Source organism: Diospyros lotus, chromosome 3 (assembly GCF_014633365.1).
Source record: "Diospyros lotus cultivar Yz01 chromosome 3, ASM1463336v1, whole genome shotgun sequence".
NCBI classification, from domain to species: Eukaryota; Viridiplantae; Streptophyta; class Magnoliopsida; order Ericales; family Ebenaceae; genus Diospyros; species Diospyros lotus.
In genome coordinates, this window is record NC_068340.1 from 35,319,094 (window position 1) to 35,386,122 (window position 67,029).

Here is a 67,029-nt window from a genome sequence, read left to right on the forward strand (position 1 = left end):
TTTAGTCTATTAACCTCAAACGAGGTCAATGTGAGTTTAAAAGCACGAGGGGTGGGAGAAATTTAAGCAAACCTTGAGAGTGCAATTTAGGAAAAATTTCACACACCACCGTTGATGTTTATCTAAATTACATTGATTGTCTTCATGTTTTTCAAAATCGCATTGACCTCTTTTATAGTTAACAAAATATTAAAATTGATGACTTTACACATATAAGCATTGTCTTTCCTCTCCTCTTCCCTAATTTCTTTTATCTCCTTTCAATCAACCTCACGGGCTTCTCTTTCTTTCTTATTCCTTATTTTTCACAATTTTTGTCATTTTATATCTCTAGTAGCTTACTGTGGCAAAACCAACCAACCACAACTCTAGGCTTTTCTCTTTCTTTCTTCTCATTGAAAGCCCTATCATGCTATGGGGGTTTTGATTCGATTTGTTTAGTTTGACTATATCAAGGTTTCAACTAAGGTTTAGATCTAACCCTCAATTTGGGTTTAATTTGGTTTTTGGTGTGGCTTCCCCAAAAATCCCAATGAACCCAATTCTCCCATCTTTCTCTTTCCACTAGAATATAAAGATTTAGAACTTATTATTGTGAGTTCCATCGATCAGAACCCCGATTGTCAAAGAGGATGAAAAACATTCAAATTGATCATTTTACACTTACATATAAAAAACTTCTCTCCTTTTATCTCAACTCCGTAAGTCTTGTGAATCTCTTTTTTCTTTTTTTTTTATTTTTTTATTTTTTATAATTTTTGTCCTTATGATTTGCGATTGACATAACCTACTAACCACCAACTCCAAGTCTATCCCATTGTACTAACTAGTTGGGTTCAATCTAGTTAAATTGACTAGATTAAGGGTTTGACTAGGGTTTAGATATAACCCTTAATATGGGTTCGATTTACTTTTTGATAGAGTTTTGCCAAAAATCTTATTGATGGTGATGGGGTTTTCATTGAAACCTCACCTGAAACTCAATCCTCTTCTTCTCCTTATTTTTCTCACTTTTTCAATCCTCTTCTCCTCCTTATTTTTCTCCCACTTTTTCTCTCTTACTGAAAAGGATAGATCAAGAATTCCCAATTGTGAGTTCCATCAATCAGAACTCAAATTGTCATAAATGATAAAGAAGATGCTATCGGCTGATAAGTTTCTCCCTTAGTGGGATTTGGGCTCGAACAAAACCCAAGTTTCTGAGTTTATTCAAACCTGGAAGATCGAACCTAGATAAATCTTTTGGGTTCTAACTTGAAAAGCATGTCATCAACGATTGTCGCTGGCCAGGCTTGCTGACTCCTTGCAACTTTTCTTTAATTTTTTTATTTTTTGGTTTTTTATTTATACTATTATATAAACAGAGACCATGTTTAGTATTATAAAATTATATTAATAAAATATTTTTCTCAAATACCTTTAAGTAACGTTGTGACTTATAAATAATAAATAATTTATCCAATAACTTTACCACTACACTAAAATTTATTTTGTTTTAAATTTACCTTAAAAAAATTAAAAAACGAACTACAATGGTCAAAAGTTACCCAATCAATTTTTATTTAAAATTATTAATTTATTTGCATATAGACCAAGCATTTAGAGAATTTAGGAAAAATTTGACGAGCATTCGTTAACAACAGAAAAGTAATACACATTTATAAAATTCAAATGACATCGGTTTCACTTTAAAAGCATGGGATAAATAGTGCAACTTAGGAGAACTTTAGGGACAGTTTGTGAAATTTAACCTTATAATTTAATTGATTCAATAATGTAAATAATCTTAATATGATAAAATTTTAATGTAATTTAATTGTTTTGAATGCTCTAGGGTGGAGGTTTACATATATAGGTAGATAGATATAACAATACATGATTATTATATTATAATATTAAATAATAATATAATATAATAAAGGGTACACTCCATGCAGCACCCTTAAAGGTTTTGTTAAAAACACCAATCATTATTTTCCCAAAAAAAAACACCTATCATCCCTAAGTTTAAACATGTTACACTTTTCCTATTTTGTTAGTTTATTGTTATTAAAATTTCAAAAATTACCAAACTGCCCTAACACGCACACTCCGCGAAGGAACCAGCATATTTCTAATTTCTCCAGTCCTCTCTCTCTCTCGACAAAACTCCTTTCTGGCGGCGGCAACGAATTTCTCTCCCCTCCACTTGCCCCCCTCTTTTCTCACCACCTTCCCAATTGTTGGGTTCTATAGATTGGAACCAAATTAATGTTGGGTTCTAGTCCCTGAAGCTCCACCGATTGTTGGTCTCTAAAACTCCAACGGTGGCTAGAGTTCCAATCACCTAATCTTAAAACCCAACATTGTTGGGCTCCTTTTCATGAGAGAGAGAGAGAGAGAGAGAGAGACCATTGCCATGAAGGAAAAGGGCAAAAATTATTTGCAACTAGAGGTTTACATCATCGACTTAAAACATACACAAAACGACAAATGGCGCTAGGCTTAGCATATAAAAAACAGAGGCCACACAAGACTAAGAATTCCCACTGTATCCCATTACTAGGGTGATGTACAGAAACTTACTTTTGTGCCTGGTGCTGATGCCCCTCCGACAGAAAATGCTGCCTGTTTAGACGCCGCCGAAAAAAGAAGAATAATAATAATTTCCTCCATATCATCGTGCTTTATCTGTAAAATTAGTAGAGCATGGGATTCCATGTTGTTGAAACCATTCGGGCATGTGGAACTTCTCATACAAAACAGGTCTAACATCCTCCTGCTCGGAGAGATGTCTGATGAGCGGCAGGAGGACCTCGAGGAGCTGGTTCAGACACACAACAGTGGAGACTCGATTAAGATTTTAAGACAAGTGATGGACAAATATCTCGTTAGCATTATTAGTACCTGCTCGTCGTGTGGTTGTGCTGCAGAAAATGGGATGCATGGAATTCCATTCATCGGTTGCAACAAGAAACTGAATGGGTTATTATCAACAATAATTGTTCGGCAAAGATCCTTTGTTAGGCAAGACAAATCTTTCACGTGTTCACGATACTCCCTGCAAATCCAGTGCATGTTTTATTTTATCGCACAGCAATTTAATCTTGAACCAAATACACTCTCAACATCGCCCTTCAATAATGCTAACTGCTGGTAAATAGTTCAAACGCAATCACAAAACCAGCATATGCTTTATAGTACAGAATACTGGGTAACTATGATATAAGTCGACAAAATAAGTAGCGAATGTTCAGGCGGTTGTGTGATAAAAACAGCAGAGGCGCTCAGTCAGCAATATGACAGAAAATAAGATAAATTCAGTTGGGCTGGCTTGCACATGTAATATAGGAGTGCCTAATTAACAAATATTGAGGGCAATGCTAATAGGATGACAGGAATCCAGCAAATTCAAGATTAACTTGGACTAAGATAATAAAGAAGATCTTAATATAGCCAACTCCAAAAGAGAATCCATATAGATTACTCTGAAAAGAGACAAGGCATAATTACATTTAGAAAATATTGCTTTTTGTAGCATAAAGCATTAATAGAACATAAGGCACTTCCAGCATTTTTCTCTCTTTCATATGTTTCGGCACCTCGTGCATTAATACAACAGAAGGCACCTTGAGGCAGTTAAGCAATTTTTTTTTAATGCTGAGAAAACCTTTTAGCTGTAAAAGAGATTCACATACGTAATAATGAAGTTAAAGTCGTGTGTTAAATATTGATGCACGTTGATCAGTCATCCATTCAAGGGTTTTTCTGCACGTGATTTTGTGAGACCAACATCGAAGGTTTTACAGCTGGCCATCACATATTATGTACCCTACATAATGCTATCATCACACTACCTAACAGGAACAGTTTCACCATATCTCCGGCAATACATGTTGCAATGTTCACAATTAACATTAGCACAAATTAAAGAGTCAACTCAAATTTAAAGGGAACCATTTTATATGAACAATAGCAATCTTAGTTTTGGTTACAGTTTTATGGAAGATGAACTTGATATTGTTCATCTCATGCAGGCTACCCAGACATTTTCAGAGAATTAATCAGCCACTAGCACAACATGTAGAACAAAGATGATAATGAAAAATGAAAATTACACAAATTGATAAAGAATCCTACAAGTGCAAACATAGTAACTTGAGTGTGCTTCACATTGGCCTGTCTACCAGACCTGTTGCTGCACAATTGAAGCCTAAGCTGAAGCTAGGGATCTGCCCTTTTATGAATTAGAACATTATCATTTTAATTGGCCCACAGTGTAAACACAGATGTACAAGGACATCAACCTAATCATCAAATACTTGTGAAGGAATGTAGATGCTTATTAAGAGGACAAAAAATCCTTTGTATTAAGCAAGTTCTAGAAATAATTCTAACTACATCCTTCAACTGCTGCTAGATAACCACATATTCTTCCTAAAATCCATGTTAATTTATGCAGGTTCTTTTCAATTTCCATGAGACATTAATAATCAAGCCAGGACTTTACTAGAAGAAATTGGCAATCTAGACAATTAATTGGATGCCAATTTTACCCGATCCAATGGATATCTGACAAATTTGTCCATTTGATACATGTATGGACTTGAAATTTTATCCTGACAGGACGGGTATGGATTGGGAAGAAAAAAAAAAGCTGTGCAGGCAGGGTGGGGTATGGAGGACAGTGACTACAACCCATACCTGACCCGTATGTGTATGTATGTATGTATGATGTATGTATGTGTGTGTATTTGATTATCTGTAAAACTGTTGTATCTATATAATCACAAACAATATATGCCAAAATTAAGATTAAGCATCAAATCATAGCTCAAGGTACTTCAGATAAAAATAACTTTTTTCAATTACTATAGTTTCATCATAAAAGTGGTTTCATGGACTACCACCCATGTACACGCAACTTATGCCTGCTTTAAGAAGGGATAGGTGCCACATGAAACCAACTAAACAAAAGTATGAGAAATCTTCCTCCCAGTGTAAGAATTTCCTTCCCATCGAAAGATTTATGATTGCACTTGATCAAAACAATTCAACAAATAACATGAGTAAATAAAAACCATGCCTTCCTGTTCTTATTTCATGTCACTTTATTCCCCTAATTCTATCACAGAACTTGAGAAAACCCACACCAGCCCAATGTCAAACTAAAATCAAACCACTGCTTTCTAACCAATGAACAATGAAACAGAATGTGATCCACTGATCAGCGTCATCTTGCACATTCAACGCCATATTTAAATCTTCTTCTAACCAGATTCTCAGTACTCAGAATCTTCTCGTGCACTCCTGTCCATACAAAGAGAGAATTTCAAAGCAACAGTTATATACTCAACTGCAGTACATAGCAAATACAGAACTGGGATAAAGAATAAACTTTTTGCCAACTCATTTACCATCTCATTCATCTCCCAGTCTTTTTAACTCCCATCAGAAAGCAATATCCTAGGGTCCAATCAAATTGAGATAGTCACTTACAGCCACTCTCCTCTTCCTCATGAATCCAAACAAACCTATAGATGCTTATTTTACCTACTCTATGTCACAATGGAGTCCAACATAGAATCTCCGACCATTCCCCACTAGAGAAGGTATGTGCCTCCAGTATTGCACCCACCAGTCAGAATTAATCTTCACAACCCCACCTCACATGACAAAATTATCTTCAATCCAAGCCACCTTCTCCTAACTTTTCAAATTATTGTCAGGTTCCTAGGGTTTCACTAGCTTGTAGCTATTTAATTTGACGTCAGCAGTAGAAAATTAATTCTCCAGAGAACAATTACAACTTGTAACTGAAATTGTAACAGCTGATTGATTAGCTACATATAAAGCTAATCAATCTGTTTTGTATTCCTTCAATGACATTACTGAATTTCAGTTTCTGAATTGTCTCTCCAATTCTTTTACCCAATCTCTCTCTCTCGGTCTCTCGCCACTTTCTGCCCTAATTCTCGCCATTGGCTGAGAATTCACGTTTAGATCTGAGGATCATAACAAATTAGTATCAGAGCTGTTCCAAAGCCTTCGATTCCATCTGTTATTACAATTCTGCCATGGAGTTTGAGATGATGGAGGCAACTATGGAAGGCCTAACAAGGAAATTTGATGGATTCATGATGATGTTTTTGAAACATCAAAATTGTATCAAGTCTTCCTTCTGATTTTCCTCCTAAGGAAAGATCAGATCCACTCCTGCCAGGAAATGGAGTGATTCATAGAATTCCGCAATCCAACTTGCTGGAGGACTTTCTGTCAAAGGAGAAGACTGATCAAATTTTGGAAGGTATTGATGGTGATGCTGCTAATATGACATGTCCTAAGCAATCTACGGATGAACACAGCAAGGTGCCTAGTTCATGCAGCAGCAAAGATGTTCAAGATCCTCTTCCTTCCAAGCATCTCCCTCTACTTGATCATGGAGAAGTTCATCCACTTGTAGGCATTTCTGATCGAAAGGACATTACAGTCCAAGGTCATTTTAAGTTTGTCGAGGAAGTTCAAATTGTTCCAACTAAACCAACTCAAGATCTATAACTTGACGTGGAAGATTTGGATATCTCAGGGAGTGATCTGGTTCAGAAAGAGAGAATCAGAGCAGGTTCCTTTGGTGTTGTCCATAGTGCTGAGGATGTGGCTGTGGCTGTAAAGATTCTTATGGATCAAGATTTCCATCCAAAGCAATGAAAGGAATTTTTGAGAGAGGTCACAATTATGAAATGCCTACTGCATCCATATATTGTCCTTTTCATGGGAGAATTGAAGTCTCTACACAGCTTTGGTGTGAAATTATGGGAAACTGCATGGAATTCCACACTCTATTGGTATGATAGAAGGCCATTGGTCCTGTTGCTACTTCCAGTTCTATTTTATCTCTACTAACTACAGCTGGAAATTTCAAGATTTGCTCAATCAATTTCCCTTGCTGCTCAGCTTCTTTGATTTTTCTCGAGGACAAGAAAATTTTCAAGGGCGGGGAAACGTCAAGTTCCTAGGGTTTCAGTAGGTTGTAGTCATTTAATTTGACGTCAGCTGTCGAATATTAATTCTCTAGAGAACAGTTACAACTTGTAACTGAAATTGTAACAGCTGATTGATTAGCTACATATAAAGATAATCAATCTGTTTTGTATTCATTCAATGACATTTCTGAATTTCAGTTTCTCTCTCTTGAACATTCTCTCTCTCGCACCTTTCTGTTGTTCTCTCTTTCTTAACTCCCTATTTTTCTGCCTTATCTCTCGCCACTTTCTGCCCTAATTCTCGCCATTGGCTCCAAGGACCATAACAATTACCTTTAAGCTCACACAATACCACCACAAGAAAAATATTTCTGTAACTTCTCAAAAACAAACTGCAAAAGGGATTGTTGCATATCCTGAGCCGAGAAGGTAATGCCTTATTTCAGATCTTTTTTCTGATGAATTTTTAATTAATATTTGCCAACGTAAAATGAATGGAAACTTTCACTGGGAGGTTCAATTTCTTTTCAAGGATATAATGTGGTGTTGGTGCTTCCAAAAAGTCGATAACTTATCAGAATTCAACTAGCAGGAATAGAAAATTGATTATTTTGACTTAATGTGAAACCTAATTTTCACATTTTTAGGTCGCTATTATATAGGTATGAGTCATGACTTTGATACAGGGTTAATAAAATTCAATCAAAATTGGAGACCAAATAAAATAATGTTGCAGCTAAGGCTTAATGAATACAAGCAGACAATTATAGCGGCAACTAGTATCTCTCAACAAAACCATGCCACATGCTCAAGGTGCTAATCACCATGCACAAACACAAATTCTGAGACTTGTAACTGTGTGCACAAAAAGGATCCATTAACCAATCAGGAGTATCTAAGACGTCACTACATAAATAGTCTAGTTAATTGCATTCATGATCCACGGGAATATCCTGTTGTTCCCTTTAACTGTTGTCTTTCTCTCTATACACTCATTGAAAATCAAGTATCTGTTTGCTCCTAACAATTGAATGGGGAAGTTGAACTCTCCACTTTTTTGAAAAGCAAATATTCATTGAACAAACCCAATCAAACAGGGAGGGCTGGATGTTTTATTTACTTTTAAAGGAAAAGACTAGGAATCAACAAAACTTAATCTACAACCATATGAGAAAAGTACTTGACACTTGCTAGAATAAAATCTTTATTTACCATTTATCCCTACTCGCTCAATTGACATTCTTTACATTTTTTTTAATCCTTGAACAAATTTGAACCTCCTTCTAGTTATAACCCTCAACAACATATGCCATGTAATCCTCCCATGTAACTCTTTGTAGAGTGTCATAAAAGACAACTCACGGGGATCAATCACCCCAAAGACAAACCCTCCTGTTCTATGGAAGAAATAAGCTCTTTGATCTTCACCATCAGTCAAGAAAATTGGGCATAACTGGAAGAACCTAGTATGAGATTGTAGACACAGAAGCATTCATGACCTTGAAATCTGGGCTGTGACTATATCCTAATAAAGGGATTGCCTAAGCCAGTAATCCATTGATCATCTTCTTTTGCAATCTAAAGGGGCTAGGGATATTTGGAGTTTGTTTATCTCTATATGAGGTTATGCTGGCTATGGCTGTGGTCGTTGAGTTCTTAGCACTTCGGGCACGGCTTGTCCTGGGAAGAGATTGAGATATGCCTAATGATCATATTTTTTGTATGGTGTGGTTTATTTGGAGTGAGCAAAAGTGTAGAGCTTTTTAGTGTTTGAAAAGACAGCTTTCTGATTTAGATGGAACTATTTTCATTTCCTTGCTTTTGTGGTTGAGAGAGGATCTCTCCATTTTTTTAGATAATATTTTGGATCTAGTGGGTTGTGCCAACTATGGTTGTGAAGGTCCTTAGCACTTGAGCAAGACCTGTCCAACAAAGAGATTGAGACATGCTTGGATGATCATTCCATTTTGTATAGCGAAATTTATTTGGCATGAGCCATGTGTAGAGCTTTAGGAAGTACGCAAAAAGATTTATGGTTTGGAGGGACCATTCTCAATTCCTTGTCCTTATAGTCGAGGTAGGGTGTTTCCTTTCTTAAAATATCCGATCTTTTTGGATGATGTTTCCAATGAAGCAGTTTGTTTGGGTTAGTTTTGTTTTACTTTCTACTTGTATAGGCTTTTTAATACATCATCATGTTTTGTTGCCTATCAAAAGGAGAATGTAAAAACTTAAATTCAGCATTTTTCTATGGACCACAAACAGTGCTCAAAAGGGAGGACATTTCTCACCATATATGACTCATAATCCCAAGGAAGTAGAATAGACTAATAGTAGAAAAACAAAGAGATGCCCAAGAAAGATTATAGCATGAAACAAGAAATAAGGCCAGGTTATGAAAGACTATAGGGCTAGAACCATCCAAGTACATTTTTCCATCTTTTGATAAACCCCCCATCCCATGGCAATGATACTGCCACATCAATCTCTATAACAAGGGCAGATCATGATTTCCCGGGTATAACTTTATAACTTGAAAAGGAAGTATATCAACTAATGAAGGCAGAAAAATACAAATATACATACATATCAAAAAACCAATGTTGGTTATAATCAGGAAAGAACACCACATGTCATATATTCAGGAGATGGCTGTCTTTATTGCAGCTTCAGTTGAAATAGATGGTCATTAAGAATAAAAGAAACAAAGCAGGAATGAGTGTAAATTAAAAGAGCAGCAATACATACGTGCTAATAGTTGAAGGCCGATAAAGCCTATGACAAAATCGATTTCGAGCATCTATTCTATCAACAAGTGGACTGGCATAACCTGAAGGCTCAAAAAGAAAGTAACTAATTCAGAAAAACATGAAAAATCTTGCTGAAAAATGGGGAAGGAGAATTCTCAGGAGAATAGGGAAATAACAGCCAACCTTCAAGACCTGCAGTAAACAAAACAAGATCTGCAAATTCACTTAGTTGTTTTAAAAATTCTTCTAACCCAGGACGTTCAAACACCGTAACATAATTGATCTTGGGTTTGCCTTCAAATACCTTCAAACCCGAAAAATTTCAAACATGAATACAGATCATTAGTAACTAGTCCACATACCCTGTAGAACTGAATACAGAATATGTAAATACACCTTGTCTGAAGATACACATTCCAGCTCAAACCACTTCAATCCAGCTGTTATAGCTTGGTTACGAACAACAGCAGGTAAACTAGATGTTTCATAAGCACATACTAGAGTCTCATCCAAGTCAAGAACCACCTGTTTGCAGAGTTGTGAGTCAGACTTGAAATCTGTTTATTATATGATAACAGGAAAACACATCGTGGTAACATAGCAGCAGCAGACTAGCAGTGGTACTGCTATTGAAGCAACAGGTAAATAACACCTTAGTGTTACTTTCACAGATCTCCATTACTCACAGGCCAAATTTGAGAACCAAGAATTGGTATATTATGCCATTACGATCCATGTTACCAATACGAGTCAAATGTGAAGTGTTATGAACCAGCATGCTATGGACTCCTATTTCTCATAGTCATCTTCCCCTCATTACAATAGATGTCATACACTCGCTATGCCAATGCAGTATTAATACATAAAGAAGGAGCCAGTCAGTTGCTAGTGGTTTCATATTACCATTCTTTCTTCTTCAGTATTGGCTTAATGGGACTTGAACTAGGTCTTAAGGAATGTAGTGTATGCCCCTATGATGTGCCATAGTGGAAATATTAATGATTCTTATTCTTTTATGTTTTATTCTACAAAAATTGAGTTGTAGAATGGCACCAACTCCTTTGTCAATGATTAATTCTTCTTTTCTTTATTTTGTTAGTCTTTATATAATCAAACTACATAAACAAACCAAGCAAAAGATGAAATGGTAACAAGGGGGGACGCTAGCCTCAAAGAGCTGTGGCTGTAGCACTGATGATTTAGAATAGTCAACTTCACTAAAATAATTGCTACTATTTTCCACTTATTAGTATCCATCAGAAAGTATTAGATCTTCAGATTCAGATTCATCAGAAGATCTCATTAATCATAAGATCCATCTTTCTTTACTAACAGTTTTCTTTCATCGTAGATCCATAAATAGTTTGTGAAAACAACTAGGCAGTAGTTTGTGAAAACAACTAGGCAGTCATTTGTGTTGATCATAAAGTTTTTATTAAATGAAAGTGAGTGACAGACCATAGAATTTTGTCAGAAAGGGGCAAAAGCAAACTTTTTCAAGTTTGGAATGGCCAAACAAATTTTCTCAAATTTTTGGAGGATCATTATATCATTTCATACAAACTACTGAAAATATTATAGGACAAAAGACTTTTGGGAACTTTGGCAGGCAAGGCTGTGATTATGTTACCAGAAGGTCATGGGTTCGAGCTGTAAAAATAGCCACTTCACAAAAAAGCAAACAGAGTGTTGCATATAGATATGATTCTCCCCCAACCCTCACAATGTGTGGAGCCTCAAGCTCTAGGGACATCCTTTTTTCTTTTGTTGGGCATGGCCCCAAGCCATCACCCTAGTTCCACCAATGATGATGGGATCTCACTCATTGAGAAAGGTAATACATAATCTTAACCAAAGCAGTTTAGCATCCCCAATGGCAAGGCTCCCCATAATCTTAAGTGTAAAGGTTATGCATAATCTTGGGGGAGAGTTGTATTCTTATGCAGCATTCCCTTTGTTTTTTTGCAAAAAAGGTTATTTCCACAACAAGAATCTGTGACCCTCCAGACGCAAAAAAGCAACCTTACCATTGCTACCGAGGGCAAGCCCTTGGTTTATGGCAGCAGAAAAAAAAAAACATTAAAAAACAAAAATCTGTAACTCACAGCTTTTGTACTTGATAACCACGTCTGAGATGGGAGTGTTGGAACAATAACAAGGAATTGGTTACACTTTTGCATTGAGCATAGTTGAATCCAATTGTTAAAATCAATAATGCAATAACTAATCTCTGGCTATTAAGAAGTATTTCTGTGTCTTTCTATTTGTACCCTTTTTCACTCGGTACAAGATGGAAACAAGATTTCTTCTAGCATACATCTATCTAGGTCATATTCTAATTAGGGGGTAGATTGACGGATCTTTTTACTCATCCCGGTCCTTTCGTGCCATTTCACATGTCCCTCTCATAACCCTATCTTGAAGCAACCCACAGCTTGTTTAGTGTTATTTATCTTGTTTGCACATTATAACTCCACCTAGCAAGATCATATGGTCATTCTTGTTCACAATTAGTAACAGATTTCACTTTATTGAATTGCATTCTCCTTGTTCATGCCAGCCCTAGATTTCGACTAGCGCTCATTTTTGAGCAACTTCTTTCTTGCTTCTGTTATATGAAAGCAAGAACAAAAATCCACCAGTTCCCTTGACGTTAATGGTAACTAATGGTCTCATAAGACACCTGATTTCAGTATAAACAGATGACAAAACATTGATTGGTCTTTTGTTTGCCCCTTTAATTCTCCATAGCTTCAAGCCACATGACAACAAAAATAGTCAAATTAAATGTCATCCAAGTTAGTCTTGTCTCTCTAGTAACTAGAGACAACCATAGGCTTCAAACTAGATTATGCAAATCACTTCTTGTGTAAACTCCAACCACTTAGTATTTTATATGACATAATTATGGTAAAAAGCAAGGGATTGGATATAGAACTTGGATTTAATCCATCCCTAAAACTGTAGCGTGATGTCTCTGCATCTATCTAAACCTATAGTCTTGCCCTAACAACCCTAAAAGTTTATCAATGGCTGATTACTCACATTAGACCGATTAAGCTTCAAAAATGACCGAACAAAACTGCAAGAATCGTAACTGCAAACGTCAGACAGTTTGTGCCATATAAGTTAAAAAAAAAGACACCATGAACGAAATATTTAACACGCACCAAAAATCAAAATAGTCAAATCGGAGACAAAATAGATAAGAGTCAAAACAGAAAAGAAACTACCGTAAGCCTGTCGATCGGGTGGTGATCGCCGTCAGAAACGGCGATTCCTTCGGCGGCGATATGCAAGGCGGGGGGCGGCTCCGGCGATTCAGCGACGGGCAAAGCCTTGAAGGAAGAGAGGAAAGAGTGGTGGCGGAGACCGACACGGGAGAGGACTTGGGCCACCGACGGCGCGCCTCTGAGGATCTGGACGAAGATCTGAAAGAAGAAGCCGAACCAGTTCAACAGCGTCCTCCAAACCTCCACACTCCTCGGCGCGTACACCTCAGTGGCTTCACCCAACCCCGCCATGGCCATGACCCCTAGCCAGAAAACAAAACCTAGGCTGTCAAACGCCTCGTTAACGGCATATGGCAACGAAGAAACCTCAGTTACAACATGGAGGCTCGCTTCCTGTCAAACCGGCGTATGGCAACCGTGCGGTGGAGCGTGAGAGAAACAGGAAAAGTTCCTTGGTGGAGAGGAGGAGAGCTTAGGAGGCGATGGTTTGATTGATTGATTACAGTTAACAGAGGGAGTCAAGTCAGAGAGGGGGGAAAAGTGGAATGGAAGAGTTTGAGCACGGAATGTGCCAATGGGAAGAAGACAACTTTTCCTCGTTTGGGGGCTTCTGTTTGGTCACTTCGATCTCCCCCCCCAATCATGATTCATGAACCAGTCCAAGTCCAAGTACTCGTACTTCGGCCATTTTCTGTTTGGCGCAACCTTTTTCTTTTACTTTTCTTCTTTTCTCTTTTATAAATAAAAATAAAAAATATAAAGCGCCCAATCTAATCTCCTAAACTATATATAATGTCCGTAACAAATTATTTATTATATTTTAATTTTTATTATTATCAGCTTTTGTTAAAAGATTTGACAACAAATAATAAAATTAAATTTTAATAAAAATCAAATTCTACGTAATTAAAATATAATAATTAATTTAGTATACAATGTAAAATTCTAATACTAATCGTGAAACTATGCTAATTTTTTACATGAAATATATTGTTTATCTTATTTTAAAATATCATTATTTTTAATAAAATTAAAAACAATTAAAATTGAACAGTCCCAATCACACGTGACTTGAATGGTTTGAGCAACTTTGAACAAATCAACAATCTGACCTAAGTTTTTTTATTGTATTTAATCTTGTCGTGTTACAAATGTTATTGATAATTACAATAAATGGTACCTTTTCTTTACAAATAAAAACTATGAATTTTTTTACTTTTTTTTTTTTTTTTGCCTTCATTTTTTTAATAATTTACATAATTAGTTGAAGTATAAATCCTTTTAGAAGATATTGAAAATAATAAAATTAAGTTTATCAAAAGACTAATTTAGACATGTTAAAAAAATTATTGAGTTATCAAGAGGCCATTGCTTTGAGTTAGTAAAACATCTTACTCCATTAACTAAATTAAAGGTTCAATTCAATCATGAAACAAGATAACTTAAGTAAGTTAAACTAAAAAACCTATTGAACTCTCAAATAAAATTAAGATTAAGTTTGAAAATCTGTCGAATTATCACGAGCTCATTGTTTGAGACTTATTCAACGAGTTTAATAAATTGGATTGACGAGCTGAGCATATGAGTCCAAACAAAGCTAAATTTTTTACAAATGAATCTATTCAAGTCAAATCACTAATTTATAATTATTGACTCAAATTCATATAACAAATTATTCTCACTCTCGCCCTTTATAATAATGAGTCTAGTTAAGTGTGAACTACCTATAAATCATCCAATTCATTTTATATCACCAACTTAACTTGTTGAAAGCATTAATTGTAAACAAATAATAAATTTTTTAAAAGGTAAATTTTACCTTAAACTTTTTAAAATTACTTTTCCATTAATTTTATATAATTTAAATTTAGCATTTAAAGAGATCCCCGTGGAATTTTCTTAAAACAACCATTTCATCCAACAATCACAAGATTTAAGTATAATTTTTATGAACATTCCATGTGATATAAATTTAATATTTAAAACTTATTAAATTGACGTTAGTCTAATAAGTTTGTTAAACAACATTAAACCCCAAACTAACGGACGAGGAGGTTTAGAAAAGATCACAACTTAAACCATAAGAATTTTCATGAATATAAACCCACCACAGAATTTTAAGATAAGCTTTAGTAAGATCACCAGTGTTCTCAACTTAAACTAATGAACTATATACGTCAAACCATCTGAGCATAAAGAGGGTTGACCATGAATCAAACCCGCAAGGTAATATGTCAAACTTGTGTCAGCCACTGAGTTACCAGCTGATAAATATAATTATGTTTTTTTTTTTTTTTACTTTTTCAATGGATAGTTATCAATGAGTAACATCATTTTGTACATAAGTTATTTATGGTTTTATGCTCTTACCCAATAAAATTACCAGAAGTTTATGGAGGATCACCAGCTTCAGCATTTCTCACCCAAAAAACCGTCATCTTCCGCTTCACAAGAAGGTATAGTTACACAAGAGAACTCCAGACAAACTTCAAACCTCAAAATCATTATTCAAACGTTTCCTTTCCCATTTATCCTATCCCGCCAAACCCCCTTCCACAGAGGACTACAAAAAGAATGTTGAACAGATGATACATACACACACAACGACGACGACGACGATATAGTGTTTGTCTGCATATATACTGACCAGAACTTGGACCAGAAATGTGTATTGGCCTTGGAGCTGTTAGAAGAATGTCATCCAGCAAAATAACTCCTCCCGACTGGTATTGACTTGAACACACAGAAACAACCATTTCACCATGAATTCAGCACGGTTTAGGCTCATACTGGTGAGAGAGCCAGGGGTGTTCCAAGGCCTCCTTTGCGGTTGGACGACTCTCGGGATTTATCTCAAGTAAGTGCCTTATGAAATCAAAGAATCCGACATCAGCAACCTGAAGATGATGCTCCAACGATGACTCCTCAGGAATTATGTACTCCAGTTGGTTCGTATCCTGAATAAAGATAAAAGTTTGGCACGAAGAAGGAGTTTTACAAGCAGTCATTTGTATGCCGCAAAGGGTTCGAAAAGAGGACAAAAAATCAATGAGGCACTAAAAGCAGGTCACAATGGAGCAAATTTTGGGCCAAGAAAGCAAGAAATCCAAACTATGATTTTGGATATATTTGAGTAAAAGGGGTTTTAAGAGAGAATTTCAAAGCAAGTGAAGAAGCAGCTTGGAGTGGAGCACTCAAAATAATGACAGAATCCTGTACTGAGTTAGAAGATACGAGTAAATAGAGACTACAGTCCTCTACATAAGTGAAATATCATATTACTGCTAAAGGTTGTGGGTACCGATTAGATGTGTAACAACAGAATAAGCTTATATCTTCACTACTAATCATGTAGGTTACTAAAATGCAGTTTAGGAGGAAGAAATAATTTTGTGCAGGAAACTTGAGGTATCTTTTCAACTAATCACAGGAACCTTATCAGTTAAGAAGATTATAAACTAGTACTTTGACGCCACTTCACAAACCCTTCCCCTGAGACAACTGATAATAATTAATGGGCCAATAAAATGGAACCTAAGGTTATATCTGTATGGACACCATCAATGTCAACCTGACAGAACTCCGTTTCAACACGCCCATCTTCAACTGTATAATGCCAGCAAATGAAGCAATCTTGTTGAGTCAACAGTAAGAGACACCATCCACTTCCTCCAGATCCAAGTTCTGATTATATAAAGAGCACAATAGAGAAAACAAACCTCATTTATATGATAAAGATCATAATCTTTGGTAAAATACTTGTATGTCTCCTGCCCCCTCTCTAACATCTCCATATCAATTGGCCCAAGCATCCCAATCATGCGTGCAAGCAACATTACAACTGCATCATTTGGAAAAAGCACCTGGTGGGACATACAGATAATAAGGAGGAGATAAAATGAAGTCTCCTGAGAAGAATTATTCAGCTATAGGCGCTCAGCTTGAATCCTCATATACAGAGGTCCAAATATAGATTCAAACCACATCGGATATAAAATCAACAATATCTAGGCAATTGTTGTTAATAATCCAAAAATCCAATAAACTAATAAGACAAAGCTGGATTAGAGCATACTTCACCAGAGCACAGCTCAGCCAAGATACAACCAAGTGACCAAAGGTCAATCCTCTGATCATATGGGAGGCCAAGGATGACTTCAGGAGCCCTGTAGGAACGAGACTGTACATACAGGCACAAATTATCTGTTAGAAAGCAACTGCTTCCAAGATCAATAACCTTTATCTCACATCTCCTGTAACTTTTGATAAGGATATTCTCAGGCTTAAGATCACAATGGATGATGCCCAGGTAATGCAAGTACTCCAATGCCTCCAAGCATTGCCGGGTTATTAACTATGAAAGGCAAAAAACACCCACATTAGTGTTTCGTGGTGGTTTTTTCAAACATATATCTTCATCTTCACAAACAACCACATAACATAAAAGAAAAATATGGTACACACATGATTGAACAAACCTGCAGTCTGCTTAATGTAAAATAAGGCTCTCCACCAGATTCTTGATTATATTTTTGAAATTCATACAAGTTTGCCCGAAGTAGTTCGCAAACAATGAATAGATGCTCCTGCAGAGTTTTGATGTGAGGAACAGATCACTGATAATAATTAAACATTAAAGCAACTCAGAGAATGAACAATAACTAAACACTTTAAGATAGTAATTTGTTTGACAAACTTTAATAGCAGACAATATATCCATGTACCAAGCAAAACTAACAGTTATAATCTAGAAAGTCCAGAATCCCATTATAGGGCAACCACTAACAATAAATTTAGCTTTGAGTGATGCCATGTTGCTTTATCTTAACTGTATAAAACAATGCATAGTTAGCATCAGGTTATCCTGTGGGTCATAGTAATATGGATTTAAATGAATGCTCAGTCACTGTGAGAGAAAAGATTTTTGGTCTTCTGGCTATGCAGATACAAGCATGTGCACCACCTGATCCACATTAGTGTTGACAGTTCAACATCTTATTTCAATTAATATAGGAACAAAAGTATAGAAAGATTGGTATTAGCTTGTCGAATCAGTTGAAACAAACCTGATAATAGAAGTAATCATATAGACGCAGAATATGGCGATCATCAGCAGGATCATGCTTGTTCACAAACTTTAGAAGTTTAATTTCATCTAAGCTCTGATCAAAGAAATCCTTGTCATTTTTAATGATCTTCAAACAAACATCAATTCCTGTCTGCAGATCATGTGCCTGAACAACTTTGCTAAAAGCAGCTGAGCCTAGGTACTCTGTGACATAATATCTACCCGCAATGATACTATTTAGAACAATAGGCAGATCCTTGTTTTCTTCAAATCCAGTCCTGTGTATAGCATGACAAATTAATACAACCATTTACCACAAAGAGACAGCCTCATAGTATTGCTGAAAAACAGATCAAAAGGGTACCAAGGTGTTACAGTGTGTTGGCCAGATTTATGTAGGACAATTTGATCACCCTTGCCAAAATAACTGCATGGGACAAGTTTAGAAACTAGGCCAATGTTACTTACAATAATAATTTGGAGGGTTAAGGGAATGGATAGATCCATAATTAGTGTTCTGAAAGATAGAAGATTACGGTAGTAATTGTGGAACTACAGGGCTGGGAGAGGACCACCTCTTGTTCCTGCTCCTCTTTCTTTGCTTTGGGGACAGAGGCCCTATGGTAGTTGCAAGGTTTATAGTAAAAATACGAATGAAGTCACTTCTCTTTCAAAGTTGGCAATATGTTGGGTTTTCATAACAGGGACTTTAAGAGCTGCAACAATGAATAAGACAGGATTTCAATGGTTAATCAACTCCCCTAAGTAGGAGAAGGAATTAAGGTTGATGGGAATTGATAGACTGGATTCTGGGACTAAAAACTGCAACTTTTTAGTTAACTACCCTAAGAATAATAGTTGAGGGAAAAGAGAGAGAGAGAGAGAAGGGGATGGGGATTTGGAAATCGATAAGATACGGTTTTGGGATTAAATAAAACAAGTTTACGGCCTGTGTATCTTCTTGAGAATAGTCTGGAATTTCATTTATTACTTCTAAGAGGATAGTGTTTGAAGATTGAATAAAGTAAGTTTTGGGATACAAGGATGTTTTCTCAAGAACACTAGGTGTAAGAGAGGAAAAATAAATAAGAGAAGAAGATGGGCTAGGAATTTCACTTATTGCTCCTTCTAAATTATGCCTGAGATAAGGTTGGACAAAATAGCACGCAAAGCCATAAAAGATTCACACAAATTCTCAAATCTTTGAACTAATAAATACAAAGATTAAATATGTAAGCATCTCCTACTTCTACCGAAGACCATCTCCCTTTTGCAAGGTTTGAGACTATGACACCCAAATCAATAAAATAAATAAGGAAGAAGAAGACTAAGAACATGCCTTTGACCAAATAAAGGGCCGATATAATACCAATAATATAATTCAACTCTTGAACAACCCACGATTCTAAAACAACAAATAGTTCAGCTTTACAAACCTGTTTTTTCTGTGGATAATTCTTAGATTGAATACTTCATATTCATCTTCATTTATATCATGCATCAAAAGCTCATCTGTAGTGCTACACTCCTCATCATCAGCAGCACCATCTAGTTGATCAGCATCTACAGCTGTCTCCCTTCCTTGTTTTCCTTCATAGTCGTCATTTCCTTCAGGTAGGAAATCTTTCTCAGCAATAGGAACATGCAAGTCATTGGGACTTGCAAACTCTTTGGTGCAATCATTCCTGAAGCTCCTCTTTTGTTTAAAATCATTTACATCTGCAACTTTCAGATTTTGGAGACTCTGGTCCTTGGAATCCTGATCAAGAAAGCGTCCACCTTCGTTGCAGCATTCACAAAGAGGCACAGAACAGCAATAGACACTGTGACCCTCTTTTTCCTTTTCAAGACTTCTTTCATATTGTACATTTTCCTCCACGTGATAATTCATGAAGTGAACCTTATTTACATTGTCTGTGGAGGACATACTGAAAGGCCACTTGTCCAAGTTAGAACTCTCTACAGTGTCAAATCCTTTTGATATATCATTTAAAACTACATCATCATCAATTTGCTTATCTGTCCCTAAAGTCATGACAAACTTGTCCTCACTTGGGCAAACAAAGGAGTCTGACCTATCAAAGCGAGGAGGCATGGTATAATCTTCCTCTTTCTCATTGTACCAGTACAGATCATTTTGCATATCAAATTCATGGTAATCACGAGCTGTACCAAATTGAGATAATCGATCCGACGAAGCTTGGGAGCTTACCCGGGTTGTTCGAATGCCATATGGATTAGTGAACTCTGTAGAGTAAAAATGTCCAAGTACTCAAAAACCAACAATAGTTGATGCTTTATCAGGCTAGTTGCCACAGGACAGATCAAAACTAATTGGTGCATCTAAAAAGATGCAGTAGGAAAGGAATATACAGGTATTAAGATATCATTACTGCAGCCAGATGAGCTGAAATTTCTAACTAATGACCCATTTTACACTCACTAATAACCCGTTTTGATTGAAAAAAAAAAAAAGTGAAAAGGGGAGTGCTATTAAAGAAAATTGATAAAAGTACCACGTTAGCAGATATTGCATATCATTCGGATAGCGTTTTAAATGAAATCACAGTGAAAAAAGAATGTTAAGATTCAAGAAAATATTACCACTTCAGAGACTCAAAGATGCTTGCATTTCCATGGAACCTCATAGAAAATAAAACTAATAGTTGTTTCAGTCAAGCAAATATGATACAACTGCACTTATCACTGATCATTGTTCTCTCTCTGTCTTTTTTTTTTTTTTTTTTTTGCTGCTTGGAATCGATGATAGTTTTGAGGAAATAGAGTAGCGAGTGAACAGAAACATGCCAGCAGCAGAGCTATTCCACTTATAGCCAAGAATAAAATAACAAGCCACTGAAAGAAATTAAAAAAAGAAAATAACGATAGAATTACTGGCCTTTAACTTAAAAAGGAGTTGACAACAGTCAATAGAACTTTTACATTGAGAGAGAAGGGATAATCACCACATACATATAAAGACAAAATACAATCAAATCGATAAAAAAAAAAAAAAAAAAAAATAGAAGTTTCAAGTATCAATCATTCATTAAAACAGTTCCAATTAAGCAACAATAAGGCAAAGGAATACGATAGTCATCCGTTGGTTGAAGAATTCCGAAATAAGAAAAATGGAAGCAAGATGAAAATGTAGCGACTGTAAAGAGATACTTGCATATTAACCTGAAGAACATAAATCAGTGGTGGAAGAACCCAAGCTAACGAACTCCTCAGAAGAATCATCGCCGCCGGAATCAACAACATCGGCTGTAGCATCCTCCTCCGGTTGACGCCGGCTGCCGGGAAGCTTCAACGGCGGCGGCAGCGGGACCATCGGAAACAGAAACTTCTCGAAATCAAAGGATCGCAATTCCGGCTTCTCAAGGACGTCCTCCATGAGCGCCGATTCGGAATCTGACAAGCCGTTCCTCCTCAGGAACTCCAGCACCGCTTCGATGTCGGACACCGCCATGTGAGAGATAATTCAAAGACGAAGCGAGATGTGATGAACAGAAGAAGGAGGAGGAGGATTCATGGAGGTGGAGTGAGGTAAGAGGGTTAAAAGTGGAATTTGATTGGGGAGGAGCTAGGGTTTGCATGCCTGTATAGAGAGAGAGAGAGAGAGAGAGAGTATAGATATAGAGAGAGAGAGAGCTAGAGGTGCTCCACTGCTGTAAAACTGAAGCCAACACGGGACAGGAAAGATCCCTCACCAACTTTGAAAAGCGACAAGGCGGGTCGGGTTTGAAGGTTTTCGGATTTCTGTGGATCCGAACTTGGAAACCGTTGAATCGTCGAGACAAAATTCCACCCTTTTCATTTGGCCACGTGGATCATCGTTGGCTCTAAGCGAACCGAGTAGCCGAGCAGAGCTTGGAGTAATTTGATTGATACAGTGAGTGATGGCCCATGAAGTAAGAACAGACGTCGTCGTTTTCTCTCGCACATGGGCATGGGTGGTGTGCTATGATTACAGTGGGTAAAATTATTGCTATTTGCCTTTCTTTTTTTTTATCTTATATATAATAATAATAATAATACTAACCTTTTCAGGCACGAAATGATTATGGTCATCGGTCAATATTGCAAACCCGAAATTATGAAGTTACCAATTTGCCCGGATTTGGTAAACTTTTCTAAACATTTAAAATACTTCTCTCATCACTAAATTTACTAACTCCGTATATGTAACGCTAACGTCTCAGTGTAGAAATATTAACATTTATAATTATTATTATATATACAAACAGCGGGGGGCGGGGGTTCGCATAAAGACGACGACAAGGTCTCTCCATCTATGAAGAAGCATTGTCCTCTTAGTCTTCTCGAAGAAGATCAGGTAAGCGTGTGGGACGTGGCAATGAATGAACGTACACGTGGATTATTCCGTTGTTTCGACGTCGTACCATGCGCGGACTATATTTGTTTCCTTGCGAAGTCCGCGCCGCGGGATGATTAAAATTACCAAGTTGTCCACTTTTTTTTTTCTTTAATTCACGTACTAATCTTCTATAATTAAGTATATATATATATATATATATTCGCTTTCATCCAAATGACGTGCTCTATTACTCACTCACTCACTGTATATCAAAATTAATTAATTGTAACTAAAGAGTGTTACTGTTATACCCTTCTGACGACAGCATTTATAACTTCTTATTATTTTTATCTTATATTTTATTTAAGCGCTTCAATTATAAAATTGAAGCTACAGAGATCACTTATTTATTAATAAATATTAGAAAAATATTCTAAATTAGAAACATTTTCGCCATTCATCGTAGGACCCTGCTAAATGGTCCGACAAGAAGGGACAACTCACCTGTCCGACCATTTAGCATTCTTTTTTAATCAAGTATTATATATGTTAAGGTAAATTAAAATATATTTTTTGAATTTTAACTCTTTACTCCTAAAATTTTAATTTTTGTTAATTAATTTTAAAAAGAGGTATGGTGATTAATTTAAAGAAATTTAAAATTGATAAGAACTAAATAATCAAAGTTGAATAAGTCTTTGATCAATTTATCATAATACTTTATAGAAATAAATTATTATTATTATTATTATCTTAAAATAAAAATAATTTCTTAAAACACGGTCCAATCTAACTTTTGGAAGGTGAATGAATAAATAGTACAACCCACCATGCAAGTGACCCTATAATTTTGTTGGTACCACAGTGCCACTATGGGCCCACAATCCTTTTCCCTTTCTCAGCTTTTCTGGCCCTTTGCATCTTTTTTTTTTTTTTTTTTCAGTTTTAATTTTATTTTTCCACATCTCAACATGGATTTCAAAAGGCTTTGGTGGTTTGGAGCTTTCAAATTTGAAGAGTTGCTTTCAGTTACAGACCCACTGACCAATTAACTTGCTGTACCTTCCATTTATTGGTAACAATATATTTGTTCTGTTGTCCCCAACGGGCATAGTACATGTGTTGGTATTAAAAAAAAATTAATTTAACCGCTATATAATTGATACAGGTCTCGTGTTTGAATTTCATCACTAAGTTTCATGATTTATCCCCTCAATAAAAATTTTAAAATTAAATTATGAGAACTCCCAAGATGTGAGATTTTACCTTTTGATTCCGAAACAATATATTTGTTCCGTTACTCGACCACCTCTTATATTGTTTGAAGCAAACAAAATGAAAAGGGGTGCAAGTTTCACAGGGCATGGGACTCATACTCACTCATAAAAGTTAAACTTTAAATTTTAAATTCTCTTGTAACTTGCATCAAATAATATAACAAATCCTTAATAAGAGATTGATATTGGTTGATAATCTCTTGGTTAATTAATCTTATGTAAATAAATATTTTATATAAATTAATGAAAAAGAAAACATTTTCTAAAGAAAGTTACATTTATTGTTATCTTATTTTAGTAATATCTTTTATCAAAATTTTAAATATAACATGCCTGAGTGGTAGATAAATGGCCAAAATATGAATATTAATTTGTTAAGCTAAATAATATTTTTTTATTTGTATAGAAATGGCCAAAGATCTGAATTTTATGTTTAAAAAGCCTTGAATGACTTATTAGGTTTATTTGTAGGCACTTATTATGTTGGTTGTGTGAGACGCACTCTTGTCTTAGGTTAAAATTTATTGAATTATTTTTAAATTTATAATTCGAGAAATTTAATCCTTTTTATAATTTTATTTTTTTTATAGAAAATTCAATTGACATAATTTTCAGGCACAAAATTAGAATTAATGTAAAAAAAAATAATCGAAACATCTGAATTAATCTTAAATAATTATACGCAATTTTATTATTACAAATCAATTTTAAATGGTGATTGAGTTTGTTTATAAGTAGAAAGGAAAAAACACATTTTAAAACACTCAATCTTAGATTGCCGATTAAATGAATTTAAAAAATAAATTTAAAACTTATTTATTAAACTAAATGAATGAGTTGTAATGTGAGTTAAGTTTGAAGTGGTTGATAAAACAAATGATCATGATTTGAGTAATTTTTTTACTAAAACTTTGAATGATTATGATATTGCTGGCTATAAAATATGTAGGGCCATATGATTTTGTTGCTAACTCTTATGAGAAAATGAAAGCAAATCTGTTGTTGTTTTAAGTCTTGCAGCTGAGGTTGGCGCTATTATAGTGGGGATTATTATTTTGGCAAGTGCTCCAGATCCGGTTGAGTTGAGGAATGGATATGTCATATATATTATAGGGTGGGGCGTAGCAGCAGCCTTGATGCCCTAAGTGCTCCACATCATCAGATTATATGTGTGTATATATATATTGTTGAAAAAAAAAAAAAAACTCGACAAGAGTGGACAGTAAATGTACGAAACTTGAGATGTGACAGTAAACATCACTGGGGTTAAAAATAACTTTCACTCTTCAATAAACAGTGCAGAGGCGAAGATGGTTATTCTCATAATACAACAAATTGTTTCAAAACTCGTATGCATTCATAAGTTTTGGAGAGAAAATGAGCAATGAAAAATCAAAGATGAACCCAAAAAAGTAATGATAAGATGAATGATCAAAATGACTACTGATTTTCATGTGTCATAGGTATACCAAAAGATTATTTTTTAGGCGAGAAATGATAACGTCAAGAGAAAATTGACAAGTGAAAAAAAATTGGTTCAAACAATTTAGAAGAAGATAAAATAAAGGAAAGAGAAAAAGATAAAAAAAAAAAAATAGTCAGCAAAGACCGATTCTTTCTCTAAGAATGAAGGCTAATTCAAAGCTCACATTTTTTAGTAAGACTAATTTAAGATGAATTTTGTAAAGGAAAAAAGAAAGCCAACAAAATGTTGCAAAGTGTGCACTAACTCGTGCCCAAAAGGGCAAATCGTTAATTTTGCTTTGGGTTGACTCAATTTCATTTGTGAAAGGCACAATTTTTTTAAAGCAGGTTTCATAAGTCCAAGTAAACTCTCTCTCTATATATATATAAAAGAAAAAAAATTATATTCAATCGGAGACAAAAGATACTATAAACCATTTAAAATACCACTTGATTTACAAGATATGGATGGACAATATATAGTTATAAGGTTGAATGTGGATAATAATGCTATCTATATATGGCAGAGACGTTCTTGCTCTTGGAGAAGGCAGGCTTGCTTCTCTTCTCCCTCCGATGGCAGTATGCGTACGCTGGAGGTCAATTATTAATTTGATTATCTGCCTTGGTGGTGCAAGCAACTCACTAGTTCAGTCGTCCCAGCATCTTCCACCTTCCAATCTCTATGGAGCAGTTCGTTTGTTGCTTCAATAATATGCCCTTGGGATGGGATGGGAGTGCATGCTCCCTTTCTCGTGCGTCCTGTTTGGCAAGAGACTTAGCTTTGTTCCTGATGGCTTAGCTGTTTGGGATGGTCAAGTGCTTCCTTGTGATTTTATTTTTAATATTTTGACTCTTTATCAATTATTTTAATTTTTCATGGTTCAAATTTAACACAAAACACTACGCATTTAATATAAGCTTTTCACTCAGTGGAGAGGGAATGTTAAAATTAAAAATAAAATAAACAAATCATAAAAGTGGAGTGAAAATTTTATAATTACAAAGTAAATTGGTGGCTCTTTCTCATTGTTGATATATGATAAATTGGTGGTTAGGTAATTATTTTTAACCAAATTGGTGATTATCAAGAATCAAACTTTTACGAGGACATAAACTAATCAATCAATCATTAGTTAAAATGCATGATTTGTAGATTATATTAAGTGTACTTAAATTTGCTCATCAATATACATTTAGTAGTGTTTGTTAATTAAAATATAAAAAAATATATATAGAATATGAAAAATATTTCGAACAAAAGTATTTTTCATTGTGTTTGTTAAATTTTATGAAAAAAAATTACATAATTTTTTATTATAAACTTTCTAGATAAATTTATCTATTTCTCCTTTCGGATAACTTAACTTGAATTTAATAAATAAATTATCTTAATAGAGATTTATCTTACTTATTTTAACAAATACTACTTCAACAGAAAATAAATATAAATTTTGATCATAAAAATGAAAGTTGAGAAGAAGGAAGTAGAGTAAGAATGAATAGTAATAACTAGAAATGTAATTAGGAAGGTGTTACCCCACACTTTCTTGCCTTCCAAGCAACATTGATGGGGAAATTATGAATGAGACCAATAAGATTAGGTTACATAATTGGGGTAACATGATTTAATCATGATGTGACCCAGCCAGGGCCAAGCTCAAACTTTCAAACCCACGTCAACTCTATATATGTTCTTGCCACTATTCCTTGCCAATTGTGCTTATCCCTTAAAGATTTATTTATGAGATTGTTACACCATTCATGGTTATTATAATTTTCAATGCACATGAATGAATATCATAATAGTAATAATTAAAGTACAGTCATGTACCTAAATTACTCCATACTATGATAACTAGAGGCAAAATAATGGGTATAATTAGGTTTTTTTTTTTTTTTTTTTCATTTTCTCACCTATAATGCCACAATATGTAAAGTTGTAGACGAACAGAGGTGTTCGCAAATAGCTTAAAACTTGATCCTATTCAAGCTGTTTCAAACTTGTTTATTTAGTTAAGACAAAAAGTCAGTTTTGGTACATGAACTTGGTTGTTTTTGTTAATTTAATCCATAAACAGTTTTCTTTTTGGTCGATTGAAAACAAAAATATATAATTTTGGCCAATTTCATACAAATAAAACTGTTATAAATTCCCCATTGTAATTTGTTCTTATTACGGGCATTTTCTAAACCATCTTGGGCTATTGACAAGACTGCTACGGGTTGGGAATGGCCCAATAAGAAGACCCAACCTCTCACAGCCCGATAGGCCCAAGATCGAAGTTATCTCTACGAGGTCGCATGACTACTAGAGCGCAAACTCTGATCATGATAGCAAGCGAGCTCCTAGTGATGACTCTAAGCTCGTTGGTCAACCCGATCAGCTCGCAATAAAGACCACAAAGCAAAATAACTAGATTTGATGCCTACCTGTCCTTATCTGTGGCAACCAGTCCCCATATGGTACGAAACTTTTATTCCTTATTTTATGGAAATAATAAGGACACATTGTTCCTCACGATCTAGCCCCATTGTTTTAAACTTTGTGAAAATTGTCAATACCCCACATTATAAATAGGGGACAGTCGTGGATTAAGCATCATTTCAACCGAACCACGTAAAAAAATTTTGCCTATTATTTGTTGATAGTGTTATTGTTTTCTTCCCCTCGTATTTATGATTACTGGATTAGTACGGACCAACGAATCTCGGTCGACCATTTCTGAACGTAAACAGGTCTATTTGCACAGAAGGTCCCTTATGTTTTTAAAAATACCTCTAAAAACCCATATGATTTATCCTTTTTGGCTCTTAACAGTATTTAATTTAATGTTGGGTATTAACCAAAAATAAGAATTAAAAAATAAAAATAACTGGTTCATCTTCTCATATGGGGCGATGGGTTTATCGGCCCAATTCTTCTTCATTGGGTTGGATACTTGGTGGGCTTGATTTGCATTTGGTCGAGCCGTTTGTCAACTGCGATTTTGCAAGAGACCAAATTTGCGTATTAATCGAGAAAGTTACTAAAATGGTATCCGTGGGCTTCTTTTCGGATCAGATATAATCCCCAAAAAATTAAAAAGAAAAAAAAAAAGCAGTGAAGAAAGTTACCGATTTTATGTATTAATTAAAAAATTTTGGTTTCAACAGGAAAGGGGAATTTATGAGATTTTTTCCTTTTTTTTTTAAATTTTCCTAATATTTTCAAGGCCGTGGGATTAAACAAATTGGGCGACATAAAAATAGAATAAACTATGCATGCCTTCAGAAATATTTTAAAATTATAGGGGGTTTAAGGAAATTTTATCCTAATTTTATTTATATGAAATTGACTAAAATTATAACTTCATATTTTCAATTGACCAAACAAAAAGTTTATGAATAAATTTAACCAAAACTTATAAATTCAAGTGCCAAAAGCGACAATTTGTCTATTTAAAATATAGAAATTTAAATTTAAATTTTAAACTAACGAGACAAGATTGAGATTTAAAATGCTCTTCCCCTATAAACTCGTTTGGGGGTTGGTATAATTGATATTTTTGTGATATTATTTAAAATTTAAGCAATGTGTTATATTTTGTGTTTGCTTTTCCAAGTAAACTTTGATAATACGTGTGTTTTAACCCAAGCTTCCTTACCTTTTTATTTTTTAATTTTGGATGTTAGTATTGGCTTTACATCAGTTTCAAAGCTCTAACTTTGTAAATCAACTTGTTTAGTGTAAATAACTTAAGCATGATGTCATAACCCAGCATTTTCATAGCTACTCAAATCAACACTGGTGTTAGCTACGGGGACGAACCGTCCTAATCAGTAACCCCTAATAGCCCTACTCTTACCTGACAGGACAAGGATTTTCCCCACCACACTTTCCAATAGGGCATGCAGTTAGGCCAACTCGAGCCTGATCTTTTCACAATATCAATGTTATTAAAGTTACGCCGAAGCTCTTACGCACCAAGGCGCACTCTGGGTGCCTGAAAGCATCCTAGGCAGGCACATACAAGGCACGCCTTAGACTTTTTAACTATTTTTTCAAACTTCTTATTTAACTGTTTATTATTTTATTTAATTTTTTATTATTTAAAATTTAAATTTATTATTTCAACTATAAATTTAACAATAAATAAAAAAATTACTATTTCAAATGCTCCAATTGAATTTGAATTAGATAAAAATAGATAAAGAGAATTGAACAAATTCAAACATGCAATAACAAAATGTAACATTACTGTCATCACATCATCACCAAAACCTTTGTACTTGCAACCATCTTTCATAGGCTTCTATATATCATCTATGATCTCTGGATGCAAGAAATAGACAAAAAGAGACAAAGAAAATTATATTTTCATAGACTCAAGTTAAATAGTGATTTTTCTTAATTTTCCAACTTCTTTGATTGTATTTTATTTACTTCAACAATATTTTGTTAAAGCTATGCAAGTTTCCATTTTCTTTAAAATTATATTATTCCAATAATAAAAAACCAAACTAAACTCAATATCCAATGATCAATATCCTATTGATGTTATCATTTACTTTTCATTTGTATAAGTTTTCATTATACAAAAAAAAGATGTAAATTCAAGTTTAATACCTACCAAAAAAAAAGTACGAAACTATCATCACTTAATAACCATAGAAATCATCCAACAAGAGGAGTAAATGATGTAGAAGAAGATATTTGAGATAATACTTTTAATGATGAAAAAATAAAAATATTTGATCTTAATGATAGAATAATTATTAGATTATTTAAAATGCACAATTAATCAATCTTGATTAAGATTTAAGACTTATAATTTCTTTCAAGATTTAATTTAAAAAGAGTTTTTTAGATTACATCTTTTGACATTTTTTATTATTCTTTTCAATAATATATGTTAAATTTTTTAATTTCTTTAACAACATACATGTAAATATATTATTGAAAATTAAAACTTATTTTATACTTTATTTTTTTTAACTAAAATATATATATATTTTTTAATAAACATGCGCCTAATTTCATCAAGCGCATGTTTCGCCACCTCAAGCTCCAACACCCTTTTATATCTTGAGCCTTTAATAACATTGATCTACATATAGAATAGATAATATTTTTTTTTTATTTTTATCATCTTTTTCTATGTTTGACTAAACTAAATACCATCCTGCCGTGACTCGGATTGAAAACAAAAAAAAAATAATTGAAACCTCTCTAAACAACCCGATCCTGGTTAAAAAGTCTTTAACCATGCCCCAAGCAATGTGAGTCCTCACAAATTTGGGTCATTTTGCCAGTCTTAATCAGCACCTAACTTAACCGCGTCCTCAATAAGCTAGGTTAGCCTACCTTTTTGTCACACGTTTTAGAAGACAAGGAAAGAAGCAAAAGTCAAAAGGAAATTTTTAGAGAGAAAAAGTAGTGAAGCTTGGATTTTGATTCAACTTCTAATGAATACAAATGAAGAACTTAACTTCTTATATAAAGCTTGGATATTTAACACATTTACAAGCCACCATATTCTTACCTACTACATTCATTTGAATCTTTCCTCGAAAACTTACTACATTCCAAAAAGTACAAAAGTCATCCAAAACATAAAATATACAAAAGAATAAGATAAAAATATATAATGTTTTCACAATATCTTGGAAATCATCTAAAAGATCTACAACCCCTTGGCATATGACCAAAAAAATTTCACAATTCCCTAGAACAAACTAGAGATTTCAAAAATCTTCTACGATAATCCCTTTTGACTTAACTGCATCATCGAATCAATACATGCTCAAATTACTGGAGCGTGACTTTTAAGCCCTAAATTTGAACTTGACTCGAGGTCTAATTCGAACCTCACAAAATCTAATCAAAGAATTGCTATTGCTGTATATTTGCCGAAGGAACAGTCAATAAAAAAGATTTTAAAGCTTGTGGGTTTATCCTTGTACCTATTTACCAACACTCTCTTATCCATCCAAGACCATTGCATAAATAAACTTGGCATTCAGTGAAAAAAAGGAAGCAAAATGATACCTGAGATGGAAGCAATCCATTTTGACAACAATTATAAGTAGCAATGGGGCACGGAACTTCGAGATTATTGGCTCAAAATATGAACCTAAACTACAATTTTTAAGATGAAGGGATATGGTGTCAGATCAATTTGTGAACTTTGGACACACTAAATGGTGCTGGCAGTGATTGATTGTGCAATAAAATGAGCCAGCTGGTGGTGTTATTTGGCCTCATGCAAGTATGCAAGCTAGGACCAAGGAATCCGAACGCAATTTCTTGATTAGTTTTCTCTAGTTACCACGAGAAGGACAGGCTCCAATAGAGAATACTTCAATAATGTTAAGCAGATACATTTTTCAACAATAGCAAGGAAAATGATACCTGACAATGTCTTTTTCACAGGCTCATAGCAGCAGGAGCAAATAATTATCATTGAAAGAGAAAACACGAAATAAACTTCTCACAAGCTATTGTAACATAACTTATTTGCTACCACTTTATACAAAACCTGAATGGTACAACGACCAGGAAAATTTGAAAGTTCATGGTTGAAGCATCAAACAATTTTTGATAAGTGAATGCATGCACCTTACTGCTATGACATCACATCTTATTGTTTACATTACTATTTTGATTCCACCTGAACATAATAGCATCATGTAAAAGTGCAAGCCGACAAACATCATCAAACACTCAATTTAGCCAACGCCAAGTACTGCACATCATGTAAACACATGCACGTAAACATAAAAATGAACTATGCAAATAATGCAAGTAACCTTTTGATGCATCAGCATATTCTTTATTTATTAGTGTTTTTATTTTATTTTTATTTGTTTAGTTATGGTTAGTATTTGCGTTATGAGGTTCTGTAAACTTTTTGGTATATTAGCTTTAATATGTAGCCACGTGATTAGGATATGACTATTAAATAAATGGATGGCTAAGATATTGTGATCAAGGACTAGGTTCTCTTAAAACTCTAATTTTAAGATCTTGGTTCCAAATTTGATCTTATGCTATTTTTGCGCTAGTTTTTGCTTATTCTTCCTCTCACACTGCAGCCTAGTGGACTCAGTTGACTAATTGAGAAGTGAAAATGCTGGAACTGGCTTTTTTGCAGGAAAATGTTTCTGCTGATGGGGTTACGTGATGAATGCAGATGAAAGTCAAAGAAAGTTGATATTAAAGCTGCTGAATTTACACTTATATATAAATAGGATGGAAGAAAAATGGGACTGTGTTATTCACAGAAGTTTGAGTAGAAGACTCATAGAGAAGTTTTTTTTTTTTTTTTTTTCCAGATGACTTTAAGCCTTTCTTTTTCTTTTTGACAAATAAAGTATAATGCAGCAACTGCAAAGAAGGGGCTGAACCCTAAATGAAAAATTTGTACATCTATAGGCATACACGAATCATGTATAAGCTGCATAGAAGAAGCAAAAGAGAATTGGCAAAGAACTAGAAGTGGAATGCCTTCAAAACTCCTATGCTCTCTCACCAAACACACCACAGGACAGAAGAGGACTAATCTTCCAGGGGCTTTGTGTTTAGAAGAGACCCACCAGTGACCCACTAGTAACGAGTTTTTCTCAATAAGCTAAGTTAGTATAATCTACTGAATAGCCACCACAACACCCAAAAAGAAAAGAAGGAAGAATCAGCCATAGAGGAGTCTTCAATCATTGTTAAGAGTGCCAAATAATGTCTTGAGTAAACTTCAATGTCACCAGAATTGCACCTAAAGTGCAGCTGCCAAACTTATTATCCAAAAACAGAGATAGAAGAGGTAGAGAGAAAGAAAAACTCAGATCTCTAAAACTGTATTCAGTTAGGTTCAGGTATATGTATACCTGCTAGGTACAAGTATGTACAGCACACAAGCTATCTACAACATACAAGTTAACTAGCTCTATTACGTAAAATACTAAATGCATTCTCAACATATCCCATCCTAAGGGTAGGAGAATCACTATCCACTACCACCTCCCAAGAACTTGGAGACTTAAAAAAGGATTCAACTCAAGAAGATATCTACCAGATGCCTTTTGCCACACTAATTGCTGAGGCAAAACCTCACCTAGGTATATTTAATGCCTGAAATCATAGTGTCAACACTATACTGGACTTGTCACTTGAACGGTATTGGTACGAGACAATGCTAGCTACCATTTTGGATACATCACTATAATAATAATTCAGTAATATGCATTATGAAAATATACACACACATAATAAAAAATTTTATACAATGACATTAAAGAAATATATAAAATCATTACATTTGTTGATGTGTCAACATACTTTTATAAACAAATAGTTTGGCATAATAACACAGCAATCGTTTGTGATATGAAAGTTGAGCAGGGCCAGCTTAAGAGTTGGTGGGGCTCTAGGCAACAATTATTTTAGTGCCCTAATAAAAAATAATAAAAATTACTGAAAATTTATTTTCCTTGCCTTATGAGATGCAAAATCACTAATCAAATTTTTATATTCTAGTTTAGAAAACAAATCTTTTTCAATTGACAATACAACAATGTCTATATCTTTACATTATAAATATTTACTAAAGGGGGGTTTGTTAAAATAACTAAGATAAAAGGTATCAAGATAAGCTTGGAATACATTCCAAATCAAGATATGAAATGATCAAGATAAGACTGGAAAGCATTCCAAGATTTCTATCAGAGTGTTTGTTAAATTTTTTGGAATCCATTGATAATTGTATTTTTTCTTTTTATGTGTTTGTTAATGCATATGATAAGTACCAAGATAAGAGTTTTTTTACCAAAATATCCCTATTATTAAATTTATGATTAAAATACTAATTTATGATTAATATGAATTTTCAAAAAATAATAATAATAATAAAAATATTTTATTTTCTAAATTCATGTTCAAAAATAAATTTAAAAGGAGTTGAAAAGTAGAAATAATTATTATTAGAATTACAAATTGGTGAAATGATAATAAAATATAAAATTAAATAAAATAATTTAAAAATTGGTGAAATGAATTATACTAGTTAATAAAATATATAGATAGAGATAGAGATAGAGAGAGAGAGAGAGAAATTTAAATTTTAAAAATCAATGAAATGAATAATGTCATTTAAATTTTAAAAATTGTCAAAACATATAACAATCTAGAAATGTATTAAAAAATATTAATTATAAGACTTAAATAAATAAATTTTTTTAATAAATTTAAATCTTTAAAATGCATTAAATGACATTAACTATCCTACAAGTGACATATAAGTAATTGAGTCTTATTTTGAAAGAGCCAGATAAATTTATCCAATGGGGGAGGTCGGATAAATTTATCTTGAAAGGGAGAGATAAGAGGTTACGTGAGGTTTTTCCAGAAATGGTTAGATAAATTTAACAAACACGTTGGAAAGATCAAACATCTAGAATGCTTCCTATATTTGACATTTTCTCCCTCTTATCTTGATTAACAACACCCCCTAACCGTATTAATAGCAAACAACATATCATACCAAAAAATTATACCTAACAGAAATTCAAAATTTTTAATCTAATAAGTTGCTAAAGAAATAGCTTCACTTTTTGTTTCAAGATCCTCACTAGTTTCTGCTAATTGATATAAAGCATCTCTTATTTGTGGAGCTTGAAACCTTATTACTTTAACACATTCAATATAACTTTTTCAACATATTTGTGATATTGGCTTAAGTGTCAAATTAAAAACACAATTTTGTAAACGAAAAAAACAATGAGTTCATGTGTGTTACAACTCTTTGGGTAGAACTCACCTCCAAAAGCTAGCTGTCAAAGGGAGAGTGCCCAAGAAGTTATAAATCCCACACCAAGAGCCTAAACTTCTGATGTGGGACAACTCTCATACCTTGCAGTGGATCATAACATACCACCACACTCTATAGTCCGACGCTAGGTTGTGCACTAGCCACGGCTAGTCTCGGACGAACACTGCAATACCGATGTCACTGCATGATTGCAACTGGGAGACATGAGGCTTTGATACCACTGTTACAACCCTTTGAGTAGAACTCACCCCCAAAAACTAGCTATCAAATGGAGGATGCCGAAGAGGTTATAAATCCCACACCAAGAGTCTAAATTTCTGATGTGGGACAAATCTCATACCTTGCAATGGGCCATAACAAAGCATTGTGTGACTCCAATAAATGTCATAGCATCAGCACATAAATTAGTTATATTGCAAATAACTAAATTAAAAATTGTGACAACCACATGGTGTATAAAATGCTCTAGAATTTATATCTAATAATCTTTTTTGCACACCTTGTTGTTTACCATTCATATTAAATCCATTATCATATCCTTGCCCTCACACATTATTTATATCAAGTTCAAAAAAATTTATTTTACTTGTGAGTATATTAAAAATATCTTGACCAGAGGTATCATCTACTTTTAAAAAATCTATAAAATCCTCTTTTATTTTTATCAAAATTGTTGAAATATCTACACATCTTAATATAAAAAACATTTTTTTTAATGACTTGCATCTGGGATATAATGAAGTATAATTGAAAAATATTTTGATTTTTTTAACATTGATATTTCTTATTTTTAATGCCAAAATATTTATCAACTTATTTTGTATATTATGACCAAACTATGAATTTCTCTGTTTTGAATGCGTCTAAGGTGTTTTTGTATTATTGGATCAAACTAAGCAATCATTTTAATTAAACTCAAAAAATTTCATTATTATCTTGATAAATCTTCTCATTTGTACCGCGAAATGCCAAATTATTTTTTGAAAGATTTCAAACAATAACAATAATTCTTATTAGTACATTCTTCTAGTGCTCTTTTTTTTATTTATTTTCTCTTATTAATGTTGATCAATTGTTTAATTTTTAAGTAATCTCATCTCAACATCAACCCAAGTGTTCATATTTACAACATGTTCATTACTTGTTTCGTGACTTTAAAGTTTGGCACTAAAATTTTTCTGATCTCCACAACCTATATTTGATTTCAAATTAAATAATTTACAATAATAACAAAATACTTTTTTGAACATATTAGTCATTTTCTATCATGTTTTTCCATTTAATAAATTTCGAATATAATGAATTGTAGAAAAGTGTATAGAATTTTTATCTCATGGAAAATCTAAAACATATCTAATTGGACCTTTCTCAACTAATAAATCAATTAATCTTGAGTTTAAATTTTTCTATTATACCGGATTATAAAATATTTTTAATAGTTGTTTCATCTTCATCATTAACATTTTTATTCTTGTCGATTAGAACATCTACTTCTAAATTTTCATCATATTCTTCACTATTTTTTGGTGAACTTGAGCTGTTATACAAAAAAATTTCTTCACAATTTTTAACTAATTTTTCATTTAAATCTTTATTTTGCTTTCCTACCATTTGGTGTTTAGTATTAATAACAAATCTATCAAGTGCACCTTTTTGGGATTGAATTAAATTTTTCACATTTTTTTTTTTTTTTTTACTTTTTCAAATCCAAATTCATACTTTCTAATAGACATTTTTATTCAAACAATAATTAATTTAGAGCCCTTAATATTATTTTGTTAAAATAAAAATAATTAAAAAAAGTGAAAGGAAGTAGGAATTGTAGCACTTGATTAAGCTTTTTAATTGCACTTTCAAGTGAAATAATGATAAAACTTGAAATTATTACCTGCAAAAAAATAATCAAAACATATGCCGTTAAAAACTAACCATGATATTGAGATAAAATAACAATAAGATCCAATATCATGGTTAGTTTTTAACGACGTATGTTTTGATTACTTTTTTGCAAGTAATAATATGAAGTTTTATAACTATTTCACCAAAAAGTACAATTAAAAGTGTATAATCAAGGGCTAAAGTTACTAATTCTTTTCACTTTTATAATTATTTTTATTTTAACAAAATAATATTAAGGGCTCTAAATTAATTTTTGTTTGAATAAAAATATCAACTAGAAAGTATGAATTTGGATTTGAAAAAAGTAAAAAAAAAAAAAAAGGTGAAAAAACTAATTCAATCCAAAAAAGATGCACTTGATAGATTTCTTATTAATACTAAACACCAAATGCTAGGAAAGTGAAATGAAGATTTAAATGAAAAATTAGTTAAAAATTATGAAAAAAAATTCAATATAACAGTTCAAATTCACCCAAAAAAATAGTGAAAAATATGATGAAAATTTAGAAGAAGATATTCTAATCGACAAGAATAAAAATGTTAATGATGAAGATGAAACAACTATTAAAAATATTTTATAATTCGACAAAAAAATTAGATTCAAAACTAATTGATCTACTAGTTGAGAAAGATCCAATTAGACATATTTTATATTTTCCATGAGATAAAAATTCTAGATACTTTTCTACAATTCATTACATTCAAAATTTATTAAATGGAGAAAAACATGATAGAAAATGACTAATATATTCAAAATAATTAGATAAAGTATTTTGTTATTGTTGTAAATTATTTAGTTTGAAATCAAATACAAATCAATTAGCAAATAAAGGATGTGGAGATTGGAAAAATCTTAACATCAAACTTTAAAGTCACGAAACAAGTAATGAACATGTTGTAAATATGAACATTTGGGTTGATGTTGAGATGAGATTACTTAAAAATAAAACAATTGATCAACATTTACAAGAGAAAATAAAAATAAAAAAAAAGCATTAAAAGAATGTATTAATAAGAATTATTACTATTGTAAGAAATATTTCAAAAAATAATTTGTCATTTCGCAATACATATAAGAAGATTTATCAAGATAATAATAAAAAAAATTTGAACTTCATTGAAATGATTGCTTAGTTTGATCCAATAATGCAAGAACACCATAGTCGGCATTCAAAACGGAGAAATTCATAACCATTATCTTGGTCATAATATACAAAATAAGTTGATAAATATTTTAGCATTAAAAATAAAAAATACCATTGTTAAAAAAATCAGAATATTTTTCAATTATACTTGATTTTACCCCAAATGCAAGTCATGAATAACAAATGTCTTTTATATTAAGATGTGTGGATATTTTAACAAATTCGATAAAAATAAAAGAGTATTTTATAGATTTTTTAAAAGTGAATGATACCTTTTGTCAATATATTTTTAATGTACTCATAAGTGAAATAAATTTTTTTGAACTTCATATAAATAATGTGAGAGGGCAAGGATATGATAATGGATCTAATATGAAAGGTAAACAACAAGGTGTACAAAAAAGATTATTAGATATAAATTCTAAAGCATTTTATATACCATGTGATTGTCACAATCTTTAATTTAATTCTTTGTGATATAGCTAATTCATGTACTGATACTATGATATTTTTTGGAATCACACAACACATATACTCATTATTTTCTTCTCCTACAAAAAGATGAAAATTTTTACAAGATAATGTTTTTAATTTGACACTTAAAGCTATTATCACAAACACATTGGAAAAGTTGTATTGAAAGTATTAAAACAATAAGATTTCAAGCTCTACAAATAAGAGATGATTTATATCAGTTAGCAGAAACTAGAAAGGATACTAAAACAAAAAGTGAAACTATTTCTTTACCAACATATGAGATTGAAAATTTTGAATTTCTGTTAAGAACTTATTATTTGGTACGATATGTTATTTGCTGTTAATACGATTAGTAAATATTTATAGTGTAAAGATATGGACATTGCTACTGCAATAGATCACTTGAAATGTCTTATTTCTTTTTTAAAAAAATTATAGAGAAAATGGCTTTAAATCTTCTATAATTTCTACTAAAGAGATTGCAGAACAAATGAATATAGAACCAAAGTTTCGTGAAAAAAAAGTATAATAAGAAGAAAGAAACAATTTGATGATTATGAAAATGAGATGAAATTCTATTAAAGAATCTTTTGAATTAATTATTTTACATATTTAATTGATCATGTTATTTCCTCTCTTCAAAATAGATTTGAACAATTTAAAATTTACGAAAATAATTTTGGTTTCCTTTATAATGTAGAAAAGTTAAAATTTCTTCATGATGATAATTTGAAGAAAAATTGTATAAATCTTGAAAATTTTCTAAATAATGGTTTAGATTTATTTTCAAAATTAAAAGTTTTAAAAGAAATTATAACCATAGAAATGAAAACACCACTTGTGATACTAAATTTTATAAAAAGATAATTTTTTTCCCAAATGCATAGATAACTTATAGAATATTATTAACCATTTTTATTATTGTAGCTTCAATAGAAATAAGTTTTTCAAAATTAAAATTAATAAAATATTATTTACGTTCAACTATGTCACAAGAAAGATTTAAGTAATTTGACTATATTGTCAATTGAAAAAGATTTGTTTTCTAAACTAGAACACAAAAATTTAATTAGAGATTTTGCATCTCATAAAGCAAGAAAAATAAATTTCTAGTAATTTTTATTATTTTTTATAAGGCCACTTAAATAATTATTTCCTAGGCCCCACCAACTCTTAAGTTGCCCATTACTCCACACTCAACAGCCACAATCTTTTTAGAGTCTACCTTAATCCCTTCTTTGGACACTATGTGGCAAAAGAATGCCACATTGTCTAAAATGCCATACTTTCTAGGATACTAGGTATTGAAGGATGGGAGTTTTGCCGTTACCCAACCCCACATCTGTAGTTTACTAGAAATGTCTTACATACATCACTTGGTTCCATGAATCCAATAGTCAACGTTAATAGGTAAGTTTGAGTGAGGATCTCCAGTGTTATATGTCAAGAATCAGAGAATTAGGAGATAAGCAAAACAGTTATGCGTTAGAGTTGTTATTTTTATAGTTATGCAGTAGTGGAATGTTATTTTTACAGTTATGTAGTAATGAAGTGTTATTTTACGGTGATAACTACTGTAAATAACTATTGGGATAACCTTATATAAAGCTATACCACAATATGCTGAGATAACAAAGCAATTACATTGAAGTTATCTCATTTTTCTCTCTATTTATTCTCTATTTCCCTCTGTTCTCTCTATTTTCTTCCTAAATTCTCTCATTTCTCTATTTCCATGTGTTCTCCTCTATTTTTCTCCCTAAATCTTCTCATTTCTCCCTCTCTTTCTTTCTTCTTTCATGGATGTCAACTAGAATTCTAGATTTGAAACCTATGATTTTGACAATTGGTATCAGAGCAATAGATTCTTGAACTATTTATTTGATAGTTTGGATCTATTAGAGATGGTAGACAGAACTGGAATGAAACAATTAGAGGCGTATGTTAACCAAGTTAAGTTTGTGGTGACTAATTTGCACAACCAAATGGAGGCCTTGGAAGAAAGATTGAGTAAGCATCACGAAGCAATTCAATCATTGGAGAACAAGTTAGATGCTTTAATAAATGGACTGGCTAAAAGACTCGATGGGTTCTTACAGATGTTTTCCAAAATTCTGCAAATCAACTTACCGGGAGACTTTCGACTTAAGGAGAATCCTAATCCAATTCTGGAAGATAATGAGTCCCAATTGAAGGAAAATGAACGACATGTCAAAGCTATACAAGAAAGCTTGAATGTTGAATCTCCATCTCGAGACAGAAATGCAAATATTTATCAATCTATACCTTTCCCTAGTCAATAGGGTTCAGGATATGTGCTAGATGTAACACTGAGACTGGTTATAGAAGATTCCTTAATTGCATGGGTGTAATTTGGCATCCAGAATGTTTCAGATGTCATGCTTGCAATTAACTAATTTGCGATTATGAGTTTTCTACGTCTGGGAATTATCCTTATCACAATTCACAAGTCTTGCTACAAAGAGCACTCGGTGTTGTTAAAGACCCAAGGCGCACTAAGGCGCAAAGGGTCTTGGAGCCTAAGACGCAAGGCGAGGCACGTGCTTGGTAGGTGCAAGGCACATGCTGACTAAGAAGAAAGAAAAATATACTTCTTAATTGAACAATAAGTCATAAAATAGATCATAATCACATATCAACATTTATGTTATCAAAAAATTCAAGAATTCAACATTTATGTTATCCAAATCACATAGTCTTTTGGCCTTCTATAAATTAGATGAGCTGGAGCATGATGATATTTTTGAGTTTTGCTGATTTTTTAATATTGTATTTTATTATTTTCTTTCTCTTTAAGTTTTAACAGAAAAATGTTTAAAAAATAAAACATGCTGATTTTTCAGCTGCACTTGAGGGAGGTGCGCCTGAAGGGCCTAGGCACACCTAGTTGGATCTCACCTCGCCTGGGCATGGCAAGGCAAGATGGCTACGCTTTGAGGGGCCCTGCGCCTTGAGGGGCCTTGTGCCTAGGCGCGCCTTTAACAACACTGAGAGCACCATCACCCAAAATGTGACGTCTGCAAGCATTTTATACCAACAGATGCTACTGCATTAATTGAATATATAGAGTGCATCCTTTTTGGGTCTAGAAGTACTGTCCTTTTCATGAGCATGATGGAACTCCTCGGTGCTGTAATGGAAACAAGGGAAACAAGATATGTTGCCCTAGATGATGGTCGAAAGCTCTTCCTAGAGTGTCTTGACTCAAAAATAATGGATACTAATGAGTGTCAACCCCTTTATCTTGATATACAAGAATTTTATGAAAAAATTGAAGTGGTTGATAAAAATTTCCTCGAAGATGCACCCAGATAACAATACTAGGGAATTTTTGTCAAATCTCCTAACTCAATTTCCTCTAGTTGCTCACAGTTCCTTTGATTTTCTTGAGGATGAAAAAATTTTGAAGGAAAGGGAAATATCGGAAATCAAAGAATTATGAGAGGAATTAGGAGATAAATAGAGCAGTTATGTGTATTGGAGTTGTCATTTTTACAGCTATGTAGTAATAGGGTGTTATTTTTTACAGTTATGTAGTAGTGTAATGTTATTTTACAGTTGTGTAGTACTGATAACGACTGCAAATAATTGTTGGGATAACCCTATATAAAGTTATACCAAAGTATGTCAAGATAATGAAACCATTATATTGAAGTTATCTCTTTTTTCTCTCTATTTATTCTCTGTTTCCATTTGTTCTTCTCTCTAAATTCTCTCATTTCTCTCTATTTTCTGTTTTCAATCTGTTCTTCTCTCTGTTTTCTCCCTAAATCTTTTCATGCCTCCCTCTATTTCTTTCTTCTTTCATGGCTATCAAGTAGAAATCCTAGATTTGAAACCTAGGATATTGACATTATACAAAACCAATTCTACTTAGCCCTCGATAATTTTTGCAACTTTCTATCAAATTTTCCAATTTCACATATACTAAAAATGAAAGCAAATTAAAATATTTATTTTTTCCAGGCAAATTAAACTTTATAAGCATCTAATTGCAATGCTTTTTTTGAATCAGGTTGCTTTCTAATTACAAGCTTAATACATTATTAAAGCAATGTAATTACTTTTTCAAGCCTTTTTCTTAGTAAATTAAAACATTATACACAACTAAGCACATCCAATTACACGGATTCAAAACATTTTCCCATAAATAAAACAGTGAACAGAACCAATTATACATATCTTGAGAATGTAGCACGTGTTGGATAATGAAATATCTCATTTTCAACCAAACAAGACCGGTCTAAGCCAGTAACTATTGGCTATTAAACCTAATGCCAAAAGCTATGATTGGATACATAGATACAATCGGAGACCATCATCCAAGTCATACCAAACATGCAAAACTACAAACCAGAGCTTCGAGGTGTTACTTATTCTATTGCTTTTATTTGAAGGTTTATTCTGGTTTCACGGCAGGTCTAAGGAGTAGTTCCAGTCTGTGTGTAGTTTTGCTTGTCTAAGGGTGTCAATATTTCAGCTTTTCTTATGACCTCTTTTCTTTTTTTCTGGGTGTTTCTATATGCATTCTGGTTTAGTTAGTAGTTTATTGGTCCTGCTAATTCCGTTGCTGTTCTCATTCAAGTTTCTTCTGGTTCTAAGGCTAACATAAGGTGCAATTCTTGGTGCTATATAATTCTGCTCATAGAAGGGGGCGCTGCTATTTTATTTTTTCATCTGAAATTTGCTGTCATAAACCTTCAGGTTTCAAGGCTAATTCTATTACTTTTGAGTCTTTGGTACTTTACCTTGTTTAGTCTATCTGTGCCTGAGTTGACAAGGTCTATTATGCCTGAGAGAAATTAATTTGCTACAGAATTGCGTAATCAGCGTATATCAGCACACAATATTTATATCACGTATCATAGATCAACCAATTAAAAATTATCTCAGTAAAAGAAATAAATTCAATCAGCCAACAAGAATGCAATAAATGTTAAGAGTCAGCATGTAACATATAGCAAAACAATTTCATTTTTTTATTTTTTTAGATAATGTTGAACATGTATTCGCATTTAAAAAATGTGGCCATGGAAAATATGTGTTTAGGAAAGTTTCTTAAAAGATCAGTCACTGTACTTATTTATAGCTACTACAGACCAAATCAATCATAATTTAGACCAAATCAATCATAACATACTTTCGCATATACTTGCATTTGTTCGCGGCAGCATGGTGGTCGGGGCTGACGGACGCATTATTGAGAGAGATGGATGGAGACAAACACAGTGCGCGGCGCTATCAGAGCTGAGAATGCTAGGGTTTTCCTCCGATAAAAAACAAGAGGAGAGCCGATTCATCATTGAAGTGTGTTCCACTTCCATCCTATCAATTTAAATTTAAATTTAAATTAAAAAAAAAACACGCTTTATTTTCGTTTTTAAGTTATTAATTAATAAACTTGTTTACGTTGGCTGGCTCAACCCCGAAGGTTCCTTTCTTTCTTATGCACAAATCACATAAAGTTACATTGAATCGGTCCAGAGACAAAGCCTTTCATGTCTACATCAAGACAAGAGTCATGATTGCGTCTAGTCTAGATACACCCAACAAAAATAAATACATTCAACGTTACGGTAATTTATAATTTAACTTTATTACTTTTATTTGTTGTCTTACGTTGCGAGGTAGAATAATAATCATTTTAAGTGGCGTAACTTGACAGTCAAAACCTAATGGTAACCGTAATGCATCCAATTTATAGTTCTAGATTATAATTACCATGCCGCTTCACCCATCTACCGTGACCAATAATTATTTATTGTGAATGGTAATATAATTAATTTTATATATATAGAATAATCATTTATTATAATTAATAATCACCAACTAAAACCAATCACATGATATTACATTAATTTTTTTTATTAGTTTCACACCATCACGAGCACTACCTTGAGGGGGAGTTAAATCAAGAACTGCAGCCAGATTAGATCCCAAACACACTCATTAACGTGAGAACGAAATACTCATCATTAGATCCCCTGATCAATAGATTATGCCCTGAGAGTGTGATATTGTATTAGTTGATAGGATGATTGTTGAAAATAGGGTTATCACTAATTGTTAATAAATTTATTTTGTTAAAAATAGGATGATTGAGAACATGGTTGATTGTGTTTTTAAAAAATGTGCCTGATGATTTGGTTATTAATATTAGTTTAACTAATTATTAGTAAAATATATATATCAATTTTTTGAATTTATGTGTGATTTAAGACAGGGTATAGACTATTATCTAATTAACCTGTAATGCGAATATTATTTAGATAAATATTTTATATGCGGTTAGAAATTATCTCCATTACTTTAAATAATAATGTCGGGTTAAAATTTTATACGCTCAACATATTTTATGCTTGTCTTATTAAAAGGGTTGTTTGTTTTAGAAATAGTGGGATGAAGATATTGGTGTCTAAGATCAATTTTGATGTGAGATTCGTATTTCTGATCGTCATTCAACATAGGATTGAATCATATAAAATTTCATTAAATGACGAATACATATATATGTTTTTTTATCTATATTTGGTGTTTTACAAATTCATATGACCTGATCATTTAAATGTCTTATAATAAAAATAAATAAATATTAAGTTTGAGACACCCTATTTTACAACCATTGATAATAGTAAGATACTTTTACAAGTGTTATTATAGTATTAATATTAACATACTCAAAGTTTAAATTCTATTAAAATTGAATATATATCGTTTGTGAGATTGAAAACATGTGCGGAGGGACGCAATTAGTTTTATAATCCATTATTCCCTCTAGTGAAAAGGGAAAACCAATACACTCTTTTTATCTTCCCTACTACATGGTGGGACAAACAATCATCATCAGTATTTTTAATTAAAATTTTTATTTTTTATTTGTTTTCTACTCTTATCTCAACAATATACAAGGTTAAAATATTAAACATGTGGTAATTATGACTCAAAATTTTAATTCATCTGTGATTGAATTTTTTAATTTTACTGTCATTATTACTTCAAATTTAATTATAATTAGAATGTTGTCAAATTTAATTTTTATTGAAATTTATCTTATCTGAAAGAACATGTTCATGAATCATCTTCTTCTAATCAAGATATATTTTTTTTGTGTATATCTATATATTATTTTTGGTCTATAAATAGATCTCCAATATCATAAAATTTGTGCGATAATATCACTTTTGTTGTATCAATATTTAATTAGTGATATTTTATTCTTTATATCAATAAATTTTATTTATTTAGATTTTTCACGTAAAATTATATATTTATATGTGATTGATGATGTGATTATGATTTATTTTCAACCCAACATTGTAAAGCGCATATCATATAAATTTAATCGCTGGTTGAGTTTTGCATCATCAAAAGTGTTACAAGATATATATATATATAAATATATAGAAAAATATAAGATTAAAATAAAATTATTCATAATTAGGCTTCGTAATTTTCATTAAAAATAACATGCATAAATAATGATTAAGACGACATAGTCATATACAAAATAATTAAAAGCCAACAAAAACTTGTGAAGAAAGAGGGAATAAATTGAAACAATTAATAGATTTTTAGACATAATATATAAATTATAAGTGTTATGAAAAAGACAGAATGATAAATAAAAATAAGTATTGCTGTAATCTTGAGTCCGACATAATGATTTAAGTAAAGGTCTCTTGTACAAATTATCAAAGATTAAACTATTAATTAATTGCAGTCGAGAAAAAAAGGAAGAGTGTAGAGTTGGCATGAAGTTATAGTATTTGTTTAACCAATCCCGGCGTAACAAAACCGCCAGTTGATGTGGAAAGGTTCGTTCTCAGAGGCAGGCAGGGGTCTTCCGATAATGTCACGAGCCTTGACCCAAATAAAATATATTTCTATATTCTTAGAATAATAATAATAATAATAATAATTAAGCCAGCCCAACTGACTATGGGTGTAATTCTGGATTCAACTCCTCCTCCTCCTCCTCTAACTGGGTGGTCAAACACACGCCAGAAATGACATATTATAGTATATATTATTATTATCATCATCATCATTATAAACTAATGATTTGCTAGCTTTAGAAGCAGAAGCGCGTGAATTTTATCAAAAGTGACGTCGTATTTTCAACAAGAATATCACACGTGTGGCTTATAGTTCTTCTAGATACCCAATATTAATTTATACCACTTGCATTGTTTGTTTCCCAATAATAATTGTGCACCTCAATTATTGATAATTCCTCATGTATTTTATTTTGGATAAACTATATTTACTATTCTTCAAATTTTATAAAAACACACAAGCGCCCCCTTACATATTAAAAATGACAAAGAACCCTTTATTGTTAAAAAATTAAGCAAAAAAATCTATTATTTTGCACTTCCCCCCCTCTCTCTCTTAGTCAACGGAAGGATTTGGGTCTTTTAGCTAATGTTGTTGAAATCTCTTAGTATTATGTTAAAATCGATTAAAATTGGTTGAAAATTGATGAGAATGAAGAGAAAAGGTCATGGAATAAGAAGATAATCGAGGAGATTGAGAGAGAGACACACTATGAAATAGGTAAAAAATATGATAATATAAGAATCGATATGGTTTATGAAGACAAAGAAATGGAGATTTATAGAGGAGGGTGATGTTTGGTTAGAGATGTGGTGACTCATGGTTCGGCAACGGTAAAAGAGAAAAAGAAATATAAAGAAGATAATGATGATTTAAAAAAAAAAAGAAAAAAATATGAAATTAGTAGTAACTATTTTGTGTGTGTATTGATAACCTAATGTGCCGTATTCTAAACATTAGAACTTTAATGATCTTTAGAGTTTCGAACGTTGGAGCTTAGAAAATTTATAGAGTTCGAAAAATTGATTGGAAACCGATATTGAAAGAGAGATAGAAAGATGAATTATGTCATAATAGAAAGAAACAAATGAGAGAAATAAAAGGGTATTTTGACATTTTATAACATATATGTTTAGTTATGAGAGGGTGTTTTATCATTTTTTTTAAATATTAGAGAAGTCTTTTATTTATTTTTTATTAAACCTAATTTAGCCTTTTATTTTTATTGGGTAAGTACAAGTTTTACCCTTTTTCTTTTCTAAATATTAAGACCTCATCTACGTACGTTGATGGATATGTTTTTCAGAAAATATTTTATTTAATTTTTTGGTGTTTAGCTGAGGAAAAAAAAAATAAAAACTATTTTACCTGAAGCATGGCCGTTACTATTTGATAGTTCACCCTTCACAGTACGCCAAGGAAATTACACTTTTTGGTTAAAACAAAAAAAATCTAAAACAACTGCTCCCACTACTTTTTGTTTCGCAGGCATGACATTAATTGGCAAGCAGGTGGGCAAGGAACTACCTCCACTACACTACACCACACTAGTGCTATTGCCTACTGCCTATTATTGCCTCCTATGGTCACCATCCAAATCCAATACAACAAGAACAATAGCAACAAAGGTGAGGGAATGGTTGACAAATCTCTTCCACTCTTATTGTAATAAGTAGAGGCAGAGGCTCACTCTCCTACTTTTCCTGTAAGTTGTATCCCATTCATACTGGGATGGATGGGATTTCACCTTTTAAATGCCCCAAATAAGCAAGCAAATAGTATTTGATTTTGTCTCTCAAGTTTTATACTATTGTCACACTGAAATGGCCAGCCCCACTTACTCTTTAACCAATTCCTTCCTTCATTGTGTGCGCATAAAGTCCGATTGTTCATTATTAACACTCATAGTTACATTGTAACAATTATGTGAAACTATTGATGAAGGAATTAGTCTTTCATGAATTTAAATCTAAGATCTCTCTTTTTATAGCCCTTAATATTTGAGTGAGAACATGTATCAGATATCTTGTATACATGACATATCAGATCTTGTTTGTTTGTTACACGGGCGGATGTAGGGGGGGGCTGGCACGGGCTCCCCAATTAAATAATAAAAATATATATAATAAATAGTAATATATATATATATATAAATATATAAACTTTTAAGCATAGTTCAGTTCCAAGCCCCCCCTCTGCATCCGCTCTGCATCCGCCCCTAGTTTGTTGCTATCCCTTCTCCCAAAGTTAAGGTTGCCACTTGAGTAACTCAAGTCATTCAAAAGGAGGGATTGGATTCACACCAAAGAGATATATCCTCGTATTGGTTGTGCACTCATGTGAAGTCAATGCAAGTGTGTGTGTGTATGAGATTGATGTATCGATGGAATATAGAGAGTTATAGGGGTATTTAAACCCTTACCTACCACTTAGGGTTGGGCTTCAAAAGGTACACGAATTTTGTGAGTAGGTAAATCCCTAGCCTTTCGCGCATTGCTGCCTCCACCCATACGGGTGGGTGAGTCAGTATGGATGTCTATATATATACATTTGAATAAATTTTATGTATTTTTTATTTTCTTTTTGAGTATTGAACATGTTACACATTTATGCTACCGACTCATTGGGAGCTCCAATTGTCGAAGTTAATGGTGGCTTTCATTACCGGCGTGAATGCTATGGCAGTTCGACATCCTGGATTCGATTATAAAAAACTGGGGTTCCTTATCGTTTTGGCATTGTTTTTTCTATATTTGAGTTTCTACTAGAGAGAGCTGGTGCCTAAGAGAGTTTCTACTAGATCCGATCGTTCATGGTCACCGTTCACCAGAGCCGACTGTTGTATCTTGCATCGATAGTTGTTAGAGACTGCATATGACTGGAGCAGGGCGTCACTATCTTCAGGATAACGCTTTCAGCGTGCCTCAGTCTTTGAGCTTCCTAATAATTGTCTCTCTCACCGATTTCTGGGTTTGCTATAATTTATTGGTTGTCGACCTTTGTGCTATGTTTATTGCTGGTATTGTATTCATTCATTATTGTCAACTTGTTGAGTCAAACAAATATTCAATAATCGTGATTGTTGTAGCCTTAATCAAATTATATACATACTCGGGTTTCTATTGCTATTATAACAATATTTTCTTACTTGCATATGTTAATGTGTGTTTAAAATTCAAATTACGGTAGGGATTCATTTTCTCATTTCTAGACATGTTGAGTGTTCAATAGTTTGCAATGTCCTATGCTTGTTTCTAATATTTGTTTTAGCTGTTTTTATTTATGTTTATTGTATGTTTGAAAAAAAAAAAAACATTATACTTTGATAATGTTGTCATTCTTTAATATTTTGAAATAAACATAAACATGATATTTTAATAAAGCAAAATATTGTATAATTTATCAAACAATTGCATGTATGTAGAACATTTTGAGGTAGTACAAAAGTATCTCTTTATCATTTTCTAAAACTAAGATCTCTTTGTTGTTTTCAAATTATTTTTAATTTTTAATTTTTTAAATAATGAAAACACATTCTCTTTACTGTTTTTAAAAATATATTTTTAAAAATAAAAAAAAATTTACAAAGAAAACTCAAAAAAAACAAAAAGTTATTTTTGAGTGTTTTAATTCAAAACAAATTCTAAACTCAAAGCACATTTATTTATTCATATTTGATTATTGTAATGGAAAAAATATTACAAAATTCATTAACTTTAAAATGTATATATATTTTTAATAATATATTAACATTAAATATTTTTAATTTATTTAAATATCAAATTTATAGTATAAAATATCATTAAAAAGTATTTTTAAAATTTATAACTTATTTTTTAATTTTTTATTTTGAGAAATAATTTTTTAAAATAACAAAGAGAACGAGATTTTAATTTTTTAAAAATAGACTATGAAAATAGAAAATTAAAAATAAATTAAAAACTCAAAATTTAAAAATTAAAAAATAAAAAGAAGACAACCTAAATTATTGTCAAAAATCAAATAATGATAAAATAACAAATGGATAGTCCGAAGAGATGTTATTTTCCTTAATTGTTTGAATTGGATTTCCTCCATTATTGTTCGAGAAGTACTTTGTTACACTTAATCTGTTCATACATTAAATAATAAAGGTTACGTCACATCATCTAACAATGTATGAGTCTATTCCTACACTACAGTGGATGAGTTTATCCAGATTTGACTAATTCTTTGTTTCGTTTTATTTTTGTGTTTGATTGAATCTGAAATTGTTTGTTCACTCACGTGAGATAATCCTAATCAGTGCCGTGTATTTCATAAGTATTTTCTTAGCTAAAATCCATTAAACCTTCTTAAAATTTATAATTTTGGATTACTAACCTATTTATGGTTTTATTTTTGACGAATAATCCCTCTTAGATTTTATTTTTCACATGCTTTAAGTTGTTTGTGTGTTTGAATATAAAAACTCGATCTCTTAAATATTTTACTTAAAATAATTGTTACTTTGAATCTAATAAAAAGTTCGTATAATTTTAAGTTTTCGCACAATAATTAAAACGATGTCACAACTAATAATATTATGCAAACCAACTCAATAAAAGCTAAAACAAAAAATGCAACAATCACAAAAGGTTAAAACCAACCACCTTTTATAGTTAAAAGTATCTCAAAACATCAAACATAGATGGCTTATCAAACAAACGTTTTGAATTTGCTAAAACAAGATATAAGAGAAACCAAAACCATTGGAGCCCAAGCAAAAAATAATAAATCAAAAATTATAAAATTCTTATATAATTCGTGTTAAAGTAACATAATATTTGTTTAATGTGAGTAAGTCGAGAGAGAAATGAGCATGGGTCCTACGTGAGGGATAAGACCCACACACCTATCTTCCTAATAGCCCGCGTCAACCTCGCCTCAAACGCAAGTAACATATTCTCTCTCTTAAAAATTAATTATAATATTAACACTCCAATTCATACTTAACAAATAATAATTTAAAGTACTCCCAAAGAAAGGAAATTCAAAAAGAAAGAAAGAAAAAAAAATAAAAAAGTATAATAATTTAAAGTACTCCCAAAGAAAGGAAATTCAAAAAGAAAGAAAGAAAAAAAATAAAAAAGTAGAATGATGGGGGCAATGGTTATATTGTATTATTTTTTATTTATCTTTAAAATTATTAATTGATATTACTTTTCTCCATTTAAAGGTAAATTTAGTATTTTTATCTTTTTAATTTATAAAATAGATTTGTATGTAATTATTTATGGTTAATTAAGGTATTATAGTAATTTTATATTTTTACATATAAATATAATTTTTTAACTAAAAATAATATAATTTTTTTTTATCAAAAATAAAATTACAAATAAATTAAGTGGACTTAACTAATAAAGATTAATAAGTGAGATTTAAAGTGACAGTGAAAACTGGGTTCCAATCACATACTCTTGATTTGATTTGATTTGGTTACAGACTGCAGAATCAAAAGGTTACTTTTCAGATCACACCCAAACGAGACACGGCTTCTACGCTCAAAAAGTTGCCTCTCAGATGATGAGGCGGTGCAATAATTTTGGGCAGCCAGCCAACGGTGAACGAGCATTTGCATTTGCATTTGCATTTACATTTGCATTTGAATTTGAATTTGATTTATATTTGCATTTGAGTTTCAGTTGGGAAATGAAGGAACCAGTAACACACAAAACAAGTGTGGCATGGGCCCTACCACATTTGAAAATTTGACTTTGACCAAAACAAGTAAAAGAAAGCCGGAAGAAGAAAAGTCGCTCCTTCCTCCCCCCTTCTTCCCTCCCTTATAAGCATCGTATCGTCCATCATTTTGTTCAATCCCTTCCCAGCCAGCTCAATCCACCTACAATTAACACCAATCTCTCTCTCTCCGTCAAGCTAGCAAGCACTATATTGTGGTAAGTTTTCTTGGCTGCTCTCTTTCTCTTGTTCATGTTGGTGTGAGGTTCAGGTTGCTCAGATGTAGGATTGCTTGGGATTCTTTGTTGTATTTATTGATTACTTTTGTGGGTCAGGTTGCTCAGATGTAGGATCGCTTGGGATTCTTTGTTGTATTTATTGATTACTTTTGTGGGTTTTCTTTGGTTGATGCTAATTCTTAGGGATCTTACCAAGAAATTTGTGTTTCTTTGTGTTGAAGCTAGAAAATTTATGGGAACTGGAATTGACATATTCTTGACTGATTTTAGAAGTTTAGAGTTTGTTAGTCACTAGATTCTAGCTTGACCTTTATCTTTGTCAGCTAGAAATATCACACGCGGTTTTGAAGTTCATAAATGCATATATATACATATATATGTTGGAAAAACGTTCAGATGAATTCAGCAAAACACTGGAGAAAACCACACATACACAAAGCATATATATCTGTTTATATATAGGTTTTTCTTTTCATGGGTTGAGATGAGTTCTGTGTGTTAATTTTTGGTCTATTGTTTTGCAGTTGGATGCGCGGTGGTTCGAAGAGTAAACTTTGCCCTAATTTGATCATGGAGGGTGAAATTCCAAAGCAGAAGTATGGGGTTTTTGGGGGAAGTTCTCTTTTGCTTGAGCTTGCAGCGAAAGATGACATGGCGGGTTTCAGATCTTCTGTGGAAAACAAGGGTTTTGGTGTTGATGAGGCAAACTTGTGGTACGGCAGAAGAATTGGATCCAGAAGGATGGGGTTTGAGGAGAGGACGCCTCTCATGATAGGTTCTTTGTATGGAAGCACCGAGGTGCTGAAGTACCTGATTGGGTCTGGAGATGTTGATGTCAACCGAGCTTGCGGCTCAGATGGAGCGACCGCCCTCCACTGTGCGGCTGCCAGTGGCTTGGACTCATCTGTCGATGTTGTCAAGCTCTTGCTTGATGCATCGGCGGATGTCAATTCTGTTGATGCTGATGGAAATAAACCCAGGGACTTGGTTACTCGTAACTTGAAGGGTTTGAGCAATTCAAGAAGAAAATCATTGGTGATGTTGTTAAAAGGCGATAATGCTGTTGATGAGGAAGCAGTTGTATTATGTGAGGTAGCACAACAGCTACACTCAATTCCACAGTTGCCAAAAGCAGGGACCGATAAGAAAGAATACCCTGTCGATGTGTCCCTTCCGGATATCAATGATGGGTTATATGCCACAGATGACTTCAGGATGTATTCTTTTAAGGTGAAGCCTTGTTCGAGGGCGTACTCCCATGATTGGACAGAGTGCCCGTTTGTCCATCCGGGGGAGAACGCCAGGAGGCGTGACCCAAGGAAGTACCAGTATAGCTGCGTACCATGCCCAGAGTTCCGCAAGGGGGCTTGTGCTAAAGGGGATGCTTGTGAGTATGCCCATGGTGTATTTGAGTCCTGGCTACATCCTGCGCAATACAAAACTAGGCTCTGCAAGGATGAAACTGGCTGCTCCAGGAAAGTATGTTTTTTCGCCCACAAGCCTGAAGAATTGCGCCCCTTGTATGCTCTGACAGGGTCAGCCATGCCTTCTCCCAAGTCAGTTCCGTCCAGTGCAGTGGACATGGCAACATTGAACCCGGTGGCTCTTGGTTCATCATCTTTGATGATGCCTGCTACTTCAACGCCTCCCATGTCTCCTTCTGCTGCTTGTTCGTCACCCATGGGTGGAAGCATGTGGCAGAACAAGATTAATATTACCCCGCCTACACTGCAACTTCCTGGTAGCCGGCTTAAGACAGCGTTGAGTGCTAGAGACTTGGAATTGGAAATCGAGTTGCTTGGGTTGGAGGGTCTCCGCAACCAGCACCAGCAACAGCAACGCCAGCAATTGATCGATGAGTTGACTAGTGTCTCTTCCCCATCCAGCTGGAACAAGGGATATAGTAATAACATTGGGGATTTGAAACCCACTAACCTTGATGATGTTTTTGCATCTCTGGATCATTCCTATTTGTCTCAATTGCAGGGTCTCTCACCAAAATTTTCAACCACCACCACTCAATTGCAGGGTCTCTCACCAAAATTTTCAACCACCACCACCCATTTGCAGTCTCCCACTGCAATCCCTATTAGACAGAACATGAACCAGCTTAGAGCAAGTTACCCTTCTAACCTTTCTTCCTCTCCAGGGAGGAAATCCTCCATTTATGGGTTTGACACCTCTGCTGCAGTGGCAGCAGCGGTAATGAACTCACGGTCAGCTTCTTTCTCAAAGCGGAGCCAGAGCTTCATTGACCGGGGAACCATGAACCACCGTCCCGGCAGTCTCGGGCTCACTGCAGCTGCTAATTCTGCCAGTTTGTTGCCGTCCAATTTTTCTGATTGGAGTTCTCCAGATGGGAAACTTGACTGGGGCTACCACGCGGAAGGCCAAAACAAACTTAAGAAGTCTGCCTCTTTTGGGATCCGAAGCAGCAATGCTGCAGCAGCAAAATCAACAATGGCCTCATCAACACTCGATGAGCCTGATGTGTCGTGGGTTCATTCATTGGTGAAAGATTCTTCCTCCGTTGGGGCTGGCCTATACAGTTCTGACCCGAAGCATGGAGGATTCACTGAGGCACTCCCGCCATGGGTGGATCAATTGTATATAGAGCAGGAGCAGCTGGTAGCATAAGCAAGTTCCCAGCCGTGGTTTTTACTTGCGATTATCTCTTAACAATGTTTACTTCTTTCCTGATTCATATTATTATTTCATAAATTTAGGTGGAAGTAGTGAAAATTTTAGGCAAAAAAAAATTGGGTAGGAGGAATGACTGCTTATATTGTTTGCAGCAGCATATTTTAGAAGAGAAGAGGGAAGTTGTAGTAGAGAGAGTGAACCTCTCTGTCTCTGTCTCTCTCTCATTGTTCTATTAACTACATGGGAACCATTTTGACTGTATGTGCCCATGCCAAGAAGAAGAAGGAATTATGGAGCAAGAGAGGTGTGTAATTTAATGTTGAATGGCCAAAGATGGCATTTCAGATGAAGTGTAATTCAATTTGTAAAATGGGCTTTGAAGAAACTATTCTATTTATTTGTAAATTATATGTATTCCATTCAAATGTTACTTGGTTTTGTATGCTACCTGGAGGATGGATGTTTCTTATTTAACTTTCCGAGAAGAGTTGTCACATGATGCACTTCACATTGTCCAGGGAAATTCATCAAGTGAAAACTTTTCTAAGCTCAAGCTTTCATCTGGAGCACAAAAGCCTCAGCGTCTTAACTTTGCTGTGAACTGTTTTTGCAATTTCAGGGAGAGTTAATGCGATGCATGTCACTCACTGTATTGAAACGAAATATGAGACTCTAGGTTAACACGATGGGAATGGGTACAAGGTTGGTGGAGAAAACTCAAGTCGGTTCATTATCAGTTAGCACGGTTCTTCATGCAGGAAATATTTCGGACAAATTTGAATGTTTAGGGTTAAACTGATCATTTTTTTTTAACAGATTTCAGTGCTTAGGGTTAAAAACGATGATGTTGCAAGACATGCTTTGGAGCAAACGGTCTAGTAATCAATATCAGTACTTAGTGATTAGGACCGACCTTTATGCATGTATGACGCATTTCGGATAAATTTGAATGTTTAGTGCCTAAAATAATCATTTTGAAGGACTTTTTTTTATTGTTGGGAATGAGTCGAAGAATTAAAGGAAGGAAGGAGGTGTTTTTGAGTCTTTGGTCCAATAATCAAATACTCAATTGAGTTGGAACGGTACGGTTATTCATGCATGCACGAGAAATTTCAAATCATTTTTGCAGGACATGATCGGAGTACGTATCAGAAATTGGCGGAATCGGACCCATAATAATCGGGACTTAAAAATAACAGTTACTAGTTACCGCGGTAATTCATTCATGTTTTAGATAAAATGATAACTTTTGCAAGAAATGGGTCCAAAATTGGCGGTTCATGTACGAGAAATTGCAATGTTTTAGTGCTAAAACGATCAGTACCTAGTAGTGAGTTAGCACCATTGGTCGGTCACATTCAACAAATTCAGAACGAATTTCAGCCTTTTATGTTTTATTCTCGCACCGCATGAATCGAATTTTATCGATATCATTTACTATTTATTTTGAAAAAGATACTTCCTTTAATTTAATGATGATGATCTGTTGCTGTATGTATTGCTTAGTGACGACAGAAGAAGAAACAAACACGGCCTTGGGTTTTGGTGCGTGTTTCCAGGTTGGAGACGTGGAGAAAGGTTCGGCCGCCATCTGTTTCGCTCTCATTCCGTGGAAATCCTTGAAGCATGGGCATGGCATGGCATGGCAGTGCTATGCCCCACCAGCCAGCCGCCCACGATGCTCGCTAATTAATTCCCACCCCCACCCTCCACTCACAAATATTATATAATATAGATATAAATCATTCATTCCTTCATTCATCCTTTCTTTCTTTCTTTATTGATGGACTAGCATATACACGTGCTTAAAAATATATGATATAAATAATATTAAAATTAAAATATAATTATAATTTATACGTATTATATTAAAATTTATAAAAAAATTATAATAATTTTACTTGTATTAAATATTCTACAAAATTCAAATAGGAAACAAACATATAAAATTTATAATATTTACAAATATTGTAAATTAAAATATAAGAGTGTAAAAAAAAATTATAAATACTGAATAAAAAATAAAAAAATAAAAATTAAAGTTATTATATATTTGTTAACATTCTATAACAATTTTTTTTTACTAAATTTATATAATAAATCACATCAGTAAGTGCTATACAATCTAAACAAATTAAATTAAAAATTAAATATCAAACAATACATATCAGTTTGTATTTTATAATTTCAAACAAATCAAATATAAAAAAATTAAATATTAAATAATGCACAACAATTAGTATTTTGCAATCTAAAATAAATTAAAATTAAAATACACACTAATTAGTACTACTAACATCAAATTGTAACTACATAAGAAAAACAAATATTATATTGTCATACCCCAAAAGAGTAAATTAAAACTTTTCAAAATATGTATGTTTTACAAAAAATATGTCAATAGTATGTATGTGTATATATAAACATACATATATATGTACGCACAAACACACCTATTTATATACACACAAATACATATGGATGTGGCCATCAATGAAGGGAATCCTAGTTCGGGTCAAAGAACTTTGGGTTTCCAAATGTGAGTGATTGGGAATTCTTTGATTTTTATATTATTTTAATAAAAAATATTGTAATAATACGAATAAATTAATTCTTTTTGAATATCTACATATTTAAGTAACTCGATAGGATAGATTAACCAATTTCATATTTTTTTAATTTCTTTAAGCATCAAAGATTCAACACGTAAAGATAAAAATATTAAATTTTGAATTAAACTTCCTATTTTGATATCATTATTAAATATTAAATACTATAATTCCCACATCCGAATGCATGAGAGAAAAGAGGAAAAATCATGAGAGTGACATTCAAATGTGTGGCCTCTCCATCCGAATGCTTCCCCAAGGCATCCAAATGCATCATGCCTCATCCGAATGTGGCCAAACCTCATTCAGATGCCTTAGGTTAAACACTATCATTTTTTTCCTTAAACACTCGATCACACCCACACCACTTACACATAACACCCAAGTAACTTACACCTAACATCTAACATTCCATCCATTAAATCTCACAACAATACATTTGCCTTATTTTTACAATCAGATAAGATCAATGCATGCAAAATCATTTCTAAGTCCCAACATCGGGTCACTACATTTGCCTTATTTTTTTAAAAAAAATCGTTATGTAAAAAATTTTTGGATTGAGAAAATTTAGCTATATTTTCTGTATAAAAAAATAAAATTGATCTTGTGTTGTTGGAGATTTGAGCAGCCGAAGATGACTCATTGCCCGTGACCAATGGAGAGGTAGTGAATTCATGAATGGTTGCCATGTCTCATTTCTCAACCGAGAAGACAACCGATTTAATCGATTATTTGAATAAAGTTTTAAATTAAAAATAACAAATTTTAAATGTCAAATTTTTTAATAAAAAAATACAACTTACACTATTGGTATTTTTTTATTAATTTTTTTTAAATAAAATGAAGTATTGATATTTAGAAATTAAAAAAATTATATATTAATTTTTTTTTAAAAAATAAAAATTTAAATTTTTTTTGGAGAGTTCTTGACTGTCACTGGTCGGGGGCTTCAAGGGCCCCTAACAGCAGCTGATTGGGGGTCCGCAAGTCAGGGGTTCGTCGAACCCCCCATCGCACGAGTGTATATATTTATATATATGTGCCTGTGTATTTGGGGGCCAATCATTGATTGTGATAAGAGTAAGAGGGGCTGTATGTATATATATATTTGAGTGTATATATATGTAATGAGAATAGTGGGACAGAAGCAAAACTAAAAAAATCCTGAATATAAAGAATTTACTTGTCTTTATATTAATGGCTGAAATAAGCTCTAAGTTATAATCTATAAAGAGACACAAAGATATACATATACATCTATATAATAATTTGTCAAAGCACATGTATATAACAATTACATATGCAAGTAATAAACACACAAACACACCACTATATATATATATATATATATATAAACACACCTATCAACGGGAGAACCCTGATTGGGGATTCTCCAACTATGTGTGATTGGGAATTTTTTTATTTTTTTAATTAAAACAAATTTATTATGCTTAAAATAAAAAATAGAATTAATAAAATAAAATAATATGAATAAAAAAATATTTTTAAATATTTGCATCTTTAAGATAATTTCATCTTCGGGGCTCTCTAAATTTTTTTAAAAATTTAATTTTTAAAGCATTTAATACTTAATTTTTAAAGTATTCTAAATATCAATATAATATTTGAAATTTTTAAATAAAAAAACACTGTAAGTTTTAATTTTTTAAATATGTATAATTTAGAATTGTTTTAAATATATTAACACTGATGAGTGTTTATTCAACTGCAACAGATTCCGTCGGCCTCGCTTCCACTTCCGTCATCTCAAACTGAGGCTTGGAGGGAAATACGAAAACAGTAGATGCAGCAACTGAGGGCTGGAATCCAGCTGAATATCTCACAAAGGTAACAGTAATTCTAGGCAGCTGTTGAGAGCCCGAGGTAACAGTAACAAAAAACAGGTGAAATTATCTTATTCTTGTTGTTGCAAGAAAAATAAAAAAACACCGACAGCGGGCGGTCGGTCGGTCGGGGGCTCGAGGAGCCCTCGAACACCGCGGGTCGACGAACCCGCCGATCGGGGGCGATCGGCGGCGAGTATATATATCTATATATATATGTGCGTATGTGTGTTTGAGGGTGTATATGTGCAGATATATATACGTGCGTATGTGTGTATATATGTGCGTATGTGTGTGTTTTGAGGGTGTATATGTGCAGATATATATATATGTGCGTACGTGTGTGTCTGCGGGTGTATATGTGCTTATATGTGCAGATATATATATGTGCCTGTGTGTACATATAGAAGCAAAAACAAAATAGAGAGGGTAGACAGCTTGGGCATACCCAAACACAGCCCTCTTGCGCGGTGATGTTGCGGCCGAAGTAAGCACTGAAGCTCTGATGCAGGCAAAAGCTGAGAGAGGAAACAAAAGGGAGAGGATTGCTGGGCGGGGAGAAGAACAGAGAGGAAGAGAGAGACAGAGGGTAGACAGCTGGGCGGGAATTTTATACATCTAAAATTAATCTGAGCCATTGATATCCATTTAAAATGTATCCATATAAAATGTGTCTCTCATATCTATATTCTCTATAAAATCATAAAATTTCTGTTTATATCTGTCTTACTAGTTTTACAAGCTAAAAGAAACAATTCCTTTTGCCCCTCCAATCATCTACTACTACTACTACTACTACAAATTAAAGAATCAGCCGACTGCTTTTCTGTTGAAGACGAGCTCTTTCGGGTTTAGTGCTTCGCTTTGCTTTGTTGCTGTTGCTTGTGGTGGAGTTTGGGGTCTGTTTGGTAGTACACAACATCTCCAGTGTCGCTCACATAGTGGTCATGTTTGAGGCTGCTTTCAAGGCTTCCCAATAAGTGAATCGGAAGAGCCCCAGATTTCTTAGGCTCCTTGTAGTACTTCCCCAGCACAGACTTGGCAGCCTCTGTCTGCGACATCATCCAATTCAATACACAATAAAAAATTCTTGAATCAGCTCTTCCACACTACTTGTAGAAAATATTTTCTACGATTGAAGGAGATGCCGCATGTCATCAGCCGATTCCCCCCCAGTGAGAGTCAATGGCTAATGAGCCAGAGGAGTTAGCCGACTTGGGGAGAGAAGAAATGAAAATTGTGAAAACTTTAAAATTTTTTAAAACCAAACGCCATTTTCAGTTCTTATTGTCAAAATAACGAAAACAAGCAGACTACCAAACAGGTTATGCATTTTGTATTTCGTTTCTGTTTTGCAAATTCAGAAAATGTTGAAGACATTCTTAGTATTCATGTAGTTTTTGTATTCTTAAGATCATTTTTGAAACAAGTGAAAACATCTTTTGTTGTTTCCCCAAACAAACAGGCCCAAAATGATTAATGTTAAATCACAGAGATATATGCACTCACAGCTTCAACTAAGTGATAGTGAGGGATTTGAGGGAAGAGATGATGAATGACGTGAGTCCCGATATCATGGTGGATGTTGTTGATCCAGCCATAGTCCCGGTCGATCGTCGTTAGCCCCCCTCTAAGATAACTCCATTCCTGTTCCACATAACCAGCCAGGAAATTAGCTTCTCCCCAAAACAAGCTGAACAATGGACATTACGGGCCCATTTGATTTTGCTATCAGCTTTTATGTGTTTGTTTTTGAATCTTTATGTTCACTTAGAAAATTGAAAACTGAATCTGTGTGTAATTTTTTTATGTTTTCTGTCGTCAAGCAGGCCCTAACCTACAACCTTCATGTTTTCCCTATTTGTTGACCAAACAAGTCGTGTTACAGCTTGAGAATGGATCAAATTCTCCTCTAAACAATGATCAAACACAATGTTTTAGGATGACCCGTACCTCTCCTCGGTACCAAGGAAGTTTTTCCTCATGGCCATGATGATGCAAGTAAGTTACCAAATCCAGCCACATGACAAAAATCTGCATCCCGGAACAGATTTGAATGAGAAAGTATGACAGTGGATAAGGTTTTGCAAGAATAAGGGGCAATGTGAAATAAAGAAATGAACTAACCGAGTAGGGAATGCCATAAAGCTTAAGCAATTGGGTTGGACCCATCACAAAAGATAGACAGATTAGCAGTGCAGCCATTGCACTCCAACAAAGAGTAGAGGTGATCACATCCTTCCTCTCACTGGGCACAAACAAATCGCTGTTCGGGCTGAAATGAGATCCTGTTTTTCCAGGGCTTCTTCCCCACTATGATTCAACCAAAAATAACGCTGTTAAACTGCTAGAACCAATGTCAATCCAATCAATACACTTAACAGAAATGATATTCATACAGAAAACCTCCAAACAATTTTGAAGGTCATTTTCTTTTCTTAAGTACGAAGATTAATGAGCCATAGCATTCTATATAGAAAGAAAGAAAGAAAAGAAACAATCGGGCTCACCAGATAGATTGGATATGCAAGCAAAGGGAAAGGCAGAGTGAACCTCAACAGTCTAGTAATGTTATCCAAATTCTTGTACAACCTTTCAGGCAACTGGAAATATAATGGAGAAGAAGTTACTAAAATTTGCCCTTGAAACTAAAAACAACTTGTGTATGGATGCAGATGGCTTACTGGGTGCCAGGACTCGTCGTTCTCAACGTGCCCGTGGTTCTGATGATGAGTTCTGTGGCTAATTCTCCTGCAACAATTGATTATCACAATTGTGATTGTGTTATTTCCAAAAGAACAAGGCCCTGAAAACTTGCTGGTTAATTGAACAGAAGGGTTTGGATACAAACCATCCATGGTAAGGGACTAAGATTGATGAGTGAAGAAGATGTCCAACTACACTATTGAGCTTGGGATTATTGGAAAAGCTTCCATGACCACTGCACAACTCAAGGAACAGACAAGTAACATTAGAATGCAAGATTGGGAATTAAGTTCATCTAGAACTCCAAATATCTCAATCTAAACTCATCATTATCATCATCAGCTACACCTTATTCTGAGCAAGTTAGTGTTGTTGGCAATGCATTTGTAACGTCAATTAACTTTAAAAAGTCGTATTAACAATACAAAATCATGTAAAAGAACAATGCAGAAAAATTCTATGTTGGAAAAGTCGTATTAACAATACAAAATCATGTAAAAGAACAATGCAGAAAAATTCTATGTTGGATTTCCTCTCGCAAGGAAATGATGAGAGAGTTTTTCAACACCATCTTCATATGAACAAGTTTTATGAGATGAAAGTAAAATGAAGATAATTGATCTAGTCATATTGTGTTACAAAATTGATATTGCGAAATCAACATGGTTCAAAATATCTCAATTTTTAATTATTTCAAATATTTTAATTATATGAATTTTTCAGAATTTTGGGTGTTTCAGAATGAGTCAAAACAAAATCAAACACGCAGAGACCATCACAAACCCTAAATTTTCTCTGGAAAATAAGCTTAATGGTTTACCAATCATGTCCAAGAACAAAGAGAGCCCAGAACATGGTTCCCTGAGAGAGCCAGTACAGAGGCCAAGCAACCCAGTTGTCCAAATACGATGCCGCCACCGCCAACCCAAACACCACCACCACATCTCTGACCACGTAGCTCATGGACCGCCACGGATCTCTAACCCAGCAATGCTTCGGAATAGCTGCCCGGATATCCGCCAGCCGGAACGGCGGAGGCGTGGCTGGGTCAAACCCTCCGTCGTCACCTACACCATTGATTCTCTCTCCTTCATTCTCTTCAGCAACAGATTGCACTTTCAGCGGCGCGCTCACCTCCACTCTCCAATTGCTCCGTCCACAGCCAATTGAACCACCAATCAAATTGCCCTGCGAAAATCTAAGGGTGGAGGGTTTGGCTTCAATGGAGGCAAATCCTGTTCCGGGTCGAAGGTAGATTCGAGGGAGGGGCTTCAAACCACCTTCGGACAAGACCCGGCTCGTCATTAGAGATTCAGATGGAGGAGAAACAAAGAGAAGTTGGCTTCTTCTGGGTCTGTACCTGAATGTATATTGAGAAGAAGAAGGAAGAAGAAGAAGATGACAGAGAGGCTGCTTTCTCTCTGCTCTCCGTGGTCTTTGCAATTCCGAGCCCAATATGTAAAGCGAAAACAGTGAATCGCTCTCTCTCTCTCTCTCTCTCTCTCTCACGCCGATTACTATATTATATAATTAGCATACGTGACAGGTTAGAGAGGTCAATTTAAATGTGTCCTTAACTTTTGATTTTATGCTTATTTATTTATCTCCTCATTTTGTTGCAATAACATTTATATATATATATATGTGTGTGTGTGATATATATAATTAGAAGATTATAATAATTTTTTAAAACATTTTGATTTACATTGATTGGTTCAAATGAAATTAAATAATTACATAACGACAAATATCAAAATTGGTTGATCTGATAATTATTATTAAAGAAAATATGAATATATTCTTAATATTTTAATCAATTTAATAAAACAAATTGTTGATACAATGACGTTAACTCTTATTCCTAATCAATAGTAAAGGTGACACGTAAATTATATTATCTTCCCAAAATTTGCTTTTTATCCATATAAAAGAAAATTAAGGATGTGAGTGTAGGTATGATTATCACTTATATATTTTTATTATTTTTAAAATAAAATATTTTAAATTTTTAAGATGGGTATGAGGGAGATAGTTTTGAAAATTAGTATATAAACATGTTTTTCTAGATTTTTATTTTTTTAATTTAAAATAATTATAACAAATAAAAATAAGTGGGCAAGAAGTTAGGGTTGGAGGGAAGGGAAGGGAACCAAATCCAAAAAGAAAAAAAAAAAACAAAAAAGAAGGGAAGGGAATGAAATGGGATGGAACAAGGAAGGAAGGAAGCAGGAAAGAGAGAAAATGAGAAATGACGGGGCCGGGTAAGACCGAACGAGGAGAAAAATCTGTGAGTTGACGCTTTGGCGGCGAGGCGTTGAGTTTGAAGTTTCTACCTACCTATATATTATTATACATAATAATTAATATATTTAAATAATAAAAATATTATTGATACATCATCATTATTTATATTTTGAGCTACACATTATATCAATATCTAAAATATCCTCACCTAAGATAGTGAGACGAGAATTATTCATGTCATTTATGTATTTTGTGTAGTCGTGTAATCTATGATAGACCACAACTATATATGTATTTATTTAATATTAATCTTATTGTTAACAACATCGATTGAAAGGGGATTTGTTGAGAGTTAGTGATGATATAAAAACAACTAATTTAATTTTGAAATAATAATGATAATTACGTACTCTCAAATTTATTTGGATGCAATTTTCAAATTTAGTTAGTTTGTCCAATTCCAAATTATCAAATCAAGTAAATTTAATTGAATGATTCATTGAATATGGTTGTTGGCACCATTTCAAGGTGAAATCCCTCGTCTTAGGGGCCCCCAACTGTCCCACATTAAGGGGGGTTAATCAGGTACATGCAAGTTATAGTCAACGGGAGACCCAGCGTTAGCTGCCCACAAGGACCCCACCCAACAGAAGACAAAAATCCCACACTGCAGTTGGCCAGTCTCGAACCTAGGCTCTTGGTACCATGCTGCCGCCCCACAACCACACGTGCTACGCTCTAGAGGCCAAACATTTTGAATCTTGACTTCAGTCTCAGTGGTTGTTGAATAATTTAATTTGAAGATTGTTTAATAACTTTCTTCCATTTTATTATTATCTATTGTTAGATTAGGTATAATAAAATAACATTTTTAATCTGAATGAATTTCATTCATTTAGCCTAAAACAAACAAAAAAAAAAAAAAGATAAGGAACCCTAAACTTAATTTTATATATTATTATATATATTCAAAATAGTAACTAAACACACTAAATACAAAATAAATTAATTAGTTAAAAGTAGCATTAAGAAAGAGTCAATTAAAGTAGCCCGCTATTGTTATATATTATTATTATTATAGTTGAATTTCAAGGATGTTAAATCTAAAATTTAATAAATTATAAAAATATTTTTTTGTTCGCGTTGAGTTTGCTTGATGCGAGCATATAGGGAAGGAGAGGGTGGAGCCAACGTCCTCCTTCTGATTTTGTTTGTGTCAAGAAAACATTATATTTTTTGACGCAAACAAAATAACAATCAACTAATCCTAATATTATTCAGAGTTTACAATTAGTGGAGCCCACAATTCATTTCTACCCCTTATCTAGCAGTGGTGGCAAAAATATTTACAACACAAAAATGATTTCCAAACAGTTTTTCTCATCAAATACCCTGGAAAATATTTTTTTTTCATTAAAAAATATCTTTATGCTTAATGTGCTAATATATAAACTAAATTAATATTTGAAATTCTGTGACTCATTAATGATTGTAGTACACATGCGCGAGCATATTTGTGGCCTTTAGCTCTCCTTTGGGCTGGGCTTCAAATAATTGGGCTGGGCCTCGACATGGGATGCTCTTCGGTAAGTTCAGCCCACCTTTGGGATTTAAAGAATTGGGCTGAGCTGAGCTCCAGTTGGTCAGCTGATAATGCTGACTTGCCGCCAAGGGTAGTTTAGCAGAAGCTTTATTTTGTTATTTTTTTTTTTGTTTAAGTATAATGATTTTTATGAAAATTTCATTGGTTTCTAAAGTTCTACTTCCATTATTATATAATAATAAATTAAAAAAATTAAAATAAATATTGTTCACTTACTTTTAAGAGAGAGATGTTTATTTAATGTTTTCATTTTAGTTTTTATTTTTAATTTTTTTTTAAATAAAAACAAAAACGTGCCTTGGACAAACAGACCTTTGTGATCTAAATGAAATTTTTGTCCAAACAAACCTTTGTGGGTGCCTGCCTGCCTGCCTATATATCACTTGTAATCATTCTCTATTCAACCATGCATCATGCATGCATGCATGCGCAGCACAAGTTTAAGTATATTCAAATAGCTAGATAGCCAGATAGCTAGCTAGCTACTAACTAATAAATTCTTTCTTCAGAACAATATACACACGCGCGCGCACACACAGTGACACATATATATTCAGCGGGATAATGCTACACGGACGAATGGAGCGACAAACAGGTTGACAAACCCACTTAAATTACAAAGTTAACCCCCTAGCCAAAATTACAAGTTAACCCCTAACTTTCCCAATGACTTTTCAGGGTTGCCAATTTCATTAGGGTTTAACAAATTGAATGCCCGCTCTCTCTTACTCTCCAGCTCTCTCTCTTATTCTGCTACTCTTGAAATCTGTCTTGCTCGATCTTTCTTACTCGATCTGTCTCGCTCAATCTCCCGCTCGCTCTCTCTTACCGACTGAAACCCCATTGTTGTTGGCGTCTCTTCCAACTCACCCACCTCTGTCGGAAGCAACAAACACTAACAATGTGAGAGATCGGACGCCCCCACCCCACTAGCTTCATCTCCCCCTCTCGCTCGCTTTCTCTTACTCTCTCCGTCCTCATCGTCACCGTCTGAAACCCCATTGTTGCCAGTGACGAGCTCTTTCTCTCTCTCTCTCTCTGTATTTTTTAACCGATCGCGTCTCCTCTTGCTATCGGCGATGAGGTTTGATATCCAACAGAAGCAAGAACCCGAGGTCTCTGTATTTTTTACATTGGTATATTTTTATGTTTCTTGTATATTTGTATGTTTCAGCCTCT

The 67,029-nt window shown here is 33.4% G+C and overlaps 4 protein-coding genes and 1 long non-coding RNA gene across 8 annotated transcripts in view; 2 read left to right on the forward strand and 3 right to left on the reverse strand.

The window, feature by feature from the left end:
- Positions 1-2,399: 2,399 nt before the first annotated feature.
- Positions 2,400-13,573, reverse strand: LOC127797755 (uncharacterized). Its single transcript, XM_052330892.1, has 6 exons — positions 12,946-13,573; positions 10,109-10,237; positions 9,896-10,016; positions 9,711-9,792; positions 2,887-3,040; positions 2,400-2,803 (listed from the first exon to the last, which is right to left on the reverse strand). The coding sequence occupies exons 1-6, from the start codon at positions 13,240-13,242 to the stop codon at positions 2,657-2,659; spliced, it is 930 nt and encodes a 309-aa protein (XP_052186852.1). The 5' UTR covers positions 13,243-13,573; the 3' UTR covers positions 2,400-2,656.
- Positions 13,574-15,032: 1,459 nt separating this feature from the next.
- On the reverse strand, positions 15,033-21,708 carry LOC127797219 (serine/threonine-protein kinase ppk15). Of its 3 annotated transcripts, XM_052329906.1 has the most exons (8): positions 21,197-21,708; positions 20,089-20,260; positions 19,450-19,941; positions 18,012-18,291; positions 17,424-17,531; positions 17,021-17,299; positions 16,665-16,808; positions 15,033-15,902 (listed from the first exon to the last, which is right to left on the reverse strand). In XM_052329906.1, the coding sequence occupies exons 1-8, from the start codon at positions 21,483-21,485 to the stop codon at positions 15,714-15,716; spliced, it is 1,953 nt and encodes a 650-aa protein (XP_052185866.1). In that variant the 5' UTR covers positions 21,486-21,708; the 3' UTR covers positions 15,033-15,713. The 3 variants fall into 3 exon arrangements, with proteins under 3 accessions (XP_052185866.1, XP_052185865.1, XP_052185867.1); XM_052329905.1 differs by having other exon boundaries at positions 19,450-20,260; XM_052329907.1 differs by lacking the exon at positions 20,089-20,260 and having other exon boundaries at positions 21,197-21,328.
- A 30,301-nt stretch (positions 21,709-52,009) lies between these two features.
- On the forward strand, positions 52,010-55,288 carry LOC127797687 (zinc finger CCCH domain-containing protein 29). Its single transcript, XM_052330789.1, has 2 exons — positions 52,010-52,177; positions 52,723-55,288. Exon 2 carries the CDS (start codon positions 52,727-52,729, stop codon positions 54,833-54,835), a length of 2,109 nt encoding a protein of 702 aa, XP_052186749.1. The 5' UTR covers positions 52,010-52,177; positions 52,723-52,726; the 3' UTR covers positions 54,836-55,288.
- A 4,652-nt stretch (positions 55,289-59,940) lies between these two features.
- LOC127796198 (omega-3 fatty acid desaturase, chloroplastic-like) lies at positions 59,941-63,506 on the reverse strand. Its single transcript, XM_052328221.1, has 8 exons — positions 62,824-63,506; positions 62,149-62,238; positions 61,982-62,048; positions 61,808-61,900; positions 61,425-61,610; positions 61,251-61,331; positions 60,807-60,944; positions 59,941-60,349 (listed from the first exon to the last, which is right to left on the reverse strand). Exons 1-8 carry the CDS (start codon positions 63,306-63,308, stop codon positions 60,149-60,151), a joined length of 1,341 nt encoding a protein of 446 aa, XP_052184181.1. The 5' UTR covers positions 63,309-63,506; the 3' UTR covers positions 59,941-60,148.
- Positions 63,507-66,540: 3,034 nt separating this feature from the next.
- Positions 66,541-67,029, forward strand: part of LOC127796241 (uncharacterized) — a 2,483-nt gene continuing 1,994 nt past the window's right edge. For both annotated transcript variants that reach the window (XR_008021976.1, XR_008021977.1), the window contains exon 1: positions 66,541-66,965. This is a non-coding gene — a long non-coding RNA (uncharacterized LOC127796241). The remainder of the gene's footprint in view (positions 66,966-67,029) is intronic.

Excerpts from the sequence above, each read along its gene's own strand:
- LOC127797219 (XM_052329905.1), bottom strand. The coding sequence starts at position 21,485 with ATGGCGGTGTCCGACATCGAAGCGGTGCTGGAGTTCCTGAGGAGGAAC. Across the intron at positions 18,292-19,449 it reads ATTATCCACAGAAAAAACAG|GACTGGATTTGAAGAAAACA; the intron begins GTTTGTAAAGCT and ends TGCTATACACAG. Across the intron at positions 17,532-18,011 it reads ATGATTACTTCTATTATCAG|GAGCATCTATTCATTGTTTG; the intron begins GTTTGTTTCAAC and ends AAAACTCTGCAG.
- LOC127797687 (XM_052330789.1), top strand. The coding sequence starts at position 52,727 with ATGCGCGGTGGTTCGAAGAGTAAACTTTGCCCTAATTTGATCATGGAG.
- LOC127797755 (XM_052330892.1), bottom strand. The coding sequence starts at position 13,242 with ATGGCCATGGCGGGGTTGGGTGAAGCCACTGAGGTGTACGCGCCGAGG. Across the intron at positions 10,017-10,108 it reads AATGTGTATCTTCAGACAAG|GTATTTGAAGGCAAACCCAA; the intron begins GTGTATTTACAT and ends TCGGGTTTGAAG. Across the intron at positions 3,041-9,710 it reads CGGCCTTCAACTATTAGCAC|GGAGTATCGTGAACACGTGA; the intron begins GTATGTATTGCT and ends CTGGATTTGCAG.
- LOC127796198 (XM_052328221.1), bottom strand. The coding sequence starts at position 63,308 with ATGACGAGCCGGGTCTTGTCCGAAGGTGGTTTGAAGCCCCTCCCTCGA. Across the intron at positions 62,049-62,148 it reads TTAGTCCCTTACCATGGATG|GAGAATTAGCCACAGAACTC; the intron begins GTTTGTATCCAA and ends CAATTGTTGCAG. Across the intron at positions 61,611-61,807 it reads TTGCATATCCAATCTATCTG|TGGGGAAGAAGCCCTGGAAA; the intron begins GTGAGCCCGATT and ends GTTGAATCATAG.